Here is a 72089-nt window from a genome sequence, read left to right on the forward strand (position 1 = left end):
TCATATTTGAGGGGGGGTCTGACTTCTTGTGACGCCGTGTGACAAAGTGGGGGGGGGGGTCAAAAAGCGTACAAAATCGCGTGACGTCATTTATGGACGGCCCCTATGGGCCTGGGCATGCAACACGCGGTACAAACCCAAAGACGCGTCAACCGATCGGACCGTTCCCGGGGTCTCGGCAGTAGCTCAGCGGTATCCGGCTACTTCCACTGCCTTCCCGGCGTTCGATTCCCGGTCCCGTTGACTGCCTTCCCCGTTCGACTGGGCCCCAATCGAGTATCTGGTGCCGCGTGTAAATGTTGCACGCTCGAGACGAAGGGCGTGGGAAGGTGCTCCAAATCGAGGGCAAACACATTCATTGTGGTCAATCTGTAAGATGCAACTGCAGCACGTGGTGTCACACACGCGGCAATCCTCAAACGAGTCGCCATTAACCACGTGACTGGTGTACCGGTCCGGTGAATCAATAACCCCGCCAGCCACCCACAGGCCCAACTCAGTCATCGCATGCTGGAGTACACGCGTGCATTGATGTGCGACACAGCACTTAAGGACTTTCACAAAACCACACTTTACCCCCTTGCTGCACGAGAAAAAAATGAAAAGAGTGGTCCATTTCCTAATGTGCCACATGAACATAAGCAGTGGGGTGACAAAGGCGGCCGGGCGTGGTGTTGGCCACCCACTCACCCACCCCCTCGTGTGCCGTGCGGGCCTTGATAGGTGCTGGCTGACAGCACTTGCCCCAACAGTCTGTTAAGGCTATACGGGGGGTCTTTGTCTTTGGTGTGACTACCCCAGGTAGAGAGGCGAGTGCCCCCCTCCCGTCACAATCAGCACCCTCCCTGTCCCATGCTCCGCAAGAAAAGTGGAACTTTTTTTTGGTAACCCTGCCCCCCTCCCCCCAGGCCAGCCCAGCCAGCCCCCAACATCTGTAAGCATTTAGTGCCGTCTGGGCAGCTTCGGGAAGGGGGTGAGGTAATGCGCCGGGTTGCAAACGCTGCCGTTCCTCGGCTAAAGATAGACCGCCCCCCCCAAAAAAAAACACCCCCACCACGACCCCTCTCCACCATCTCCCCTTCCACCGCCAAGTTCCTCATCTCACCAGCGACAACACTCGCCCAGCTTCCACCCGCAACCACCCCCCAACCTCCACGAAAAACGCGGAGAGAAACAAAAACGAAACCGGAGGGTCAACACATACGCACACACTTTGTGTAGTACACACACGCACACACACACTTTGTGTAGTACACACACACACTTTGTGTAGTACACACACACACGCACTTTGTGTAGTACACACACGCACACACTTTGTGTAGTACACACACGCACACACTTTGTGTAGTACACACACGCACACACTTTGTGTGGTACATACACACACACACTTTGTGTAGTACACACACGTACACACTTTGTGTAGTACACACACACACTTTGTGTAGTACACACACGCACACACTTTGTGTAGTACACACACGTACACACTTTGTGTGGTACACACACACACACACACTTTGTGTAGTACACACACGCACACACTTTGTGTAGTATACACACGTACACACTTTGTGTAGTACACACACGTACACACTTTGTGTGGTACACACACACACACACTTTGTGTAGTACACACACGTACACACTTTGTGTGGTACACACACACACACACACTTTGTGTGGTACATACACGCACACACTTTGTGTAGTACACACACACACACACTTTGTGTAGTACACACACACACACTTTGTGTAGTACACACACGTACACACTTTGTGTGGTACACACACACACACACTTTGTGTAGTACACACACGTACACACTTTGTGTGGTACACACACACACACACTTTGTGTGGTACACACACGCACACACTTTGTGTAGTACACACACACACTTTGTGTAGTACACACACGCACACACTTTGTGTGGTACACACACACACACACTTTGTGTGGTACATACACGCACACACTTTGTGTAGTACACACACACACACACTTTGTGTAGTACACACACACACACTTTGTGTAGTACACACACGCACACACTTTGTGTAGTATACACACACACACACACTTTGTGTAGTACACACACGTACACACTTTGTGTAGTACACACACACACACACTTTGTGTAGTACACACACGTACACACTTTGTGTGGTACACACACACACACACACTTTGTGTGGTACACACACGCACACACTTTGTGTAGTACACACACACACACACACTTTGTGTAGTACACACACACACACACACTTTGTGTAGTACACACACACACACACTTTGTGTAGTACATACACGCACACACTTTGTGTAGTACACACACGCACACACTTTGTGTAGTACACACACACACTTTGTGTAGTACACACACGCACACACTTTGTGTGGTACACACACACACACACTTTGTGTAGTACACACACGTACACACTTTGTGTAGTACATACACGCACACACTTTGTGTAGTACATACACGCACACACTTTGTGTAGTACATACACGTGCTCGCGCGCGCACACGCAGCTCTACACAGTGATGGTAACATAACAAAGATTTCCCCGTGTAGCCCTAACAGGATTTTGGGGCAAGCCCTGTTAGCGAGAAGCAAAACCTTCAAAGGCCGGCACGGCACACAAAGGCGGTGGGGTCACCAGCACCACGCCCGACCGCCTTTGTCTCCCCAGTGACGAGAAGTGCACCAGGTACTCGTTTGCGGCTGAGTAGATCTAGGGCAAGGCCCAGGACCGGTTCAGATATAATCGTCACTGGTGTTGGCCGTGAACGGGAATCAAACTCGTTTCGGATTGCAAGCACACACACACAAAGACAAAGCTCCCCCGTGTAGCCTTAGCAAGACTGTAGGGCAAAGTGCTGTTAGCGAGCACCTTTCAGGGCCGCGTGAGTTTTTAACAACCACGCCCGGCCGCCTTTGTCTCACCAGGGGCGATGTTCACTACACACTGCACCAGGTACTCATCTGAGGATTGAGTACACCTCAATAGACACACGCGTGCGTGCGTGCGCACACTGGAACACAGAAGGGCCCTCTGTGTGTCGATTACTGCCACTGTCGCCTTTCGTTACATTTCGTTACATTATTCCAATATTCAAATATGCTCAAAATGTCCCCCCCAATATATTGCTATAATAGATTTTTGTTTATATGATTGTGGTTATGGTTGTACTTTATGAATCCCTAATCTCTGCCATTACATACAATGAAACAAGAAAAGGAAAAAATAAAAATAATAGCAATGTAATACAATACACTATTAGACATTTTTGTAAAAAAATAAAAAGTCCATCCCATGTATTAGTAAATTTTTCTTATATTTTAGACAGGAAGTGACAGGAAATTCATTTTAAAATTTTGATTTTTTTTCTGGGGGGGGGGACCCCTAGACCCCCTGGACGATTTGTTTTCCCTCAATGTTGACTCCATGGCTACGGCCTTGCATTATTCGACGACTAAATTGAAGGGAGACGAGGAATGATCGCTGTCTTTCCCAGCAGGCGACAGAAGGTCGGGCATGGATTTCAGGTTCCCGCCGCCCACGTCTCGCTAGCGTTGGTCGCATTGGCGCAGAAGCGAGCCGCATACAAGCACACCCAATATAAGCACACCTCATTAGTTGGCGATTGCTGCCGCTGCTGCTGCTGCTGCTGCGTTGGGGAGTGGTGCATGTGTAATGTAGTAACTCCACGGGAGACGACTTCACGGGTAACACACTCTTTATTTTATCAAACTGGGTTACAGGTGACTAACACCTACTTATTATCTCGGGTGACAAACACCCACTTCGCTACTTGGCGACTAACGCCCACTGAGTTACTCGGATGACCAACATCCACTTAGTACTCGGGTGACAAACACCCACTTAGCTACTTGGCGACTAACGCCCACTGAGCTACTCGGATGACCAACATCCTCTTAGCTACTTGGCGACTAACGCCACTGAGCTACTCGGATGACCAACATCCACTTAGTACTCGGGTGACAAACACCCACTTAGCTACTTGGCGACTAACGCCCACTGAGCTACTCGGATGACCAACATCCACTTAGCTACTTGGCGACTAACGCCACTGAGCTACTCGGATGACCAACATCCACTTAGTACTCGGGTGACAAACACCCACTTAGCTACTTGGCGACTAACGCCCACTGAGCTACTCGGATGACCAACATCCACTTAGCTACTCGGCGACTAACGCCACTGAGCTACTCGGATGACCAACATCCACTTAGCTACTCGGCGACTAACGCCACTGAGCTACTCGGATGACCAACATCCACTTAGCTACTCGGCGACTAACGCCACTGAGCTACTCGGCTTCACTAGGTCTTCAGCTCCGTCTTCGGGTCTTCAACTGGGTAACTCTCCCCGAGTGCTCTCGCGCGTCCCCCTTTATACCCCACCTGCGGACGTCGCTGCGAGCACCCACTTATTCGACCAATCGCCGGGTGCTGGCTACGATCCTCTTTTCCCACATCTCATCGTGCCTCACCACTCACTCCGCGCCGCCTCGTCATCTGTCACTCCCGGCGCGCGCGTCCACACCACGCCCACAACGCGTGCCCAACCCCGCACCCCGCGCCGCCCCGTGATCCATCACTGTCACAGTCGGCGCACGTCAATACCACCACTACATCACCCCCTACCACATAGCTCGCAGCCGCCCCGGCTGCTACAAAAATTACAAACCCTCCCTGTGTGCCCCGTAACACAACACAACAACAAGAACAACAACTAAGCTAACAACACAACACGACGCGAACACCACCATCCGCAACCCTCAACCAATGCCACCGCGACAACAGAACAATATATACAAACCGGCGAGTGACAATAGCAATGTGTATACAAAAAAAATAAATGGAAAATTTTTTTTTCTTTCGACTCGTGCAGTGTCCCCTTTTCTTCCGAGCGTCCCTACAACGGGACATTACCCCGGCAGAGGGGAACACCGGGCGAGCTCGGTGTAGAGCACAAAAAAACCGTCCTCATGAAAATTGTTGAGACCTAGCCCGAGTCCGCCTTGCCGGTCCGTCGTACGGCACCAGACGCGGTTGAACGTCCGGTGGTGCCGGCGGTTCAGGAAGACATCGGCCAGGCATCGAGGACTCGTGCGTGCCCCGGGGTTCAGGCTCTCGACGGTCAGCAGCCGTCAAGCCCGAGGCACCTGGGGGTGGGTCAGGTGGAGACACGTGAGGAGCAGCCTGCGACACCTCCCTCCCCGAGTCGACGGTCACATCACACGCCCGGTCGTCACGGCACAGAACGGGGTCACACGGTGCCGCATAGGGCTTCAGTCGGGAGGGGTGCACATACCAACGGCGTTTCCCCCATTTAATCTGTATACTCTGGGGTCGTGCAACCCGCACAATTTCCACCGGTCCCCTCCAAGGTCTCAACAACTTGGGGGACGTAGCCAACGGTGCATGTGGACAATGCAGCCAGGCCTTATCGCCTGGTTTCCAATCATGCGTATGCACCCTCCGCTCATGCAATTTCTCGTTTGCAATTTGCCGCGACCGCGAATTCAACCTTGCCGCCTCCCGCGCTTCAGTCAATTTGGCGATATTAAATTTGATGTGGTCTGCCAATTTAGATTTTGCACGTGGCTGGGAAATCCCCAGTTGGACGTCCATGGCCGGATCGGCCTCCCGCCCATACATAAGAAAAAATGGGGAAAACCCCGTCGCCGCATGAGGGGCCATTCGATAGGCCGCGAGTACCCCCGGCACCTGTAAGTCCCAATCAACCTGATCGTCGCAGACCTGTTGGCACAACATAGACGTAATCGTCCTGTTCAGACGCTCAACCATCCCGTCAGTCTGCGGGTGGTAGGGGGAAGTACGCACTTTCTTTGTACCCAACAGGTCGCACACCTCGCGCAACAAAACGCTCGAAAAGTTCTTCCCTTGATCCGTCAGCAAGCGTTCGGGGGCGCCCTTGTCCAACACATAACCCTGGACAAAGGCGTCCGCCACCGCCGCAGCCGACTGGTTGGCGAGCGGCCATGCCATAGGCCATCGGGTGAAGTATTCCACGCCAACCAGCAGGAACCTATTTCCCCTTGGTGTAACCGGAAAGGGCCCCAAGATGTCCAACGCTACCAATTCGTTTATACGCGAAACCTGAATGGATTGCAGCGGTGGATTAGCTGCCAATGGTGGCGGTTTCCTTTTTGCGCACCCTACGCATCCCTTAAGAATATTCGCCACGTCGTTACCCATCCCCGGCCAATAATAGTCTCGCTGGATTAGGGCGAGCGTTTTGTGAAAACCCAGATGCATGAGCCGTTCATGAGCTGCCAGAACAACCCTACCCCGCATAGCAACAGGCACAACGAGCACGTGACGCCGGGACATGTTGTCCCACCTCATCAAAAGGCCCTGTCTGCACACCCAGGAACCGACCCGCGCCTCCCCTTCTTCGGGAGCGCCAACTTTCTGACGCAGCGTAAGTAGGGAGCTGTCGGACATCTGGAGGCGGCCCCACTCAATGAGGGGCAACGACAACAGCGAATCCCTCCCCGTGGGGGCGTCCTCTCCCGGGGTGTCAGTGGCGGCGAGCGCAACTCCCGGGGTGCCGGCGACCGGGGGTTTGCACCGCGCTGATCCCAACAAACATGTGCAGTCCGTGCACGGCGGCAACCGCGACAAGGCGTCCGCGTTTGAGTGCCGCAACCCTTTTCGGTAAATCGTCGTGAATTGGTAGTCTTGAAGGACCTCCAACCATCGGGACAATTGGCCCGATGGCTGCGCCACGCGCATAGCGTATTGTAGAGCCGCATGGTCCGTCTGGACCGTAAAATGACGGCCGTAAAGATACGGCCTGAATTGCTGTGTAAAAAACACAATGGCTAACAATTCACGACGAGTTACGCAATAGCGTTGTTCTGCGGGGGAAAGAACCCTACTACCGTAGGCGACCACCCGTTCAACCCCCCCGACCAACTGTGAGAGCACCCCCCCGATACCCGTATTGCTGGCGTCCGTGTCAAGCAAAAACGGTTGTGTGAAATCGGGGTAACACAAGGGGGGAGCCTGCACCAAAGCGTCACGGAGGGAGCAGAACGCATCCTCCTCCTCTGCCCCCCAGTGAAACCTCACACCCTTAGCCGTCAAAGCGTGCAGGGGCTTGGCTATGGTGGCAAATTGCTTGACAAAACGACGGTAATAGGAGGCAAAACCAATGAAACTACGAACCTCCGTGACCGAGGTTGGCGTTGGCCATGAGCTGACGCAATGCGTCTTAGCAGGGTCCGTCGAGATCCCTGAACGACTCACGATATGGCCCAAATACCTGACCGATTCCCGAAGCAGAAAACATTTAGCCGGTTTAAATTTTAGCTTAGCGGAACGCATCCTGAGGAACACCGCTCTCAGTCGCTGGAGGTGCTCCTCGAAAGTCCGACTAAAGACGATAATATCGTCAAGATAAATCAAACAGGTATCCCATTGGAGGCCCGACAAAACCAATTCCATGAGTCTCTGGAACGTGGCGGGAGCGGAATGTAAGCCCATGGGCAAACGGTTGAATTCAAAAAGGCCCCCAGGTGTCCGGAAAGCAGTTTTAGGTTTAGACTCGTTATCGAGTGGCAATTGCCAAAATCCAGAAAGCAGATCGAGTGTGGAAAAAAAACTGCGCTCCCGCCAAGGCATCCAGCGACTCATCCATCCTGGGGAGCGGATACGCATCCGCCATCGAGATTTTGTTTAAGCGGCGGAAATCGACACAAAACCGCAAGGACCCGTCCTGTTTCTTTACTAGGACAATAGGAGCACCCCACGGACTAGAAGAGGGCGAAATGATATCGGCCGCCAACATATCATTAACCGCCGATTGCACATGTTCCTTCTCGGCCGGGCTGAGCCGGAAGGGATTCTGACGAATAGGGGCCGCGTCCCCTGTAGCTATGTGGTGGCGCAACAGGTCAGTGCAGCCGATATCGTACTTATGTTTGCTGAACACGTCAGCAAACTCGATGAGCAAACCCCTCAATGCTCCCAATTGCACCCCGGACAAGTTATCAGAACCCGCACACAGCGAGTCCAACCAGTCAGTCCCCTCATCACTTTGAGGATGCGACTCGACAGTAAAATCTGCTTGAGCCACGAGCCGTTCCTCAACGGGCAGCGGCGCGGCGTGAGCCAGCACCGTTCCCTGCGCAATTACGGCCGGCCGCGACCCCGTATTCAGGACCATTACGAACGGCTCACTGTCCCCTCTCACCACGGTTTGAGCAACCGCTAAGTCGAGGCCCTTACTGGCTCTGTTTGACGGCCCCAACAGCACCCCCTGTGCCTCCGCACCCACCTCGAGTGGCTTCCTGAACCGAAGGGGTACTAACATTTGCGATCCCGGGGGTACCCGTACAGTGTGAGTCGCCAGCGCCTGCACCGTCGCACAAACCGTGCGCACTTTGATAGGGCTCGACAAGAAGGCAACCCGCCGACCTGACGGAAGCTCTATGCAGGCCTGATCAATAAGAATTTTGATGGGCATTTTTGACAAAAAGTCCGTACCTAGCAAACAGGGAACGGCCAGCGATGATGATACAAAAATAGGGCCCGCTAATTTAATGTCCCCAATGCAAATAGTCGCCCGAATCTGGCCGATGATCCCCAGGGATCCCCCATTCGCCGCATAAAATGGCACGTCCACCGGCAGAAGGGGTCTACTTTGGACGGGAAGAATGTTATAAATAAGGTCCGAGATGATGGTGGCCGACGCACCCGTGTCAACAAGCACCCGGACCTCAACCCCGTCAATGAACCCCGTTACCACGGACGACCCGGCTGACGCAGCCACGATCCTGTGGGCCAATTCGGACCACTCGACTGCTTGCGGGCCGCGTACGGACCCCCCTCGCCGAATTGAACCCCCGGCACCCAGCCGCGAACCCCCCACCGCGAAGCGGCGACCCGAATGTGCCGTGTTTGTGGACCGAACGTGTGAGGTGCCGCGACTTGCCGGGTTTTGTTGGGATGACTTGTGGCCCTGGTCGTCGTCCCGACGTGGTCCTGCGGCGCGCGGACGCGGGGCCCGGCACCCGGCTGCGACGTGACCCCGAAGGCCGCAGTTGTAGCAGACGACGGAAGTCGTAGGTTTCGGTTGCTCCAGCTTGCGGGGCGAACGTGTGGGCGAACGACCTCCCGTTCTCCACTCCCCCGGACACGATGCAGCGAAGCCCCGCTCCTGCACCGCAGCTGGCTGAGGTTCGGCGATCGTGGCGGCCAGTGCCACATTCCCCGGCCATTTGCAGACGACCCCCGGCTTGCGTTTGAGGACCTCGTACGCGTGAATGCTCGTGGCGATCGCCAGGGAGCAGATCTCCATCTCGTCTGCCACGTTGATGGGGACCCCCAACTCGTGGGCCAACACCAGCAGCTGCTCCGTCACCATGGCGTCCTTCCCCTCCTTATCCATGCGGGGAAAAGCCGCGTCCGCCAAGGCGAGCAGTGCCGTGCGGTAGGCTAGCGTCGTTTCCCCAGCCACCTTCCGCCGATCGTAGAACTGGTGGCGGCACGTGGAGGGCGGCCCGAACACCTTCGCCATCAGGTGTAGTGCGGCCTGGAGCGTAGAGCGGGACGACCTTGCAGCAGATGTGAAGGCTGCAAGCGCGTCGTCGTCAAGCATCGCTGGCAACGCACGCAGGGCAGTGGTGTCGGACCACCCCGACATCTCCTGATGAGCGAGGAACCTTCGTTGGAAGGCTCCCCAGTCGCCCCCATCCGCCTTGAACGCCGACAGCGCGGGCAATCTTTGCTGGAGGACCCGATCGTCGTCGACGTCGGAGAGATTTTCCCGCGCTCCGCTGGAGTTGTGTAAAATGTCGGCTCGGTTGTCAGGCGCAAAATGGAGGGCTCCGGCGCGCGCTGATGACGTGGGCTGCGCTGCGCGGAGGTGACCGGCCACGTGGCGTCCGTCTTTCCCGCCAATCAATGGCGGCCCCTCAAAAACGGCGGGAACTTCCAGGCTTTCGGCGCGAAGCGCCGTTTGGCGGGATCCCGCCAGCCTCGCTCCTTCCTCCAACCCCGCAGCCGTTTTCCCGCCCGCTGGAACGGAGATCTCGGCCAAGATTGCAGCGGCGGCGAGCAGCAACTCCGCCAACCGGGAGTGTGCGTCTTGGAGGCTGGTGTCGGAGGCAAGCAGAGCGTCGGCCATCACCGCGAGGTGCTGCATCGGCGGCCACTCCTCCCGAGGTTGGTGTCCCCGGTACGCCGTCGTCATCCCGACCTCGCTCGTGGGTACGGGTAGTCTTCCTTGTGTCCATACTTCTTGAAGACAGGTTTACTTCTGACGCCAGTTGTAATGTAGTAACTCCACGGGAGACGACTTCACGGGTAACACACTCTTTATTTTATCAAACTGGGTTACAGGTGACTAACACCTACTTATTATCTCGGGTGACAAACACCCACTTCGCTACTTGGCGACTAACGCCCACTGAGTTACTCGGATGACCAACATCCACTTAGTACTCGGGTGACAAACACCCACTTAGCTACTTGGCGACTAACGCCCACTGAGCTACTCGGATGACCAACATCCTCTTAGCTACTTGGCGACTAACGCCACTGAGCTACTCGGATGACCAACATCCACTTAGTACTCGGGTGACAAACACCCACTTAGCTACTTGGCGACTAACGCCCACTGAGCTACTCGGATGACCAACATCCACTTAGCTACTTGGCGACTAACGCCACTGAGCTACTCGGATGACCAACATCCACTTAGTACTCGGGTGACAAACACCCACTTAGCTACTTGGCGACTAACGCCCACTGAGCTACTCGGATGACCAACATCCACTTAGCTACTCGGCGACTAACGCCACTGAGCTACTCGGATGACCAACATCCACTTAGCTACTCGGCGACTAACGCCACTGAGCTACTCGGATGACCAACATCCACTTAGCTACTCGGCGACTAACGCCACTGAGCTACTCGGCTTCACTAGGTCTTCAGCTCCGTCTTCGGGTCTTCAACTGGGTAACTCTCCCCGAGTGCTCTCGCGCGTCCCCCTTTATACCCCACCTGCGGACGTCGCTGCGAGCACCCACTTATTCGACCAATCGCCGGGTGCTGGCTACGATCCTCTTTTCCCACATCTCATCGTGCCTCACCACTCACTCCGCGCCGCCTCGTCATCTGTCACTCCCGGCGCGCGCGTCCACACCACGCCCACAACGCGTGCCCAACCCCGCACCCCGCGCCGCCCCGTGATCCATCACTGTCACAGTCGGCGCACGTCAATACCACCACTACACATGCACAGCCCATAACGAACGAAAATTCAACGCACTCGCCAATAACACCGAGGCCTTAAAAGGGGGGAAAAAGTATACATTGGCCGACGTTTCGGGAAACGGCCCCCACTTTCATTGCACGCCATGTGTTTTCTTTCCGGACCAGGCAGTGTTACCGACTGTACTGCATGTTGAACTTCTTTCGCACCGTACGTAGCCAGCGGTGCTAATTAATCGGAGGGGAGTTGAGTGTTTTTGGAACGAGTCCCAGTTCTGATGTCAGGTGATGTGGGTGATTCCCCACGGTCGTGAGTGAGTATGGAATGAATGGAGGTTGTCTGTGTGTGTGTGAGCGGTGCGTGTGAGCGGTGCGTGTGGTGGGGAGCGGTAGTGTAGCGGTTAGCGCGCTGCGCTATGAACCTGGAGACCTGGGTTCGATTCCCGCTCACGGCCAACACCAGTGACGATTATTTGAACCGGTCCTGGGCATCCCCTAGGTCGACTCAGCCTGAAATGCGTACCTGTTGCGGTGTGTGAACATCGCCACTGGGGAGACAAAGGCGGTCGGGCGTGGTGCTGGCCACCCACCCACTCGTGTACCGTTCCGGCCTTCATATGTGCTCGCTAACAGCACTTGCCCGAACATTCTGTTAAGGCTATACGGGGATCAAGGTGCGTGTGGTGCATCTGCCAGTCAGTCGACCCAAGGCACCTGCTGTGCCTGTCCCGTGACCTCCTCCTCCTGCTGCCAAGCGAGCCTTGGACGACTTCGCGTGGCCTCAATATGCACCCGGCCTGGCACGAGCGCCGTGGTGACGGCATGTGTCTGTTGAGGTCGACTCAAGCCTCGCATGAGTACCTGGTGCAGTGTGTAGTGAACATCGACCCTGGTGAGACAAAGGCGGCCGGGCGTGGTGTTAAAAAAAAGTCACGCGGCCCTGAAAGGTGCTCGCGAACAGCTCTTGCCCCTACAGTCTTGTCAAAGCTATACGGAGGCTGGATCTTTGTCTTTGTGCCTTGTATGTCCACGTGTGTGCATGGTGGCACTTGTGTCTTACACGTGTCGTACATGTGTTCACATCAGCGATGGTGTGTGTGCGCACGTGTGTGTGTATGTACATGTGTCTTACATCAGCGAGGGTGTGTGTGCGCACGTGTGTGTGTGTATGTGGGGAGCGGTAGTGTAGCGGTTAGCGCGCTGCGCTATGAACCTTGGCGATTCGGGTTCGATTCCCGTGGTGGTGGTACATTTCCCTGGTGGATGGGAAGGAAAGGATAACTTCTGATGCAGGCAAACTACTTCGGATATAAGCACACCCTTCTGCAGGCACCGCACGTAGTAAATGCCATGTGGAAATATTTTAAAAAAGATTTGCTCAAACTTTCCTACGTATTTGTTTCCCACTTTTAATTATATAAATTCCCTGCAAATGATGACAGCAACTCTAACCGCACATTTTCGTGTTTCGTGTTCTTCTGCCGGCAGTTCTGGAACCCACATTGCAGCTGTGTGGGTGACAGACAAAACCGCATCTTGAAATATTGAACGTTCAAAAATGAGTGCCGAGGCGCGGCAGGGTGTGGTGCTGAACTAGAATAGAACATAGCTATGGGTGTGGTGGTCATTTGCCTGCCCGTGCTCCAGGGTTGGTGGATCACGCACAGATGGGTGAACATGGAAGTTGGTCACGAGACCCGCGGCACAGCGAGCGGCTTCGTAAATCCGTCCGTGTGGATCTCCAGTGATTATTTTCATCCCATATGCTTGCTGGAGTTTCAACCGGGCTCTCTGGTTTCCTCTCGCACGAAGCCAGACTCTCACTCAGACATTATTGCCCAAACATTCTCAATGTAGCAGCACCCTCCTATGAAATAAAATGAACGTCTTGAGACTCTCTATAGGCCTCCCGGGATCTGAGTGTATCCGAGCAAGAGACAAATGAATACAGGGCAATGCTGTGTCATTCTTCTGATTATTATTATAAGCAAATCAAAACATGAGTCGTGGCGATGACCAAGGACAGAGCTTACAAGGGGGATAACACGATGTTCCCGGTGGCAAGCCCGCGGGCAGAAGAACCGGTTCGCGACCGCTTTTGTGCTCTGCGTTCACGTCAGACAAAGCCTCTGTGATGGAAACGGCACCGATTTGTTGAGTGCCCGTCGCGCCACACGGATCCATCGTGCGGCTGTCAGCCATCAACATCCACTCACTCGTGGGACCGGTCTCTGTGTGTCCATCCAAAAAAATAAAAATATAAACATTCAGAATTTACTCTCGGTAGATGAACGAAGAACAACGCGGATCAACATCTCAGTTTTGCGGGATTTTTTTTATTGAGAACACAAACGCTTCCAAACGTTCGATATTGTTGAGCAGTGTGGTTCTTAACCTTGACTGCGGCCTGAATCGTAAAGAAAAAACAAATGCACAATGTTTATAAATACATAGGTTGGATGAAACAAAGTCACGTAGGTGAAATTTTTTATTTTATTTTGCTGAAGCAGTCACACCTGATGACGGATGCTTGTGTTGCTTCCGAAACGTCGTGATTTAATTTAGTTGTTTTATTTTATTTTGTTTTCACCTACGTGACTTTACCGAAAAAACCAAAGAGTATGGATCCTTGCAGTCACGAAAACTTCAAATCTAGAAACAAAGTAAGTTGTAACTTAATTTGTGTTTTCGATTATTCACCTTCTAAAAATAAATCTGGCCTCGTCTCGCACCTCCAGAAAGGGCATCTCGCTCCGCCAGGGGGTGAGTGCATCCCAGGTTAAGAAGACCAGAACAAACCCGTTGATTTATTTATCAATTGGGGATTGTTTATAACGACACATTTCTATTTACGCGATCTAACCCCCCCCCCCAAAAAAAAAACCGATATTATCAATTTGGGATTGTGTATAACCAAACTATTAGCACGGTTGGCTACGTACGGTGCGAAATAAGTTCAACGTACATCGATACGGTGAGATGACTTTCGTAACAGCTGCGAGAATACAAACCCATTCAACTGCAATATACGAGGCCGACACAAGTTCCTGCCGTGCTCGTATTCATAGCTGTCAAAGAGCATTAATGTTGCTTTTGCTTTATGCCATCGTCATTCTGACAGACCACGAGCCTGGCCAAACCGGATTTGTGTTCTGATTATCCGGAATATGGTCAACTTTGCGGTTATTTAAATCTTACAGTGACACTCCCACGGCTTGCTAAGAAAATCCCTCCTGGGCCCTGCTGTACATCTTCCCGTACATGGAGCATTGGGCCAATATTGGGCCAACGTTGGCGTGTTTACCGAGTTATTACGGACGCCTCTCCACCGCTACGGAATAATGAACTTGCAGATCATCATCAGCAGCAGCAAGGATGAAGCCACGTGCCGGATGAGTGCCTCCCCACGCCGCCACGACCTCTCACGATCTTAGCTCAACTCGGCGTGTCACCGCTCCGTGGATTTCGCCGCTCCATCTCCCCGACGGAGGAAAAAAAAACCATGGAAGTCTTCCATTCCTTGGGCTGCCGCTCAGTGAATTATTGTGGATAATCGGTCATCGTTCCTTTTATGGCCATGATGTGTCCTGTCAAAGCCCACTTACTTTTCGTGACAGTTTGATGTTGTTAAACCGCGTGTGTTCTTTCCTCCACGTTTCCTTCTTTCTGTCTCTCAATGTAAGACCTTGCACTGAGATACAGAAATCGCGTGTCTCTCCACGCTTGATTGTGTTTCTTGTCAGCTTTTGTTCAACTTTTACCCCCACAGACACAGGCGCTGTTAACTACCTCGCCTGGAATGCAGGAGGTCGTGGGTTCGATCCCGACCCTGACGCCTGCTGCTGTATATTTGTAGTTTGCGCGTCTCTCTCCCCTTGGCCGTATTGATTTTTCTCCGGGTCCTCCGGTTATTTTCCCTCCACACTTTGAAATACGCGTTTAGAGTATTTGGCTATTGCTATACATTACCACGTGATAAGCCACTTCGTTGATATTTGATTTGTGGCCAAGTCGCTTATGAAAAATAGCTTCATAGCTCAGTGGGTCTTACCTGGTAAAATAATAGCTTTTAAGAATATTTTGTTACCCTTTTTTCTGGCAAAAAAACACCTTTTACAAGGAATCATGTCTGCATTAGCTACAATACTTGTGGTCAGAATGCAAACAAAAAACACACTGATAATATATGCATTGTCCTTGAAACTGATTGGTCCACACCAGAGACAGCTTTCTTTTGAGCCTCGTCTAAAACGGTGTTAGATCAGAGGACGCCAAAAGGCGTGAGTGTTTGTGTGCACGTCTTCGTAACGAGCAGTTTAAATAAACCAAGTAAGTGGTTCAAGGTTAAAGTGCACTTTTTGTCCTGAATTTATTGCAACAGAGTCACAGAGCGCTGCTGGAAGTTTCTGGCGCATTCGTCGCGATATGTGGCCACTTCCGGTGTGAAGGGACGTCACAGCGGCGCAAAGCAGTCTGGGTATTCGGGAGACCGTGGCGAAGATTTACGTGGTACAAAATGGGACCTTTTTTTGTCAGTATCAAAGTATGAAAAAACAAGAATGGGTTGTTAAGACTTTCTGGCAATAAAACAGGAGGTGTCAAGATGTTCAAACACAAAATAGAAAAATTTTGCATGGAATCAAGTTCGCATTGACCACCCACAGTACTTGTGGTGAACATGCAGACACGTGTGCTAGGCGCTAACTCGATCCTTGAACCCTGAACTGAAATCACAAACCATATCAGTAAACCCGCGCTCCCTACCCACTAATTCTAAATAATAACCCGTACCAGTTTAACCCGACACAAACACTGAAAAGAGTGGCTTCGCTTTACGTTTTATCAATGGAAATCCAAGGAAGGTCTATGATTGAACGATCCCCTGATCTAGAATTGGGATAGAAACTTCTGTGGGTACAAGTCATATCAATGCGTGCAACTGCTATTGGCTTGGCGCTGGAAAACGACAAGCATTTACTTGTTAACAAAACAATGAGACAATAAGCCTCCACATACCCGTCTCTCCACATAAAAATAAATAAATAAACCTCTCCTACATGACCCATAAGTCGCACGGCTTTCTGACAGTGTATAATTTCAGCAGCAATCGTTTAAGGACAGGGGAAACTTTGGACTGGACCTCGTGGTTTCGACACGCAGTGTCTCATCAGCAGTGCCAGGCTTCCTTGCATCAATGCTGGCGAACTGCCGATACTTGAGTTGTTAGGGGGTCCCGGTTAGACGTCAAATTATTTCGCGAAACTCAACTCAAAATAACTCACGAACATTGCGTGAACTCAAAAATGTCGTCTGCTTATACTCACAATGTTATGTCATATTCTCACACAGCTACGCCAATGATTGTGATTTAACTGTTAACTGTGTGTCGCCACCTGCTGTATAAGTATGTTGACGATTTGCAGTCTCTATAGAAGTGAGGCGAACTGAGAGTTTTGAAATTATTTGGGTCTTTCGGTAAAGTCACGTAGAACAAAAAAATTACAATTTTACATTATTTTTTCTTCGACGTGACTTTACCGAAAGACCCAAAGAATATGAATTCCTGCAGTCACGAAAGCTTTAAGTGAAAACTGAGAACTTTGTGAATACAGGGTGGTCCAAAAGTCTGGACACAATGGGCTATTGTATTTATTTTAACTCATCACAAAGGGTCATTTTATTTATTTTAACAAATGTTCAAACTGGCTTCCGTTAACATTAACGCGTGCATGGATTATTTTTTGCAATTAATTCAGGACTTTAAAAACTAGAATATTACGGCTGTGTAACCTTTGAACATTCATCAATTATGTTTTGTGTAAATTCGAGCAGGGTTTTTGGTCGAATTTTATAAATGATGGATATGAGTTAACCCCACAGGAAAGAGAATAAACAATAAAGTAAAATAATAACGATAATAGATAAAATGTGAACTTATATAATAAACTATTCAACTATTTTAATGGCAGTGTTAAAATAAATTAAATAACCCCTTTGTGTCCTGAATTTTCGGCCACCCTGTACACGGTACAATAAAACCATCAACGCTTCACAACAGTAACGTGATCGATGGTGTGTGGAGCGGTCGTGGCGAGCGCGCTGGGCAATGCACCCGGCCACCCGAGTTCGATTCCCGCTCACGACCACCAACACCCATTGAAGATTATCTGAACCGGTACTGAGCCTCCCCTAGGTCGACTCAGCCTCAAATGAGCATCTGGTGAGCTGTGCAAAAAACATTGCCACTCGGGAAACAATTGCGGCCGGGCTTGGTTCTGGCTACTTATGGGCCGTCCATAAATGACGTCACGCGATTTTGGACGATTTTTGACCCCCCCCCCTCGTCACACGGCGTCACAAAGTCAGACCCCCCCTCAAATATGACGTCACGAAGCTCTGCCCCCCCCCCCCAAAATAAAACATGCTTCAAATCACTTTAAACTATTGTCATTGTAGTGCGTATTTAATGTGGCGCTGCACTCTGATGTTGTAGGAGAAAACATTTATTAAAAAGTCTATTTAATTAAGTAGAACGTGTCGTCTATATTTATGTAAAGTTGCGCATTTTGATGTGACGTCAAATTTCTCAACCCCCCTCCCTCGCCACACATCGTCACAAATGTCTGACCCCCCTCCCCCCTAGGTGCGTGACATCATTTATGGACGGCCCCTTACCCCCGTGTCGGCCTTCATAGGTGCTCCTCGCCAACAAAGCGTTCTTCAGCTTAACACGTTGCCTTTCGCGACCAATGTCATCCATAACGCAGGGTTGCCTGATGATGCAAGTTGTAATTACTGGCGAAACGTCGTACTCAAGATTGTAAATGTTGTGGCTTGGCTCTCCAATACACCGGTGTGCTGTACAAGTGACGAATTGGCCACGTTCTGTTTACGTGACAACCCTTACTAGTTGGCTGTGTCGGGTGGTGGCGGGTTTAACGACACATTTAAATATTTACGCGATCAAACCCAAAAAACCTGTATTACAGCGTTTTTCACTAATTTCAGAAGGGGGTGGGGGAGTGGGCGGGCACTTTGGCCGATAATACATCATCAGTGTGTGAGAGCCGCCACGCATTTGAAACCATTGTTGGGTTTGACAGCAGCACAATGGGCGAAACGTGGCCAACTGGATTTTTTAGGGCAAGGCAATTGGCGGATCAGATTCTACTCTGGTTTTATGGAACCGATCGGCTGTTATGCGACCAAGCTTGATTTCCTGTTCCCAACTTATTTACGTGAATGTTTTGCTCAGTGCAAAAAAACTGCCAAAATATTGATTAACATTCAATACACGTTGAGAACAAAGTTTTGCAGTTTTTCCGATTCTTTTGATACTTTGGACACAAAAAAACCCACTACGGTGTAGTATTAAACAGTGCGCTGCAGAAATTAGATTACAACCTTTATTGAATTTCGTTTGCGTTACATAATTCTGCGACAGCATAATCACAACTCGGATTAGTAAAGGCTACTCGTAGCGAATAGCAAATTGTTGCACTCGTAAATACATTAATACAGATATATATATTTTAAAAAAACCTACCCAAGGCCAACCAGACCCTTCTCACAAAACACACGTGACAAGACCTGCTATACCACGTGTCCTCAACTAGGTTTCACCCCAACACATCCGAGTGGATCTCGGGGTCCACGTAAGGGCCATGAGGCCGTTCGTGGGGTCACCAAGGTATCCAACTCAAACCTCAACTGTCCGGCTGGCTGACAGTACCGCTCAGATTATTGTTATATATATTTTCTTTTTACCAGGTAAGGCCCACTGAGCTTCTCGCTTCTTTTTCAGAAGCGTCCCGGCCACGAATGAAAGCTCAATGAAGCGGCCCATCGCGCGGAAATGTACAGTAGCCAAAATAATTCCTCCGGAAAATCCGGAGGACCCGGAGAAATATCCACGCGACCACCGGGAGAACACGCAAACTCCAAATATACAGCATGCGTCAGGGTTGGGATCGAACCCACGAACCTCCTGGCATGCCAGGCGAGGGAGGTAACTTCTCGCCACCGCAGTGCAAAATAGGTCCAATATTTCACCCCCGTTAATGAGAAGAGTCCTGGGAAACAAAAATTGACAATCCCATTTCTCGACACTGAAACGCGTGAGAATCTACCTTTGAGCCCACTGGGTAGGGGTTTTCGCGGTTGTGCCGTACGGCTCTCCGATGTTCTTCGTGGATCGTACCGCGTGCTGAAGGCACAATGTCCGACGTTTCGCTCCAAGTGCTGAGATCATGCCAAACAGCACGCGATCCAACCCAAGAATACAACGGAGAGTTAATCTACTTTGATGTCGCCATCTTCCCACGCGAGATCGATAATTGAACATAAGCATTCAATACCATTAGCCGCTTTATTAACATGCTCTCATTACAACCCGACTTTCTGAACGATGAGCTTGTGGCGAGATGTTAACTACCTCGTGGGTTCGATCCCGACCCAGACGCCTCTATATTTGGAGTTTATTTGGAGTTTGCATATTCTCCCCGTGGTCGCGTAGATTTTTCTCCGGGTCCTCCGGTTTTCCCCTCCACATTTGAAAAACATCCGTTTTAAGAGTATTTGGCTGCTACACATTTATACACAATTTGATTTCGTTGAGCCATCATTCGTGAGAGCCAGGTCGCTTCTGAAAAACAGCGACTGCATATCGCTCAGTGAAATAAAAAGTTTAGACGATTTTTGTTTTGCCCCAGAACACACCACCACCCGTACGAGTCACGTGAAGAAATCTCGGCAAAAATATTCCTCGTTCACCCGCGTCTTATTATCATCGCGTACAGAACGAACTTCCTTTTACGGGACATTTCGTGCTGGTTGAGTAAAAACTCCCCGGGCCACGGAAACGCCGCTGGCGGAAGGCTTCACGGCGACGACTTTTGGCACGCGCGTGGCAGAAAAACCTCCCCGCATGTCGTTAATAACGAGCGTGTGTTAGAACACATCTCTCCACAGAGAGGCACCCGATGCAGATGCCGGTGACTTGGGATTGTCTTGGGGCGAGCAAAAGACGAGGTCTGCTCGACGCAACAAAACACCCCCCACTGGATGTGATGAATGAGGCTCGGTGCACACTGCAGTCGTTCGCTTGGGTCGAGTTTTAGACGAAGTTATAAAGTGATGTGTTCACACAGAGCTGTCCGGGGCTGGCCTCCGGAAAATATTGACCCTCACCCACAGACCCTCCTGCCCCACCCCCCCCTCGACTGTTCTCCAGCCAGGAAGGTGGGCGGAATGGGGTGGGGGTCGCCCAAAAATATTCATAATCAAATTTGTATTTCCCGAGTGAAACCCATAGAGCTAAGAAGCCCTTTTTTCAAGAGCGACTCGGCCGACAGACACCATCAAAGCATTCCACAATTAGACATTTGAAACAAAGCAAAGAAGCACTGTATATAGGTGAAAACATGAACAGGTATACAGGTACATTAATTTTATTGCGGAAGTGAAAAGTTTTTTTCCTGGTTGTCGATGGCAATACGCTTTTAAGGAATTACACAACTCTGCAATCCATACGCATTTGAATTAAGAACACGGCATTTCGCCTTTATTTGCATCTAACTGCCACCCTTGAAAGCATATAGATATAACCATGTCACCGCAAAGAACCAACGTGCAGGAATGTCTGGAGATGAGCCCAAGATCAGATTCGGTGGCTGTCAGGGTCGTGGTGGAGGGGGGGGGGACCTTGTACCGCCCAGGACGCAAACGGGGCAACAAAACCTTGCGCAACGTGGAACTTTCCCACATGCAAAACACCCTCTCTGCACCTTCAGCTACACACAGACACAAACACGGCGCATCGTGCCACGTGTTTGAAGTTTATCTTAATTAGCTTTGAACGCTGTGGGGCTGTTAAACGCGGGGATCTCGCAACACCTGGCCCGCAGGAGACTCGAGCCAAACAAGGCCCCTCCTCTCTCTCTCGGCTGGTGGTAGAGTTCATCTGCTCCACGTCCTGCCCCGGGGCTCGACCCAGCAAAACAGTCCCCTCCACTTCCACCTCCCCCGCCCCTTCAGGCTCGCCCGGGTTGTCACTGGATGAAGCCGTCAACGGATTTAAGCGCATTAGCTTCTCAGTAATAAAATGCACAGACCAGAGGTGAATTTCCAAGACAGTGACACGCGCTATTACGCCCAATGAGCTTGGACCTACCCCAGCATGCTTTGCATGTGTCATGACATCAACACCTGGGTGCATAACGCGCCCAGCCGTGTGTTAAGATCATTTGAGATGAGGAAACTGCATATACGGGTTGAAGCAAAGGATGTGATCTGCCGACGGGAGTTCGTTTTTTTATATAAACGATGTTTGTGCAATAAAATTGGCAAATAACAAAAGCTTAAGCAATTAAATCATATTACTGTAATCCTACGTCCCTATGTAATAATATAATATAGTTATTGGTATCCCACTTCCTTATAAAGTTTATTTGGCTTGTATACAGTATTGAGTTAATAAATGGGCTTAATGTTCATGTGATGTTTAACATTGGGAAAAACCCGGTACATTTCCCGAGTGTGAAGGCCCTTTAATTACTTCGCTGCTCAGCCATGCTTGATACGAGCCTCGACTTTACATGGACAGTTGTGCGCGCTCCGATCTTAATCCGCCCATTGCTCTTGCGCACTAAAGGCGTCGCACACGTCGTAGATGGCACTGAACAGGTGGCCTCTGACAGTTGTGTTTAAGGAAACAAAATTACAATCACGACGCTTTGCCATCTTAGCCGGGTGGCATGTTGTTGGCGTGCGGGTGGCCTGTGGCCATAAAAAACAAAGCAGCAGTTTTGATTGCGTAAAAATGCCCAAATCAAATGGCTTCGGAACAACAGCGCAAATTATCGCGAGCAATGATTTTTCAACACAAAAGATTGGGCCGGCCTCCCGTAATCCAAGCGCGGTTTTGCCGGGTCGGGCTGCACAATTTCTCTCTAGAGCTTTTGCCACGCGCTGCTGCTGCTGCTGCTGCCGCGGGCTTTCTGCTGCGGCGTTGAACTGAAGACGATGCCAGATGCCCGTAGTCGTGCGTGGCGAGAGTTTGAGAGAATGAATGCTCAACACGCGGCTCAAACGGGAAAACCACACTCGAATTAAAGAAAAAAAAAACTTTTTTTCCTGAGCTTCGTTTAATTGGTTCATAATCCATAAAGAATTTAGGGATATAAGTGATTCCTATTGATTACACTCGGGTCCTGGATCCGGGCGGTTACGCACAAAGCGATTCGGAACAAAGTCCTTTGTAGAGCTTGCCGTTTGGGTACGGGTCAAGGTCATGAACCGATGAACACAACCTGACACGCAGCCGAAACGGTAAGCTGTTCCCGCAGGTATCCAGCGGTACCCAGAGGACTATAGGTTACGCCCTTTGCCCTCTGCAAAGGATCATGGGTAGCTTTGTTGACATGCACACATCGTGGTCTCGGGTCAGCAAAACCTGTCGTCACAAACAGCACTCACAATTCACCACTGCTGATCCAAAGGATTCGTCTTAAGCAATGTCCTAACTTGTATATAGTTACGTATATGGTTACTGTGGCTGAAGGGTGTTCATATGTACGGTATAGGGCAAGTGCAGGTTATGGAGATATTGCAAATGACAAAAGTAAACATCGGAATGAATGCGCTTAATGATTTATATATTACCCTTGACACTGCATAAGCGTCTTCAGAACAATTACAGCTGTTAAGAACAAATGCCTAAAAGCTCACCAATGCACTTGAATGCTTAACATTTTAAAAACCAATATTTCACGCAAAATTAACGTGTATGATCACCGCTGATATCAGAGTGCTTTGAATAATCCGTGAGTGTGCTCTCATTTGTAAATTTGAAACTGGCCTTTCGATGCAACATTTTTTTTTGCCACGTTCATAAGAGTCATACATTTTCAACTTGTGATAAAATACCACTTCAACAGGCATCACCATTCGTCACCAAATAAGCATCACACTCATGTCATTTGAATACACCGCACACTCTTAGTTTCACTCTTTCGATCAGAACAGGACCCACACACAAATCAAAATCATCCCTCACTCACACCCTGAAATAAGCCACAGTTTGCTTTTATAACACGTAACCACAATTTCCCTTTCTCGGGAAACAAAACATTCAAGATTATCACTGTGACCTTGCTGGCTTAGTGGCTATTAACAGCAGTCTCATTTTACAGAAAACAACCCCAACATCGTCCATTAATTAAATCGAATTTATATTCATAGAGTGCCTTCGCTCAAGGCGCTTGACACAGTTACAAGAAGATTGACAGCAAAGAATGATTTAGACGGCACGGGTCGTGCAACCATTGAGGAATTAGTGACAGCGATTGAGGGAGGATGAGGGTAGGGGAGGGATGGGAAGGAGTGGAGGGGCGAGGGGAGGGAAGAGAATGGGCCAATGGAGAAGAGGTGGCGAGGCTTTGAGGAACGGATGAAGTTAAGGAGGGGGATTGCTTCGTGAACAGGGGAAGTTTTGTTACAACGGAGGGATGCAAGGAACGAGGACCAAAAACGGGATTGGGTATAAGAATGAGGAGGGACAGAGACAGAGAAGGTTGGGAACGAAGCGAGCATGAGAGGGGACGTGGAATGAGGTGGGCAAACAAGGCCACCCCAATTGAAAAAAAAATCATTCATAGGTTGTCTTTTACATCACACCAACAATACACAGCACCAAAATCCCAACTAACTCACATGGGGAGCCCAACACAGTCCATGAGCCCCGGACGAAATGTTACTCGTTGGAAGCACACGAGATGGCAACACTTTTAGTCATTTCAAGATCTTTAAAGCGCCAATTGAAGTGAATTATGTAACTTATTCAACAAGTTACGCTGTCGCGATCAACCCAGGTCGCCCTTGCATGCGTTCTCAGCGTGTTTATTTCATATCCTGTTCAAAAACAGATACGACAACAACACGATCCACTTCTACTCGCTGCATGCAGACACTGCTGCTGGTAGGCGTTTGCCCTCCCCCCCCAACGGTACCGAATAAACCTCTGGCCCCATGGACAAAACAAATACACCGACATCATTCACTGTAAATACAATGTATCAGAAATTCCAACTTTTCTTAGAATTAAAGCAGCAATTGGGTTTGAAACATGACTAGTTTATTAAGTTAAAAGGTAACGCGATCAAACAATTACCTTCCCCAAACCACAAACTGCCACTCCACCAGCCCACCCACACAGCAAAACTCACACTCGCTGTTTTCCTGACCAATATTCACCCTCACAGAGATCGTAACCATTCAAACACGCAATAGCACACCCCACATAATCATACACGCTTGACAGTACAAAGCCAGGGGCAGCTACAACACATAGCTTTCTAGTTGCAATTCCAGTCGTATAAATGCATTGTTGTTTTAGTTTTAATTTCAGGAATTATATGTTGGGGCACCTGGTGACAACAAACCATTGTAAAAAAACGGCGTCATTTTGCTTCAAGTGGAAGCAAGACATATACAGGGCGATCCATTTATAGATACCCCACCAATCCCCAATTGCACCTGCTTACTTTTTTCTCAACAACAGCTGATTTAATATGGTGAGAGCAATAGCTTCCGCATCTTACAGGAGAATAGGGGAAGAAGCAAGGTGGTAAGGGTGTGGATAGAGATTCGTGGCTATGCGGTGTGTACAAGATGCCATAAGTAAAAGCCTCTCAAAAGTAGTTTATTTGAGTGGGTATCTATAAATGGATCATCTTGAATTTTCCCCCCCCCATCATTTTTGGGGGGCGAGAGGGGTGAAAAGAGGTGCGGTTCCTGATCGATTCCTGCCGTGACGTGAACCATCCCTTCCAATTCCTGGCAAGGAAATTTTTTTTTTGCCGGGGCCCAGTTACGTGTACATTTCTCCGTGCTCACCGCACGGCATCATCACCCTCTCACGCCCCTTCCTCGACTTCCAAGTACAGCCGCCTCCCCCCGCCCCTCCTCCCTCCTCCTCCACCGCCATTGAACGCGAGGCCTCTCTCCATCTGCACCAACGCATATGTGGACCCCCTGCGTTGCACGGGAGCGGAGTGGGAGAGGCGAACACGCTTGCAGGGAAAAACTCCCCCCCACACACCCTTCCCACCGCCTCTCGGGAACAAAAATCCCCCCAATGCCAGTCGCCGCTTACGCTTTACCGCTGGTTTTCTGGGGATCCTGTCAGATAAGGGAGAAGGAAAGGGGAAGTCAAGGTAAATAAATAACGGCAGAGCGCGCAATTTGTCGAGAACCGTAGACCAGAGGGTTAACGAACTATTTTGGTTGGGATTTTTGTTGTTGATTTTGCGCAGTCTTCGCAGTTTCCGAGTCGTGCAGCCGTGGTGAATCCAACCCCCGTGTGTTAGAAAAAAAAGTCCGCCAGAAGGTGATATCACAGATCTTATTCAGAGATCCCCTTCAAGTGGAATTTTTTTTCCCTTCATCCACGCAACAGGCAAAAGCGTTTGTCGCGTGACATTCAAAGCAACCCCTTACGGCTGGAGTTTAGTCGAATCAATAAAAAAAACTCAAACTTTTTTAGGATGAGAACTTTTTGATCCACTTATTGGCGATGGGGTCGAGACCATTAACTCACCGCATTTAAAAAACCGATTTAAAATAATGGGTTGTTTTAAACTCGAAAGATTTGAATCCTGAATCTGAATAGTGCCAGCTCAAACACTCTGAACCTTGAGCCACCGGCCTTCCGACTGGACATCTCTGAAAAAATAACTTTATAGCTCATTGGATTCCTCCAGCACAAATATTCTGATTAACAACGGCATCCCTGTACAAGACTCCAGGTCACAGCCCCACCAGTGGGTGAAATGTTACAGCGGTGGAGGCGAATTGCAAATAAAATCCAAAACATTTATTTCCAGCCGATAATAAAATAAACATTGACGCACGCAGAAACTAGAACCATGAGCCACCTTTGGAAGTTTTGACGTGATTCATCCGTCGCCGATGACGCAAGCGCACACGAATCAACAATGCGCGTCACAAATCACACCACCTGTTTGATCGTGTCCTCAGAGACACTCTCTCTGCTCATATCTGTGACCAAATCTCAAACAAGTTACCGCGTGGTTGTATGTCAAACCGTACTTTCTCTTTGCCCGATAGCCAGCTTGTTCTTTAACTCACCTCCGTGGAATTTAAATCTGCGGTGGATCATGCTCTCGGCTAGACAAACGGTCGATTTCACAGCGATGGTATTACAGCGCGGGACAAAACCTGATTATCACAACGTTTCACCGAGGCTTCGTTGAGGCTTTTATAGATTAGAAATCTTGTCACGCAAAGCCTGTGGAACGCTCTGTTGAGACTTTAAATTTGTTGAGGATTTTATTGAGTTTGTTATTGTTAAGGGTTGGGTTATTAAATGTAAAAGTGCTGTGAGGGCTCGTGTGAACGGCGCTGTACAAAACCAACTCTTAGTTCGATAGTTTGTCGGAAGTCAGGAGGCACGATTACACACGTGCGACTGCCATCCTTTTAATCCCGTCAAGGCGGAGTCACGCGCGCGTTTTCGCTCTTATCCAAGTACGACAACGCCGATAGTCGAGTTATCATGTCGTACGGCAATAATAAGCTCGTATCTTTCCAACAGGGCACCCCGAATGCATGTGCACGCTGGAGCCAGCCCTTTTCCTAGGTGTTCGTAAAAACACGAATTAAATAGCAAAGCACAACAACAACAACATACGGGTAGAAGACAAAGTGGAGGATGTGCATCCAGGAGATGGGAGGCCACGGAATGACAGGCGCCCCGGCAAACATCTCACCCGCAGCGGTGCCGTCCACCTCCATGTCCGCAGGCATCACGGGGTTTACCGGCGGTCGTGGCCCAGCTCTTTGGTCTCTTGGCCAACGCTGAAACTTGACATGAGCAGGCTGAAGAGAGAGGCGGTGGGGGAAGGAAATGGTACCACATAGACACAAATATTAACATTGGGTTCCATAAAGTAATGATGCCACTTGCACACGAGTGTGAGCGTGTGTGAATGTGTGGGTGAGTGTGAGAGTGTGTGGGTGAGTGAGCGTGAGAGTGTGTGGGTGAGTCTGAGCGTGTGAGTGTGAGCGTGCGAGTTTATGGGCGAGTGTGAGAGTGTGTGGGTGAGTGTCAGCGTGCGAGTGTGTGGGTGAGTGTGAGCGTGCAAGTGTGTGGGTCAGTCTGAGCGCGCGAGTGTGTGGTTGTCTGAGTGTCAGCGTGCGAGTGTGTGGGCGAGTGTGTGGGTGAGTGAGCGTGCGAGTGTGTGGCTCAGTCTGAGCGTGCGAGTTTATGGGTGAGTGTCAGCGTGCGAGTGTGTGGCCGAGTGTGTGGGCGAGTGTGTGGGCGAGTGTGAGCGTGCGAGTGGGGAGCGGTAGTGTAGCGGTTAGCGAGATGCGCAACTAACCTGGCCACCCGAGTTCGATTCCCGCTCAGGGCCAACACCGGTGACAATTATCTGAACCGGTCCTGGGCCTCCCCTAGGTCAACTCAGCCTCAAATTAGAACCTGGTCCGGTGTGTAAACATCGCCACTAGGGAGAGAAAGACGGCCGGGCGTGATGCTGGCCACCCACCCCCTCGTGTACTGTCTGGCCTTCATTGGTGCTCGCTAACAGCACCTGCCTCAACAGTCTGTTCAGGCTATACGGAGAATCTTTGTCTTTGTGTGGGCGAGTGTGAGAGTGTGAGTTCGAGTGTGTGTGTGTGGGCGAGTGTGCGCGTGCGAGCGTGTGGGTCAGTGTAAGCGTGCGAGCGAGTGTGTTGGCGAGGGTGAGCATGCGAGCGAGTATGTGGGCGAGGGTGAGCGTGCGAGTACGTGTGTGTGTGTGGGCGAGTGTGCGCGTGCGAGCGTGTGGGTCAGTGTAAGCGCGCGAGTGAGTATGTGGGCGAGTGTGAGCGTGCGAGTGCGAGCCTGTGTGGGCGAGTGTTGAGCGTGCGAGCGTGAGTGCACGTGTGTGTCGAGCCGCTCACCGAGCGTGGCGACGCGGGGCTTGCTGGCGGGTGTGTGGTAGTGGCGGCAGCGACGGCGCGCGGGTCTCCCGGCGGGTAGCGCACCACGTAGTGGTACTCGCCGTACGGCTCGGTCCAAGTCGCCTCCATGGGCGCCAGCGGATGGTCGACGTCCAGCGCCTGCGCGCGGGAACCACGGGTTAAGTTTATTTTGACTCGTCGCACGGATGACGGGTCTCCCGTTTAGCCAGCTGCCGCGGCTATTTTACACGGGAGATCCGTGGTGCTGGGTGAGCCACAGTAGTAGCGGCAGCAGCAGCAGCGAAAAAACGTCAATATTTTGAGGTCCTTAAGGAATATTGCCCAACTAACACACGAGGTTGCACGTTGTTGAAGATTGTGTCCGCTAACCAAGCTTTAGCGGCGTCTGAGGCCGTGGCTGCATTCTGGAAATGATGAAGCTGCTGCAAGGTTTGGTGCAAACGTTAAATTGATCCACAAGTGGGGTGCCTTACCTGTCGCTGTCCCCTGAGTTGTTTCTGTAGCCTCTCTTTCTCCTCCCGCTCCTTCTTGTAGTCTTCTTCATAGGTGGTCAACTGCAGAGACGTGAATCATTTCAAAACTTATTCCGCCTACCCACCCCTACCCTGCCCACCCACCACACCAATGACAGAAATGCCCAGCGCCGGTAGCGAGGAGTTAGTTAGCAAGTCAACACGTAACGTCTCACGTCGCCACCCTTTGCGATTCGTGGGATTTGTCACGATTCAGGGTCGTGATTCGATTTGAGGATTGTTTTTTTCTTTTTCTCATCTCATTTGTTTATCGTCGGGATCGTAGAGGTTTTTTGTAATTTGTTTCGTTTCTACAGTTTATTTTTTATTTTAATGCTTAAAGCCTCAATGTCAAACTGACATATCATTTGATTATCATTTGCATACACGAGTAAACGGCCTAACGACCAAATCACCCGGAGCTCAGAAAGCTAAGCGGGGTAATTCCGGTTTTTCCCTACACGTTTAGAAACCTGTGTTTAGAGTATTTAGCTGCGAAAACTTTCCACATGATGATAAGCGACTTTCTTGAACTATCATTTGTGGCCAGGTCACTTCTCAAAAAGAGCTAAATGGCTCAGTAGGCCTTACCAGGTAAAACAAGTAAACCCGTAAAAACAAAGTTTTTCACTATAAATCCTTTATATGCGAGTCTTCTCGTTCTCTGGCTTGAGATGGCTGCCACCTATGGGTCAGATGATTGTCTGCCAGTATTAAGCAATTGGTAATTAAATATTTAATTTGTTTTCCCTAAACAGTGTAAACTTTTGGGATTTTTTTTTCACGAACATTAATTGTCTCGCACAACGAGTCTGTGTGGAAAATGTCAGCTCGATTGGATCACGGGAAGTGGGTTAAAAAACGACCGAAAGATTTGCACGGTCGTAAGCAAGCAAGCAAGCACGCAAGCAAGCAAGCACGCAAGCACGCAAGCAAGCGAACTTAATATAAAGGATTTAAAAAATAAGTAGTTGATGTATTTTGAACTTCACCGTACATAGCTAACCGCGGTTAAGCATTGTTCAAATAAGTCTCCATGACCTGTGTGGGGTGGGGGAGACCATCATCCAGCAGTGGATTGACACGTAAATCCCAAATGAGCGATTCTCACACGCGCACAATTCGTTACGTGCGTGATGAGCGGAAAACTCAAAAGTTAATTGATTAATCATGACACGGCGAGTAATAATTAGTGATTACCGCATACCGAGCTTACTAATGTCGAGCGGGCATTTCATTTTTTCGATTTAAAGCTTTCGTGACTGCAGGGATTCATCTTCTTGGTTCTTTCGGTAAAGTCACGTAGAAGGGAAGTAATAAAATAATAAAAATAATAAATAAAAATTAAACATAATAAAATATTTTATTATGTTTTATTTTCATTATTTTATTACTTCCCTTCTACGTGACTTTACCAAAAGAACCAAGAAGACGGGCATTTCATGTTTATTGGGATTATCCAGTCCGCGGGGGAGGGGGAGGGTTTCTTTCGAAATGAATCATGACAAGTGATATTTAACAATTATAATCAGGGTGAATTACAACTCATTGCTCACCTTTCGTTGGAAATCCGCTCTGAGTCAATTCGCAACGGCCGTTCGCCGCGCACGCGAATCGGCACCGCATGGTTGGCCAAGTGCGGTGCGAAAGAAGTTCAACGTACATACGTACACGCCGCTCGGGGATTTAACCGAATATCGAGTCCGTTGTTTAACCGTCATTAAATTTGAGCCCGTAACATCGAAGCTCAATGGGGCGACAACGGACTAATTGATTCTTACGCTTGTGATGCATTCAACGTCAACTGCCAAGAGGCAATGGTTGAAGGCGCACCCCTGCAATCGGATCTGGAGAGAAACTCCTCCAGGGCTACTGATCCCTACTCTTCCACGGAGGGCGAGGGAGTACCCACACTCTACCCTACCACATGCGACATACCCATCTACTGTGGTGGACCCATTTATACTAAAACTGAAATTTAACAAACCAATTTTACCAGGTAAGGCTCACTGAGCCGTATAGCTCTTTGTCAGAAGCGACCTGGCTATCACAAATGATAACCCAGCACAATGTGGGGTGGGGGTTGCGGGGCGATTCAAGTCACTTGGCAATGTTTTTTTAAACTGTCAAGCCAAGTTGGGTAGAACCGGCAAAACCTTTGGATTTGCAAGTCCAGTGTGCCAACCCATTCCACCGCGGCAGCGTAACTTGCCAACCGGCAAACGACTTTTCTCGTCTGTACGATTGAGCGCCGTTTCTGACGTCGCCTCTCCGTGCGTCGTCACCTGTGCGCGAAGAAGCCCGGTCTCTGTGACCTTCTGCTCCATCTGCAGCCGCAGCTCCTCCTTCTCGGCGTTCATCCGCTCGCGGTCGCATCGCTCCTTCTGGAAGTCTTCCTCGTAGATCTTAAGCTGACGGGATGAGACACAACCGGCGTGACGCGTGGAAGATGATAACACCAACTATAAAACTAATTATATATGTATATATATAAAAAAAATATTTGACCAGGTAAGGCCCAACGAGCGCTATACAGTTATTATTTAGAAGCGACCTGCCCAGAAACGCTGGCTCAACGAAGTGGCTTATCATCATGTGGACATTTATAACAGCCAAATACTCTCAACGCATGTTTCTAAATGTGGATGGAGAAACCGGAGGTCCCGGAGAAAAATCAACACGACCACAGGTAGAACATGCAAACTCCAAATATACAGCAGACGTCAGGGTGGGGATGGAACCCACGACCTCCTGTATACCAGGTGAGGTAGATAACATCTCGCCACCGGGAAAGACCCTCCAAATGCATTCTCAGCCACCGCTGGTGGATGGCCGCACACTAGAGGGAGCTCTAGAGCGCCCCTTTAAGCATGTTGGCCTACTCTTCCATGCTGGCCAGACGAATTGGAAAAGGTGGGAGTATCCACACTTTACCCCACCACGCGTGACCTGCCGATCGACCAACTGTGGATAGAGGTGGGGTGGTGGGGGTATTGAAGAAACAAACCCCATTGTTTCAACCGCGACCTCTGGATTGCAAGTCAAGTGCGCTAATCCATGACCCCACCGTAGCTATAAAAAAACTGTGTTTCCAGATCAGCCCTCAACGAGTCTCAAGAACCTTTGTCAAGAGGGCACGTTTGGCCAATTATCTTAAAAGAGTGTCCGGAGAAATCCCACATGCAGATTGATTGGTAAACCTTGAGATAGGTCAGCCACCTACTTGCTGTACTGCCTCAATCAGGTGTCATGCTGCTCACATTTAATTATGTGTACCGTGCAACTACTCAAATAATCCTCTATGCCCTGGTTTGTGTCTCCAAGTTGATGGCAACCCTTTGATTAATTGCCCCATCCCTGTCCCAATACAGGACGGAGAGAGCGTATGCATCATGGCTCTCAACCGTACAATTGAAAAGTGTTCAAAACAATCGACTCCGGAATCCAATCGGCGCCACCGATCATCACAATTCATCAAATCATTTCCTGGGCGAGTCACTCCACGCTCAATATTTTACGCAGAAAGTAACGATTGCGTCCACCATTTACAAGCAGCGTTCGCGGTTTGTGACGGGAGAGCGCTCGTTTGCATTCCAGGGATGAATTAGTGGCGGGGTTCCTGGGGCCGATGGTATCAACCGCGGTTGGGATTAATGCGCTTCAAGGGGCGGTTTGGATCAACCGCGGTCTACGGGGTGGTTGAGATCAATCGATTAATCAAGCCTTTATTTCTATAGCACTATTTCGTGCAAAAGATGCAATTCAAAGTGCTGTACAGATAAAAGAAAACGTTGTTCACGGGGTGGTTGGGATCCACGCGGTTCACGGGGTGGTCCCTCACCTGCTGCCTCATGACGGCGATCTGCGTCCGCAGGTCCTCCTGGCGGCACGGGGCCTCGCCAGCCTGGGCTTGGTGCCAGGCCGCCGACTCTTGCACCACGGCGCAGCTGGGAGACACCGCCAGTAACTCCGCCAGGCTCTACACGCCAGCACGCACGCGTAAGGACACACGCGTCTGTATACGCACCCACGCATTCACACGCGAGCGCACGCAGACACAAGCACACAAAGTGCACCCGCGCACGCGCGCAGTAAAAAATTACGATGAAGTTCTCTTTCATTCGGGGAGGCTGACAGGAGCAGCGTTACCGTCGACGAACAGAGATTTAGGATACTTTTTGATTTAAAGCTTTCGTGACTGCAGGGATTCATCTACTTGGTTCTTTCGGTAAAGTCACATAGAATGGAAATAATAAAATAATAGAAATAAAATATAATAAGGTGGAGAACAGGTCTGTCTAGAAGACAGAGTCTGAATTCAGACTCTGTCTTCTCGACAGACCTGTCCTCCACCTGAGGACGGCTGCTTGCGTTGTGGCCGAAACGTCGTGAAAATTATTTTATTACGTTTTATTTTTATTATTTCCATTCTACGTGACTTTACCGAAAGAACCCAAGAAGATTTAGGATACGCTTTGGTTCTTTCGGTAAAGTCACGTAGGTATAAAGTAAAATAAATCACGACGTTTCGGGCGCAACACAAGCGTCCATCACCAGGTGGGAGAGCATGGTCTGCTGCATGGTCTGCTGCTGAGGCCACCTCCTTATGACCCTTAGGCTACACCCATTTCAAACATTTTAAAACAGTCTGCCTCAACAGCAGACCATGCTTTCCCACCTGATGACGGACGCTTGTGATGCGCCCGAAACTTCGCGATTTATTTTATTTTCTACCCACGTGACTTTACCAAAAGAAACAAAGAGTATGGATTCCTGCAGTCACGAAAGCTTCAACTCAAGATATTGATTTAGGATGTGATTTGTTTCAAATTCTGGCTGGGACAGTTCGCAGAGGTCAGAGCACTGCAAAATGAACCGGGCGATTCGAGCGGCCCGAGTTTGATTCCCAGCCTTGACTGACATCGGTGGTGACAGCGATATCCGAAACGGCCTTCACCAACCCGCACTGACACCACGATTGTGACACGAGCACGGAGAGAGACCTTTCATCCTGCAGTGAACTGGCAAAAGAGCCGTACATATACATCACAAACGAGCAATTCTCACACGCACAATCCGATGCGCGTTATCAGGAGCGCAAGCACCGATTTTCATCGAGGAAGCAGTACACGCGGAATATAAAAGCCTATTACTGCCGCGCAGGTGTTAAATATCGTCATAGGAATTATCCAGTCCGTAGCTGGGGAATGTTTCTTTTTATTCAAAGTGAATCATTGCAGGTGATATAATCCAACGATAATAATAATAATCTTTTGATGAAAAGCCACTGTGATGAGTCAGGTTTGGCGGTGAGTGGCTGTGACAGCGGACGCTGCTTGCTGCTTGTGTTTAGTTTGCCGTCGCTTCCCCCGCTCTTTCGATGAGCACGGTTGGCTACGTACGGCACGAAAGAAATTCAACATACGTACAACATACATACAACATACATACAACATACATACCTGGTTGAGACGCCACACCTCCCGTTCCAACAGATCCTTGTGCCGCGTGGTCCCCTCCAGCTGCTCCTGTGCCGTCTTGGTTCTCTTCTTCTCCTCCGCCAGCTCCTTACGCAGCCGCTCCCGCTCGAGCTGAACATGCGCAAAGCGTGCACGGGTGCACAGTCACACGGTTAAGTTTGCGTAAAGTCTCTGCAGATGTACGAGCTGCACCGCAATACAATTTGGATTTGAAACACATGCCGAGCATCTGTGGTTTTTCTTTAAGAAAACTAAATTCTTATTTTATTTACCAGGTGAGGACCACTTGAGGTCTTCTTCAGGATGTGACCTGGCTCATGGAAGTGGCTTTATCATCATCACACGTGGGAATTTAAAAGAGCAGACAAATACTCTCAAACGTGTGTTTTCTAAACGTGGAGGGTAAAACCGGAGGAACCGGAGAAAAATCCACGCGACCACCACACAACCAGGCAACGCCAGGGTCTAGAATCAATACCACGACCTCCTGCGAACCAGGCGACGGAGACAACGTCTCCTTGCCGTCATGGCGCCCCATTTTATAACCGCGGTCATCCGTCGGGCCCGATGATTTCCGTCCCACTCGTAGTAATCACCGACCGTGATAAAACACACACACACACAACATCGCCGACGGATATTTTTGTCGCCAATTTTTCGTGAATATGAAAAAATAAAAATCAGCACGGCCGGGCACCTCTTCACGATCCAGACGGTTCTTGGCGACGACGAGCGTGCGGTCGTACTCGCGCTGGCGCCGTTCCTGCCCCTCGCCCGCCGTGGCCATCTGCTTCTGCGCCGCAGACAGCCGACCCCGAAGCTCCACGACCTGGCGCCGGCAGAGTAACGTGCGCCGCCCGTTAGCCGGAGGCGCCAGCAACGCCGCTCGCTCGCAAGACCCCGCTCGACGATCGCCTAAGGCCTTGTCGATGAGACCGGCCAGGCGCGAACTTGTATGCATGTAACATCGATGGGACCTTTTTTTGGCGTTTGTTTTCAAATTTTCTTGCTGTGGATTTCACACCTGATGATGACTGCTTGTGTTGCAGTCGAAACGTCATGAGAATTGTATTGTTTAATATATTTTAATTATTTTGTTTCCCTTCTACGTGACTTTACCGAAAAAACCAAGAATATGAATCCCTGCAGTCACGAAAGCTTTAAAGCAAAATATAATAAAATAAATAAATATATTTTGTGTGATTTTTATTCTTTTCTAACTTTTATTATTTTTTACCTAAGTGACTTTACCGAAAGAACCAAAGAGTATGGATCCTTGCAGTCACGAAAACTTCAAATCTATTCTTCCACATGTTTCGGACTCTATCTACCAGACCTGATCGACTGGTCTCATCCATAGCTCCAGTGGGCTTGCTATTATCGGAAGGAAGAGCATTCCAGAGGGCCGCAGTAGCGCATCTGAAAGCGCGCGATGCAGCGACCATCTTTGTTAACACGGCACCAATTCATCTAAGTTTTTATTCCCGGCCAAAGCCAACATCAGTGACGAATACCCGAACCGGTTTTTGGGCCTCTCCTAGGTCGACTCGACCTTCAATGAGCACTTGGTGCAGTGTGTGTGTAAATATCGGCACTAGGGGAGACAAAGGTGGCCGGGCACGCGATTGGCCGCTCCACCCCGTGCGGCACCGCTGCTCGCCTTTAATATTGGACGCCCGTTAACAGCACTTTCCCCAAAAGCCTGCGTAGGTTATAGAAGGGGATCTTTGTCTTTGTGCACGCGCGTCACAGTGCACTGCGCCTGCCCTACCTTGGCCTCGTACTGCTGTTTCATGGTCCGGAACTGCTCGTCCCACTGCTTGTTCACCTCCAGCAGCTGGAAAAAACCAACAACGTTAACGTTTCCCATCGTCACGCAAAACAACACCCATTCGCATCGCTGGCAAAGCATAAGAATAAGGGTGTAACAATCCGCACATACGGCCTGGCGATCTCACAAATTGTTGCGACTTAAGGGCTGTGATTAAAATTATTAATCCTGTAACCGCCTCGTCGCTACCGTCTCTCCGGTGTCGTTGTCTCTCTCTTGCTCGTGCGACTTTGGTGGCTCGATTTGCCTCAATGAAACGTTAGCGACATAATAAATTGAAAAACATCAATTCTCTCATGAACACGATTTGACGAATGAATCGTGAGCCCCCCCCCCCCCCCTTAAATTCAAGAATCGTTGCGGCTCAAAACCTTTGGAGTGGAACGATGCTGCATTTCGTATACGCTTTATGTGGCGAGTTTACACCTCTTAAAGTATATATACGAATCTAAAAGCCAGCCAGCAGTGACGCTTGCCGTACAATTAAAGAGAGAACCGACCCTTAAACCGAATCGCGGCGACGGACCCGCCACGCAGTTGCCGTGCGGGAACGCGACTCACCTCTTTGCGCTGCCTCTCCAGCGTCCGCACTTTCTGCGAGAGCACCTCCACCGCGGCGGGGTCGTCGCCCAACGCTTTGTCCGCCTTCTCGATCATCTTCACAGGTCGGCGTTGGCAGGAGGAGGAGGAAAAAAAAACAAAAAGAAAATTAAAATGAATAACCGAGCGCTCGGAGGCGCGGCTACAGAACCGTGTTCGCAAAAGCCGTTGGCCGACTTGGTTGATTGACTGCGGGTGCTCACAGACCCATTTGGCCACGCGCGAGTCGTGGTGTGCGAGTACACACGTAAAAACCCTGACAATTCCTTTTCGTAAAAACCCACAATACGCAACAAAAAAAAAACCTTCTCCCACAGTCTGAAAGGCCGTGTAGTCACCCGGCAGACTGCGTGGTGAATAAAGTCACCGGCGTAACTTTTAGCCTTGCCATTGTATTTTCAACCACGGGGAAATTCCCACCTCTGTTCCCTAAACCCTTTGGCACCAAAATGTCAATACTGGTCCAGAGTTTTCTGGTTTCAATATCACCATTGTGGACGACATTGGGTCCGGAAAACCCGTAAGCTGACAGATAAATGAATAAACATTTTTACGTGGAAAGATAATGTTCTGTTTTTTTCTTCTTTACTGCTATACAAGGTGGTGCGTAACGCCCATGAGAGTGGCACATCTGTGCTCTGAAAACACTTTCATTTTCTCGGTAGCAGAAAAAGCGTATTTGGCAAAACTAACGATAGTTAATCTTTGTTTTCGTAATCTCCGGATTACGTGACGCTCCAGATAATAAGATGCACTCCCAAACTTGTGCCTCGTGCCTATGAAATTATGCGCATTTGGCAAAAGACAAATAAGACTAAAGATTCCCCGTACAGCCTGAACAGACTGTTGGGGCAAGTGCTGTTAGCCAGCACCTTTGAAAGCCCGCACGGTGGACGAGAGGGTGGGTGACCAGCACCACGCCCGACTGCCTTTTCCTGCCCAGTGGCGATGTTTTACACACCGCATCAGGTAGTCATTTGAGGCTGAGTCTACCTAGGAGAGGCACAGGACCGGTTCAGAAAATCGTCACTGTTGTTGGCCGTGAGTGGGAATCAATACCAATATGCGCCATTTGCCAACGAGTGACGGTGCCAGGCCAGGTGCACTTTGAGGCCACATGAAGTGTCGAAGGCTCGCTGACAGGTCACGGGACAGACAGAGGTGCCATGGGTTGACCGAGACAGATACACACACACACGTACCTTTGGCTTCTCAGATCTGGATGTTTGATTGTGTCTTGAGGCCACGGCCGTGAGTTGGTGAAATTCCCTGAGGCCGGCATCACTGTCGCTCTCACTCTCGCTCGCTTTGTCATTCTTCTCGCCGAGCGGCCTTTCACATTCACGCCTGAAGAAGAGACAAAAGACAAAGATCCCCCCCCGTATAGCCTTAACAGACTGTAGGGGCAAGTGCTGTTAGCGAGCACCTATGAAGGCCGGAACGATACACGAACGAGGGGGTGGGTGGCCAGCACCACGCCCGACCGCCTTTGTCTCCCCAGTGGCGATGTTTACACACCGCACCCGGTGCTCATTTAAGGCTGAGTCGAGTTAAGAGAAGCGCACACACGATCACGTCTCAACCTCGATGGGAAAATCCATACGAACGCGCACTGCATCGGGGTCACGACTGTAAAGAGATGGATCTATCACGAGCGTTGCGCATCATCAAACTCGTAAAAATCACCGTCTGGCAATATTTCACGGGAACATACAATTAGATGGGGGTAACAATAACATCGATTAACTGACTAATGTCGATCATTCTTGCTCACAACACAAGCATTGAATGCACGCGTGTAATCAATTACGTTGATTTGATTCGTATGTGTCGTATGTACGATGTTCGCGTGACGTCAGCAGCAACATCAGGCTGCTACATACCACCACAACCGTACAGTATAATAAAACAAGTTTTTATGGATAGCTGGGGACATCTCTTGGCGCTTTGACGTGACCCACCCCCCCATCTCTGTAAGAATGTTGACGCACATGGAGAGCAAGGCCTAGCCTGAACTGAACACGCCTAATTAAAGGCTTATTTTGCATATCAGGGGAAGCGTTTAAGCATCCTTATCTGTCTCGATGCGAAGGCCGTGAAAATCTACGGCCGACCGTCAAAATCACAACCTGTGTCACGCAAAAACCACACGGGCACACTTAACAAAAAGTGCTTAACGAAGCGTGACACCGCCGCGCGATCGGGATATTCCGTGCCGTTGGCCAAGTGAAAACAACGATCTATTAAATCCTCACACAATTCTCCCGTAAAAATGCCACTGAAGTCAGGCCCCCCCTTCTCAGGTGTGGTGAGTAAAAGTTGCAGCAGCTCTGCAGCCGGGCTGACATTCCCCAAACCAGTCACATTCCGGACAGGCTCGGTAAAACTACCGATAGTTCCTCTTTTTAACAGGCAGGCTTTCGCGACCAATATCATCCAGGAATCAGTTTTTTTTATCTAACCCAAAAACGAGATCTAACCTAAAAAAAACCTGTATTATGGAGTTCCTGATAATTGTTTTTTTACCCTTTTATCTGGCAACAAAACTGACACCTTTTTTTACGAGGAGTCATGTTTGCATAGACCACAATACCTGCAGTCATAATGCATTATGATGCATTATGACTGCAGGTATTGTGGCCTATGCAAACATTACATAAAAAAAAAGGTGTCAGTTTTGTTGCCAGATAAAAGGGTATGGAGTTCCTCTTTTCGTAGAAAATTATATTGGCTTAATGAATTACTTGAAATAAATACAGAAATAAGCTATTTTAGACATTACAATGCTCATAACACATCTCTTTATCTCGTCAGATTCTTCTTGATAAGTGTATCTCATCATTTTCTCTCGATGCAGTCGTGTACAGTTCCAGATGGCGACAGCAAGTCCATAAAACAACGAGCGAATACCATATGTACGCTGAACTTCTTTCGCACCGTACGTAGCCAACCGTGCTAATCGGGCACGTGCCTCTAAACGTTTTCTAACCGTTCTCTAAACGTTGTCTTACCGACGAGCTTCGGTCGTCTGATGCTGTTGCTTCCCTTCCCCTTCAAGCTTCTTCTTCAGCTCTTGATTTTCGGTTGCGAGTTTCTCGCAGAGGACCTGCGAAACCAAAACCGGTTATTTGAAAGTGCACGGCCGTGAACGGCGAGTTACTCATTAACCAACGCACAAGTTTCATTCCGGCAGCCTTGCGACGATATATATACGACCGAGTAAACAGGCACCGGAAAGAATTGAGGAACAAAGACCACTTCTGTTATTACGGTCAACGTCAGAGGAATCGGCAGCAAACAGCAGCCATGCGAAAAGCAATCACGACGCCAGGGGAAGGAAGCCGAGGCGAAGGATGAGCACCGAGACAAAGGTTAACTTATTCTTGGTTCTTTCGGTAAAGTCACGTAGAAGGGAAATAATAAAATAATGTTAATATAAAACAATAAAAATTCTCACGACGTTTCGACTGCAACACAAGCAATTGTCATCAGGTGTGAAATCCACAGAAAGAAGAAAGAAACGTCGTGAGAATTTGTATTGTTTTATATTTATATTATTTTATTATTTCCCTTCTACGTGACTTTACCGAAAGAACCAAGAATGTGAATCTCTGCAGTCACGAAAGCTTTAAATCAAGATTTAAAGGTCGACTTGTGGAGTGGAATTACACGGAAACATCAGCAGCCGATGGGAGAGGATTATGATGATGACGGTTGTCGTCGTCAACGGTGGAGGAACTGCTACCCGCTATCGCCACCTCCGATTAGCGCCGTTGGCTACGTACGGTGAGAAAGAAGATTAAGGTACATACACAAAGAAAGCCTTTGTAAAGAGCCTGGGTGGGGAAGAGAATATCAAAAACACATGCGGAGGAGAGGTTTGACCGAAACAGGAGTGGCCATTTATGACTCCGAAGGTGATTTCCTGGGGCTTTTTTGTTAACCCCCCCCACCCCGCATTTGATCCATGTGATACTTTGCTAAAACACAAACAAGCACACTCATGAAATGGTTTACTGAGCGTTACGGCATTTCACTCTCAGTTCCCCTGAAAATTGAGAGGAAAAAAAACTTCCCACCCAAGGTGAAAAGGAGACGAGCGATTGTTGGCGCGCGTGCATAAATGTGTCTGTAGAACGGTGGTGCAGCGGTTAGCGCGCTGCGCTACGAACCCGGCAACCCGTGTTCGATTCCCGCTCATGGTCAACATCAGTGACGATTATCTAAACTGGTCCTGGGCCTCCCCTAGGTCGACTCGACCATAAATGAGTACCTAGTTTGTGTTTGTGTGTGTAAACATCGCCACACTGGGGAGACACAGACACAGTCACATATTCACTTAAAGATGTTTTTTGTTCATGTTTTAGTTTTTTGTTTGTTGCGGTTGCACCCGATTTAAGAGCCGAATGGCTCACAGGGCTATACCTAATAAATGAACTTGAACAAAGGCGGTTGGGCGCGGTGCTGGCCATCCACCGCTTCGTTTACCATACCTTCATAGGTGCTCGCTAACAGCACTAGCTCCAACAGTCTCTTAAGGATATGGGGCAATGTTTGTTTGTGGGACTGACGGATTATTTATTTTGCATCTGTATCTGAAATAAATCACCTGCCAAATCCCTTGTTCGGTGACACATTAAGAGTAGACACGTTGCGACGCGAATACAACTGTTTTAAATCAACAACATCCGCGGTTGTAATGTACACACGACGTCATGTAAACGTAACGCAAAGCCAAGGACGGGATACACGACAGCCCAGGCAGCGCGCAAGAACATCGCGCCGCGGTCAAACCCGTCAAGTAAATGGGACACACAAGGTCACTCCGGCTAGTGTTTCCATGCCCGAGAAGTAAATGTTTAATTCAACTTTAACTTTGGGGGGGGGACAAACAAAACCCTATGCCTTCATTAATGGTGAATTGGTAAAACAAAGTTCTTTAAATGGCCCAAACAAAAAAAACATCCACAGCAGCCGCAACTTTCCCCCACTTACGAATTAAACAAGGTCCCGCGGCGGCGGCTACCGAGTGGAAAGATTCCACGGCAGAGTGCACAGGGCCAAACAAAACCTGTCCCTGGCAACTTCCGTTTCCGGTGCGCCACTCTCCAAACGAAAGCAGAAAGCTTACCGTCTCCAACAAAAAAATAAAAACAAGCCAATTGATGATTGTATTGTGCAAAGAGGGAAAGATGCTGCAACAGTGATGTAATGGTTAGCACACTGGTCTTGCAATCCAAAGGTCGCCTTTGGATTGCAAAGGTCGCCTTTGGATTGCAAGTATTGCTGCAAGGCAGGGTGAGTTTCTTAAACCCCCCCTGTCCACTCAGCATTATAAACGGGCAAACCAGTTAGTCATACCCCACCACACATGACCTATCGATCGGCAGGTCACGTGCGATGGGGTAAAGTGTGGGTATGCCCGCATCTTCCAAGACGTCTGACCAGCATGGAAAAGTATTAACAATTTTTTTACAATTTTTATTTTACCAGGTAAGGTTCACACCGACCCTGAGTCCTGTATATTTGGAGTTTGCATGTTCTCCCTGTGGTTGCATGGATTTTTCTCCGGGTCCTTCGGTTTTTCCCTCCGCATTCAGAAACATGCGTTTAGAGTAATTGGCTACGATACATTTCCACACGAATAGCCACTTTGTTGAGCTATCATTGGCGGCCAGGTCCCTTCTGAAAAAGAGCTACATAGCTTTAGCGGGCCTTACCTGGTAAAAATATAAATTGTTCATAATAGTAATCTCAGTCTTGTAGTCGCCATACCCCAAGGTGATGGGCCCCATTCAGGTAACAAGAGTTATGGTGAAAATGGGGGCAGGTGAAGGAGCCGTTGGAAATTCCCACGTCAGTTGCATTAACTTGTACCGTACAATAGTCTCTGCTGCTTCCTTTAAACACAAAGGGGTCCCTTTCACCCGCGGAGGAAGCTAGGCACGATACGGTTAGGTGCCTGGCTATTTCAAAGAGTGGGCCATTGTTTATGAATAATGAACACACTGTCTAGGTCTGGTACCGCATTAAGTCACCGCAAACAAGGCCATGGTAGGAATCCCTGTGCATAATCCGTCACATAGTTTTGCAATGTCTCAGAACGGCAAAACTTCTCAGATACCTAACTTAAAAAATATGTGAATTACTCAATGCAAGACTTCCTTTTGGTTTAGACTTCTTTTCGAGACAGCAATAGGTGGACTTCACCGACGACCCGGCGACCCGAGTTCGATGCCAGGTTAACGTCAGTGGCGAGTGGTATCTCAACCAGTCTTCGGGACCCCCTTCACCGTCCTGCACTAACCAGGGTGGTGAAGTATAGTCAAACAACCCTATGGCCTTCATCCAGCAGTGGATTGAGAGCTGTAAATTACCTGTAAATTATTATTATTTTCACGTCTCATTTTAAAAATGAAAAACATTGTAGCCTCAATTGGTTCTCACCTGGTTCACCTAAAGGACCTGTGTGTGTGTGTCCATGTGTCTGCTTTAAAATAAAAAATAAACAATGTATGCAACTTCTTATTGATAACTTAATGGATAAGCTGAAATGTGTCTTGAATGAACAAGTCCCAAGACTCGTTAAGGCTTTTTCTTTGCAGGACTACTTACGAACAAGTTAGGTTCGAAAGGTCTGTTTGTAAGTCGATTTGTTCGTAAGTCCAACTTGACTCCTGCCTATTCCAAACATGGATGGCACGTACACTAAACACGGGGAACAGCTTTAAAAGTTGTATAATCTCCTTTAGATGCCACTGGTTCTTCATGTTCTGCAGAAGTAGATGCCACCACTGCCATCTATTGCGCGGCGGTTGAACTTACGACTCTCGGTCCGAACAGTCAACTGGACATATGGGACAGGTTCGTTCGTATCTCTGAAAGTTCACAAGTCGAATGTTCGTAAGTAGAGGAGTCCCTGCATATATACAAATTATGAAACAAATATATTAGATTTTTTTTTATCAACAATGTTATTTTCCAGTGCACGGGTTAAGAAAACTCCACACATTCTAGTAGACCACGACGGCGAAATTCGAGTTGCCATCGGCTCTCCCAACACACCTGCATGCACGAGGTCTTCTGGCTATTTTGCTTCACGACGCCGGACAGCTGGTGGAACTTGTGAGCCAGCCGGGCAAAGTGCTCCGAGAGATCCGTCTGGGCCCGCTGAGCCACGTCGGACGACTCCCCCGGCGGCTCCGACTGGCCGGCGGGAGATGTTCCCCGCGCAGCAGCGTCGGCCGACTCGGCGAGCTCCGTGGCGCAGTGAATGATGGAGTCTTCCAATCGCTGCATTTGTGCCGACACGTCTTTCAGCTGCACGTCTGGTGGTTGGAGGGCCGCGACTTCGTGCTGGTTTTCGGGGGGAACGAAAAGAACGTGGAGAGTGACCCACCCCCGAACTGGAAAACCGGTTAAGTTAAAGGGAGTCTCCCCGTTTTAGTTCTGGGGATTACGGGGGGGGGGGGGGGCCTTAAGGTGTAGGAAGAAACGTGCGCACGGAAGCCACGTAAACGCACGTACAGGCGAGCATGCAAGACGCTAGACTTAATTTGAACTGGTGAGGCACGTTGAGCTCAACAGCCCAAGACCGTGGCGACAGTTGGAGGACGTTGCAGGAACAAAGAGTTTCATAGAGAGCAATGGAGTGACAAAGACTCACATAGAGACTCGGGCTATTATTTCAGCTGCTAAGGCCACATTGAGCTTTACAGCGCAACTTCAGCAGTGGCTGTAGTTACAAGAAACTGCAGGGTGGAAATATTCAAAATTACAAGAGCAAAAACTTAAATCATTTACATACAAAAAAGCCAAAGCTTACTCCAAACAGGATAAAAATCCAAGTGCGTAAAAAAATCAATTGTGCCAAAATATCCTGACAAAGATTAGGACATTCAGATTAGGTGCATGCATGCACTCACATTCAAGTGTTCAAATGTAAATGACACTAATCATGCTACGCAGCAAGTAAATAACAAAATATTATTTATAGAAAGTATTGTTGGCAGTTTTGCCCAACAACAATCTTTCTCAAGAATAATACTCCCAGCATTAACAATACCACTAACAACACTTTTCTGGGTGGTTATGGGTAATCTGCGTGACAAGGGAGTTTTAAGTTTTGTTTTAGTATAGCGGATTTGTAGTGTTCATGATTTCCCAGGCATAATAAAATTAAGTCTCTACCGGCAATGCTTAAACAAATATAAGACAGATGTTTTTAACATTAAGAAGAAAGCATGAATATAAAACATACTCACCAGGTTAGTCATAAACACTGCCTAACAACTAAACTATTTCATTTTATCAGGTCAGGCCCACTGAGCTATAACGGTTCTTTTTCAGAAGCGACCTGGCCACAAATAATAACTCAACAAAGTGGCCTATCACGCGTAAATATATAGCAACGAAATACTCTAAAAAGCATGCTTCTAAATGTGGAGGGGAAAACTGGAAGACCCGAAGAAAAATCCATGAAACCACGGGGAGAGAGAGACGCAAACTCCAAATACACGACAGGCATCAGGGTCGGTATCGAACCGACGACCTCCTGTATACCAGGCGAGGTAGTTAACATCTCGCCACCGTGGCAGGCCCCAATTGAAATGTGCAAAGGGGTCGACATTTTGGCCAAATGACCTTCCTTTAGGGTAACCTGGACTTGCCGATGCACAGACTTAAATTTGGAGATTGCACGTTTTACACTGTGGTGGTGGTGACTTTAGGCAAATGAAGTTGACAAATGAGCTAAAGTTTGACTTATGAACAATGTTCTATTGCTGGATGATAGATAGCAAATGTGTTATCTTGAGAATGTAGACCTGCATCAAAGGATAAAACTAAGGACCACATAGTTAATAACAGAAGTCTGCGGTCCTACAAACGGAGGAGGAACAGCAAAACTACACAAAATCTTAAATGTCTCTCACCGTCAAATCTTATTTAAATTTTTGACAATTCTCTGATTATTTTCTGTATGTACCGGAATTATAAAAAAGTAAAATTCTAAGTAGAAAATGTCAAGAGTGGAAGCTTTACCTTTTAATTTTGGTAACAAAGGTTATTAATTCAAATGAGGCGACATCCAGTTCTCAGCTGGTTAAAGTTAAAACTTAAAATAAATAACAAAAATATCTGCTAGAATAAAATTCAGTGGGAGGTTGGAGGCTGTTTGCACTGTGGTTTATCGACATAGTAACCCGAATTTGATTGCTGGTAAAGACTGACACACACCCTAAGTAAACATTTGTACCAACTCCTGGACACTACCCACTTCACTTCTCCACCTACACCCATCAACGTGGTGAGTTAACAAAAATAATTCCATGACCAATGCAGTGCGAAGTGGCCTTCATCCAGCAGTAGAATGACAATGGATGACATTGTATTAGTTCATTACTGCCAATAACATATCAATAATGATCAACAAAATCATACCACCAAACCAGCTCACACTCAAGACATCCGAACTCTTGAAGATTGAAAGAATGTAATCAAATTTCGATTTAAAGCTTTCGTGACTGCAGGGATTTATCTTCTTGGTTTTTTCGGTAAAGTCACGTAGAAGGGAAGTAATACAATAATAAAAATAAAACATAATAAAATAATAAAATAAAAATTCTCACAATTATTTTATTATGTTTTATTTTTATTATTTTATTACTTCCCTTCTACGTGACTTTACCGAAAGAACCAAGAAGAAGACTGTAATCAATTATGTAACAAAGGCAAGTGCGTGTGAAAGACACCGCTTTGGTGAACACTTACCATTGGCGGTTGCGGTTTAGAAGAGCTTCCTTCGAATTTCAGATATTGCTTCGACCAAGAGATACCAGGTGGGATCACGGCTTCTAAATTTTAAAAGATACAACGCATTTAAAGCACGATGCTGAATTCAACGGGACACAATAACTCAGTTGGACACCAACCAAATGCGTGGCTTTCTAGACCAGAGCGATAAAGCTAAGAGGCTTTTTTGGCGTGGTCCCTTTTGTACAACTACTGTTCTACTGTTTTACTCTGTCGATGAGTCACCAACATATTATTAACATGACGAGCTCCTCGAGGTGGAAAGCCCTTGCGTTAAAATACATCTCTGTACAGCTCAAACCATATCATCATCTTTATTTTGGAAAAAAACATCGCCGTCTCATGCTCACATTTTCATATAAACAGTTTGATAATGTCACCCTCTGCCCTCTGCAATTACAGACCCATGAAGTTTGGGGTTTTTCTTTTTTACCCCAAACGTGATTCGCCACCGATAGCCAAAGCTTTTAGCCATTACTTTTCCCAACCGAGTTTCCATTGCCGTGATTAACAACAGCAGCTTATAAATGACGTACTATTCTCAGCTAGACTAGTTTATCCCTCAGCTCAATATACACGATGAGCAGCCCATTACACTACATCGATATAAATACCTCTGTTCATCACAGGGGGAAACCTGGCAAATTTAGTCAAGTCTTAGTGCTGTGGATTTGATTTAGTCAGTACAATTTATTGTAATGACTAAATTAAAAATCCAAAGACTTGGCTAAAATCCCACTGGTCACCGTCGACTACGCCAATACTAAAACTCTCAAGAGATTATCACCGGGTATTGCACATCTCCGGCTATAGTCCCGAACGAGTGACTGAATTTCAACATTCCTATGGCCACGGGCTTCCCTCTCCGAATGAACAACCGCTGTTGAATCTCCACATCGCGGCACTTATCTTATTCAACCCCCTGGAGAAACGACAAACTGAATTGACTCCCATACAGAATCCCAACCTCACACACAGCCCACCTGACCAAGCCCAGCGTTCCAGTACCAACGCCACTTGGAGCAGTGCCAAACGCCTCTTCAAAAAAAAACTCCAAACAAAAACTCGGCAATGTTACGCAGACGTAAACAAATAAATACTCTACGCCTACCACCCCGGCGCTGCTGTGGGTGGTGCTAGCGGGGCCGCCCACCTGTCCAAGCGGAGGAGGAGGAGCTGTTTGGGGAACGACAGCGTTGAAAAGAAGCGTTGGGAGGAGACTCACGACCCAAGTCCTCTACCCTCTGCCTTAACCGCAGTGCCTCTGCCTGGGACTCATTAAGGAGCAGGCCTTCAAGATGCACAGAACGAGACGAGGGCACAGGGTCAACACCGCCACGACCAACCACTTTTGTACGCGCGCTCTTTCACCGTAGTGTCGATGGGGCGGGGGGAGAGGGCAGGGCGAGGGGGGGGTGACGGGGGGGGGGGAGTCGATTAATCGCGTGTGTTACGACTTTTATATTTCAGGTAACAAAGGTAAAACGTTGCTCAATTTTTCTCTTTCGTTGCTCAACGATCGAATCACGCATAAACGGCATGCTTTCAAGAATAACCGCTACTGAGCTCACTTTTCTAGTCAAGGAACATACATCATTACGCAAACTCCGGTCATCCTTGCAGCAGCGGCTTTTGGTTAACCATCAAACAACGACGGTCACGGCATCGCACGCTTTCAAATGCCCTTCTGCGGCCGTCTGGAACGCTCTTCCTTCCGATATTAGGAAGCGACTGGAGCTATGCACTTTTAAATCTAGATTGAAAACTCATTTATTTAGAACTGCTTTGCGTCCAGTTTGTTGTCTTTCCCCCCACACCTCCGATTAGAACGGGTGGCTATGTACAGTGCGAAAGATACATGCAAATATGATGGGCAAAGTTCTGTCCTATTATGTTTTGGTCCTGTTACGGGCACAGCAGTATTGACGAATGCGTTGAGTTGACAAACGTGCACCACCACCAATGCAGCATCATAAAACTGATCACTTTAATATATTTCAATCGTCCTTTCGGAATAATATTACAAAATAAAATAATTGAATTCAGAATTTCTCAGCGAGCAGCGTAATGTCACGACGTGTCAGGCAACGGCCACAGAAAATAAAAACATATAAACTACTTCTGACGTCCCTGCATTTTGCGTGTAATATTATAGCAGAATTGTCAATGATTGTGCAAAAAAGCTGAGCCTTTTCCAGACCACAGGCTCAAAATGAGTGAATATGTGACCACTTTGCTGTTGACAATTGTAATGCTGCACATCTTTCAGGGTTGTTAAATCTATCATAATTTACAGAATGGCAAACAATAATCAATATTGGCATTAAACATGAGGGTAAATGACATCTTAGGTTGAGAGATATTCCTGCCAAGAAAATTAAATCAAATTAAATCATGAAGGGAAAAAAAAAAAATCTGATTTCTGGATCAAAGAGTGGACCCGTAGTATGACAATTCGTTGCATCGCGTGGGAGGGTTACAGTGAATCACTACCTTCTTTGGAATTAAACATTTGAAACATTAAAACATTTACAATAGATCATCATGAATTAAATTATCATGAACTATGCTACATCCCTAAATCAACAGCAACAGCAGCAGCAAAGAGTAAATAAATTCAGAAACAAAACTTACCAAGGCTCTGCAGGCCTCTCATCCGCTCTCGCAAAATCTCATTCTCTTGAAGGATCTTTTGAATTTCTGCAGAGGTCACCCAGGATGAACCTGGTGTTGTCTCCACTGTGAACGACGGACGACCAGACAGAACACGGGCAAGGCAGTGATGGTGCTGCCATGCAACTCAAGCCCAATGGAAGTGTGCATCACTCTTTCCGTGGTGGACAATGCTACACTTGTAGGTGATTCAGTCAGGAAACATCCTGTCTGTCAGACCAACTGTGATGACTCAGGAGGGGCTTTTCCAGTCTGATGAAATGTAAATCCTCACTACGTGGAATTTGTTTTTTATAAACGTGCCATCATCTGCAAAGAATTGCAGTGGTCTCAAAGTTTCTCATATTTTAGCTCTGTGCCAGAGGCTCGATTGCCAGAGGTCACAGATGCATTGATGGGCATCTGTCAACATCAGGCAGCATGTTAACTTGTCAGTCGTGAGCGGATGGACTCTTAATAAAAAGGAAGCAGGTCAACCCGTGGTGTGAATTATAAATCGGCCCAACATGTCGCTCCGCCAGGTGCCGTCTAAAAAAAAAGAGGCAACGAACTTATTCCCTTATGTAGGTGTGCAGTGGAGATGTGTCTACGCGTCCATCTCTTTACTGATCTTTGGAAACATATAAAGCACGTCCCAGAAAGGCAAATGACATATGGAAAGGCCACAATGTTTTACAATGCCCTGAAAGTAATCTACCTTATAACTTAAAAGTACTTCCTCTCCATGTAGCTGATAATGAGAATGACACTAGTTTCGCCATGAAGGCCACAATGTTTAACAATGCCCTGAAAGTAAAGTATTCTAACTTAAAAGTACTTCCTCTCCATGTATCTGATCATGAAAATTCCAGTGGCTTTCGTAGACAAATTACGATATTCAAAGCTGGGTTATGCAACACAGTGATCACAGTTAACCATATCAACACTGCGTGTCAAAGGCAGTGAACATACCAATGAGGTTAACAATCTCACTTCTGCAACCACCAGCAATACCAAAGGCATGGCTTAGCAAATGTAATATTTGCAACATGAGTGATAATCAGATAGCATTTTACAACGCGGATAAAAGCATAATTACAAATAGTTAACCAGTTTCGCATTAAGTTAAATATATACGGACATATCCAAAGACACCTCCACGTAAATATTGTTAACAAATAACATGTTACAGAACTGTATAATGTCCAACGATAATCACAATGCGAATGGTGCAGTCGAACAAGTGGTGGTCACTGGGGTCAGTAGTGGTTAGCACAAGGCGCAATGAATCCTGCGATCCGAATTCAATTCCAAGCCACGGCTAACATCAGTGGTGATCATCTCAAAGGGTCCTGTGCCTCCCACAGGGTCAACTCGGCCTAAAATGAGTGCCTGGTGTGGTGGCTGAACATCAGCGCCGGGGAGCGGTGCTGATCACAGCACCCACCCCGAGTGCGTCGCCGTGCCGGCCTTCATCGGCGCTCGCCAAAGGCACTTGTCCCCCCCAACGGTCTATGAAGGCTCCACGGGAGAACGTAAAGTCTTTGTTGCGTGGGAGACGAGTACCGTTGTGAGAACTTACCCGGAGGATGTAAAACCGTCGAGTTGTTTGCCTGCACGCCGTGCTGCCCTTGCCCAGCTGATGTGGTCCCGCTCATCCCACGCCCGCCCGGGTCAAACACTGGGATTTCTGGGAGCAGGTTTGACATCCCGTGCCTTACGGGTGTGGCAGTCGAATTAACTTCTGCCATCAGAGGAAACAGTAAAGCATGATAATGCAGAATGTTGTACACTCGTGTGGTTTGGACTGGTTTCAAGGTTCCACTAAAGTGACTTGGTGATTGCTGAGTAAAAATGACAACGCAGAGTGTGACATAACCACTGGCTCTGTCTATAATTAACTCCTGGAATTCACAATCTTCTATTTAAAAGTCCAGTGTGCATCACATGGGTGAGAGTCACAAAGGCAGGCATGTGGTTGAGTCAACATAAATGCATGACAAAAACCTTGCAGATCAATTTAATGTAACCAGAACTTAATCGCATACTTAGAATCCGAGTATTTCCTTAAAATGCTGGCCAGTGTACCGTTTTTTGACGTGAATAAAAAATTGCCATTTTCAACGAACTCAGCCCACGCAAACCACTTGCACATGCAGCCAGACGAAACAATCATTTCCTGTTGAGACATTTAAATGTTTTTTCCATTAAGAAGAATGAGAAATAATTCAGCTTATTTGAATAAAAATTCCTACATACATTCAAGTAAGTTGTTATAGATTGCCGCAGTATTTAATACTCCACCGCCGCTGAGAAATTGTTCCACTAGGCTATTTTGTCTCCTCCACGTAAACTAAACTACTAAACAATTTATATTTTACCAGGTAAGGCCCGCGTTATACAGTAGCTCTTTTTCAGAAGCGACCTGGCCACAAAGTGGCTTATCACGTGGAAATTGATCGCAGCCAAATACCTCTAAATGCATGTTGATTCTAAATGGAGAGAAACATCGGAGGTAAATTTAAGTACTCTATATTTCTATACGTATACATAACACACATGTGTTTAACCACTATACTGCAATGACTTCCTAATTCGTTTTTACTTGGTTTTATGTAGAGGTATATTTTTGTTAACGAGAACGTCCTCACCATCTGACAAAGCCAATCACCTTCTTGGTTCTTTCGGTAAAGTCACGTGACTTTACCGAAAGAACCAAGAAGATGAATCCCTGCAGTCACGAAAGCTTTAAATCGAAAAATAAACACAATCACATCAAGACTGTCACGTGGGCAAATACGGCAATCGATTTGGTGCTTAGGCAAAACCAGAGGAATGTTGAAAAGCAATAAAAAAATATTTGACAACGCTGTCCGACGTTTCGCTGGAGATTACATCGAGCATCATCAGGTGTTTAAAAAAAGCTCAGCACTCGCTTGATGATATTTTACCGGCACGGTCTGACCTAAATAAAACGCATTATGAATACAGTATTCATATTCTTTGGGTCTTTCGGTAAAGCCACGTACATAGAAAAATAAATCACGACGTTTTTGATCACAACACAAGCAATCGTCTTCAGGTGAAAAAAATGAACCCGTAAAAACAAAGTTTTTCACTATAAATCCTTTATATGCGTGGCGGCTAGAGTCCTCTCGTCCTCTGGCTTGAGGTGGCTGCCACCTATGGGTCAGATGATTGCCTGCCACCATTAAGCAATTGGTAATTAAATATAAAAATTTTTTTCCTAAAATGTAAAATTTTGGAATTTTTTTTCACGAAAATACATTGTCACGCACAACGAGTCTGTGTGCAAAATGTCAGCTCAATTGGATCACGGGAAGTGGGTTAAAAAACGACCGAAAGATTTGCACGGTCGTAAGCGCGCAAGCAAGCAAGTGAACTTAATATAAAGGATTTAAAAATCATATTGGTCGTGACATTCTATTAATATCTTATCTTCTTTAATATTTGTTAAAGGCACTTAACATATTTTAAACAAGAATTATTTATATGGCAGGGGCGCATGTATGTACGTTGAACTTCTTTCGCACCGTACGTAGCCAAACGCGCTAATTGGAGGTGCGGGGGAAGGACAAAAACGCAACACAAAAGGCAGTTCTAAAGAAATGAGTTTCTAATCTAGATTTAAAAGTGCATAAGAAATGGGTCACTAGGATAGAAGGTGGGGAGGGTAGGGAAGGGAAGAAATGGAAAAGTGGGGGAGGGAAGAGAATGGGCAATGGAGAAGAGGTGAGCTTTAAAAGAGGAATGGAAGGAGGTTAAGAAGGGAAACTGCTTATAAAACACTATCCGGCAGGAGAAAACACTTAACGTATAAACAGGACCCTGCGGGGTGGGCTGGTAGGAACGAATAACCAAAGAATATAAACATAATGTATTATTACACTTGTTTAGCCAGGAAAGCCCCACTGAGTCTAAAGGTTTGTGTAGGGTCCTGCCAAGTGTTTGCAGTAGGGGGCGATGTTGCTACACCGAATCGGACGATACGAAGGGAGAGTGAGGCCTAGTTCTAGGCTTTAGGCCTAGTTGTAGGCTTTAGGCCGCCGTCAGTTAATTTTAAAATTAAATGTTTTTATTATTTAAGTAAAAGCTTTAAATTTAAATGTTTCTATTTAGAAGCACCAGGGAATGTAACATTGTTAAACATTAACTCACTTGCACACACGCGGGGGTATGATACGAAGGGAGAGTGATAGGCGTAGTTCGAGGCTTTAGGCCTAGCTGTAGGCTTTAGAGCGCTGTGAGTTATTTTTTAATTTCAAAGTTTTAATTAAAAGCTATCTCAGGAAATTATAAGGGAATGTTACACTTGTTTAGCCAGGAAAGCCTCACTGAGTCTAAAGGTTTTTGTAGGGTCATGGCAAGTGTTTTCAGTAGGGAGCGTTGTTGCTACACGTAATCGGACATCGGACGGATGGACGGACGGACGATATTATTTTTTTATTTCAAAGTTTTAATTAAAAGCTATCTCAGGGAATTATAAGGGAATGTTACACGTGTTCAGCCTGGAAAGCCTCATTAATTTAAATGTTTTAATTAAAAGCTATCTGAGGGAATTATAAGGGAATGTTACACTTGTTTAGCCAGGAAAGCGTCACTGAATCTAAAGGTTTTTGTAGGGTTATGCCAAGTGTTTGCAGTAGGGGGCGATGTTGCTACACGGACGGACGGACGGACGAAATAATCTATTGGTGGCTGGTCCACTTCGTTCCTACCAGTAATAGTTCCGCCTATATTAAGGACTGTACAGGGACTTCTCTACTGATGAACATTCGACTTCCGAACTTTCAGAGGTACGAACAAACCTGTTCGTATATACACTTGCCTGTTCTAAGTCCTAAGTTAAACCGGCGCACAATAGATGGAGGTGGTGGCATCTACATCTGCAGAATATGAACGTTGGCATCTCTATTCCCCGTGTTTAGTGTACATGCCGTACATGTTTAGAATCGGCAGGAGTAAAGTTGGACTTACGAACAAATCGACTTACAAACAGCCCTCTGGAACCTAACTCGTTCCTAAGTAGAGGAGTCCCTGTTTCTATTAGACTTGATCGATTGGTCTCATCCATATCACAATTTAAATCACCGTATCGAAGGACAAAAACACTCCCCGTGCTTTCTGCTTGCTTGACAATGATAGACTTTGGATTCCTTCCAACAGTCTCTTTTTGAAACCTCTTAACAACCACGGGTCATTTCAAGAAACAGTATTCGTTCGTATCTCTTGCAACTTCAAAGGTGCTGTTAGCATTTTTGGCCTTTGAGCCCGTGCCTGGCAAATTTAACTGCATCTCTCTTTCACAGCCACTGCTGGTGCCGGTGGGTGCACAGCAGCATCCTGAACACAACTGGACCATTCCTCATCGGGGAAATGTTATGCCGACTTAAAAGTGCATGAAACACAATTCATACAAAGTTCACAGCGATATAAGGTGTCAATTTAGGATTATTCTGATGCGGTGGCACCATTAGACTCGCAGCAATGAGCTGCCACCGCTGAGTGTCTTGGGTTCGAATCCAGGTTTCAGCCAACTGGGATTCTACCATTTTCTCAAGGATAGCAGAGTGGATGATCTCCTGCCGGTCACCATCGACTGTACAAAATATACCATCATGCTAAATGTGGTTCTGTACTTCATTTGCCTAAATAACTACCCTCGGCTTACACTAACTTCGATGTGGTCTCCAGCTGTGTCCCCTCCGACAAAAGATCTTCAATCGCGCGAGCCCTCTCTGACTGAAGTACCATCACGCGGCCCATGCCAAGGCCGTCACCCAGCAGTGGATTGGCAAAGAACTGCGGATTGTCACTCACTTACATGACAGCCTCGTTAGGCAAACACAAAGACACACACACACTCGATATCAGTACAAAGACACCCGTATAGCCTGTTACAGACTGTTGGGGAAAGTGCTGTTAGCGAGCACCTATGAAGGCTACCACGACACACAACGGGGTGGTGTGGCCAACACCACGCCCAGGCCGCCTTTGTCTCACCAGTGGCGATATTTACTACACACCACACCGCTTACTCGTTTGAGGCCGAGTCAACCTAGGGGAGGCAGATAATCGTCACTGGTGTTGGCCGTGAGCGGGAATCGTACCCGGGTCGCCAGGTTGGTAGCGAAGTGCACTAACCACTACACTACCGCTCCCCACCTGTACAATACATGTGTAGTGACACAGCGCCGACTGCTATCCAGCAGCGGCAACTGCGGTGGAGAGTTAGCGCACACGCCGTTGAGTACATACACTGTGCGTGTGCCGGCAGGGTGGAGGAACTGGGGCAAGGGTCACAGAAGACCTCACAGGGAGGGCCTCTGGAACCCTCTGGTGGGTTCGAGAAAGGAGGCGCGGCCAGAGCGGAGCCAAACCGCACCGAGGAGAATAAAAGCAGCGGAGAGCGAGAGCTCCAGGCTGCCGGTAGGGGACTCGTCTCGTCGTTGCTGCCACCTTCGCCCGACCATTGCAGGGCCGGGCAGTAGTCTGCCTAAACATGAAAGGGTCGTGTCTAGGCCGGGCATGTCCGGCAGCGTGGTCGAGAGTGAGGAGGCAGGAGTTGGTGTGAACGGGATAATAAAGAGACTGTGCCTCCTGCGACGACCTCGTCTACGACTGAGTGTGTACGTCGCACACCACACGAACCCAAACAGCTGCATCAATGCAGCTGTTTGGGTTCCCCTGTGTCGCCTTTAACAGACTGTGGGGGCAATTGTTGCTGATAGCGAGCACCCTAACAAGGCCGGCAACAGCACACGAGTCACAACCACGCCCGGACACCTTTGATTCCCCCAAGGCTGATGTTTATAAACACAACACACCGGGCGCTTAATTACAGACCACTCGAGACCCGCCCCCCCCCGTACTAGACATCTGTGCTTAAGAGCTTCATAGCTCATCGGATTTCTCCGGGATAAATGAACCTTATAGCAGTAGCCCGGTTCTCGCATAATATCCGTGATGCAGTCATTATTATTATTACACGCTTTTATTTAACTCCCTGTCTGTTCTTGTTGTTGTTGTTGTCGTATCCTCAAATCTTGTAATTCAGTTCTAACCCACTTCCCAATGTGGTATCGACTGCAAACTTGGTATACTTATGTCATACTGATGACAATACTATATTGATATATTCTATCATAAAAAAATATATTTTTTGTTTTTAAACATAATTTTTACACGCTTTTTATTAACTCACTGTTGTTGTTTCCTCTAATCTTGTAACTCAATTTTATCCCACTTCCCAACGTGGTATCGACTGCAAACTTGATATACTTATGTCATACTGATGACAATACTACATTCTATCATTAAAAAAAATGTAAACATTATTTTTACACGCTTTTTATTAACTCACTGTTGTCGTATCCTCAAATCTTGTAAATCAGTTTTAACACACTTCCCAATGTGGTATCGACTGCAAACTTGATATACTTATGTCATACTGATGACAATACTATATTCTATCATAAAAAAATATTTTAAAACCATTTTCTTTATGTTATGTTGCGGCTTGGGTATAATTGTCCACGCTCAACTTACGTTGGCTGTAAATCACCACGGCCCCCCTTACGTTGTGCAAAGCCTCGGGGCCACTTCCTGGAGTCGTGGAGTTCTGCCATTACTAGCACGGTACATTTCATAAAAGCGTGTTTTTTTTAAAGTTTTATTTAAATATTACTTAGTCTGTTGATGGTCGGCGATGCGGCAATCGACTCATCTCGACGAGCTGTACACGATGCACCACGTTAATTCGACATCGCAGAATATCACCGATTTCAGATTGATTGTTACCCCAGTCGCGGAGTTGAAGTAACACGCCTGGGAAAAAAAAAACTAGTGTCCCATAAATAAACTATTTAATTGCCATAAACATCAAATAAAGATTCCGATTCGTACTCGCAATCGACCTGGGTGAGGTCAACGAGAGTTTAAGCAGCCGGTCAGCCCGGACAAGTCCTGGGCGATGACCATTCTCGAGGAAAGCTGCGGCGATACTTTTCCACTGCGGGCAAGCATTGCTATGTTGCTGTAGCCGCATGTTTTATGCTCCCACGTCCGACCTTCAGTGGCAGCTGACCGCGGTGGTGAAGTATGGTCAAATTACTGTACACCACCCACAACACCACCCACCGCCAGGCCACGTAACCCACCAAACTAGACGTCTGGCAAAACTCGAGACGCGGGGCTGGTAAAGTCGCTAATATTGTGGTTATTTTGTTTAAAAAATAAACTACTCACAACGTTAACAGGGTGTCCAGGCTACTGCGGTGTAGACGTCCGAGACCCAGGGCCTAGGACAGGCCGCCTCCAGTTCCGCGTTACAATCACACACACACTCACACGGGTAAACACACGAGCCTCCCCTACTGTGGTGACATAAAGCGTACCTTTGTTGTTGTTGCTTGGCCTTTAAGTCTTCATAATGTTTGTGTGTTGACGCCACTGGCGCAGCACAAGCTGCTGGTGAGGGGTGAGGGTGAGGGGTGAGGCACGCAACCAGCACTTCCCCCCTCGCTAAACTCGGCTTCGTGGATAATTCCCAGCGTCACCGCGACCACCCCCACGTGACGCGGCCGGTGACGTGTGCGGGTGACCCCCCCCTCACCCTTCCCCCGACCCACCCCCTCCCCCCGCCCCTCCCCCTCACATCAACCCTCCCCTTACCCCTCCCCTCACCTCAAACCCTTCCCCCTACTCCTCCCCTCACCCCTCCCCCCCCTCACCCCTCCCCTCACCCCTCCCCTCACCCCTCCCCTCACCCCTCCCCCTCCTCCCTCCCCTCACCCCTCCTCCCCCCCTCACCCCTCTCCCCCCTCACACTCACCCCCTCCCCCCTCACCCTCCCCTCACCCTCCCCCCGCTCCCCCATCCCTCCTCACCCTCCCCCCGCTCCCCCCTCCCCCTCACCCTCCGCTCCCCCCCTCACCCTCCGCTCCCCCCCTCACCCTCCCCCCGCTCCCCCCCCTCACCCTCCCCCCTCTCCCACTCCCCCTCACCATCCCCCCCTCACCCTCCCCCCCACACCCCTCACCCTCCCCCCCACAACCCTAACCCTCCCCCCCACAACCCTAACCCCCTCCCCCCCACAACCCTAACCCTCCCCCCCACAACCCTAACCCTCCCCCCACAACCCTAACCTCCTCACCCTCCCCTCTCACTCTCCCCTGCCCACCCACACCCTCCCCCCCTCACCCCTCACCCTCACCCTCACCCCTCAACCTCCCCCCCTCAACCTCGCCCCCACACCCTCCCCCCTCAACCTCCCCCCTCAACCTCCCCCCTCAACCTCCCCCCCTCAACCTCCCCCCTCAACCTCCCCCCCTCACCCTCCCCCCTCACCCCCTCCCCCTCCCCCCCCACACCCTCCCCCCTCACCCTCCCCCCCCACACTCCCCCCCCTCACCCTCCCCCCTCAACCTCCCCCCTCAACCTCCCCCCCTCACCCTCTCCCCTCACCCTCCCCCCTCACCCCCTCCCCCTCCCCCCCACACCCTCCCCCCTCAACCTCCCCCCCACACCCTCCCCCCTCAACCTCCCCCCTCAACCTCCCCCCCTCACCCTCTCCCCTCACCCTCCCCCCTCACCCCCTCCCCCTCCCCCCCCACACCCTCCCCCCTCAACCTCCCCCCCACACCCTCCCCCCCACACCCCTCCCCCCTCACCCTCCCCCCCTCACCCTCTCCCCTCACCCCTCACCCCCTCCCCCTCCCCCCCCACACCCTCCCCCCTCACCCTCCCCCCCACACTCCCCCCCTCACCCTCCCCCCCCTCACCCTCCCCCCCACACTCCCCCCCACACTCCCCCCCCTCACCCTCCCCCCCTCACCCTCCCCCCCTCACCCTCCCCCCCACACCCTCCCCCCCTCACCCTCCCCCCCCACACCCTCCCCCCCTCACCCTCCCCCCTCACCTTCCCCCCTCAACCTCCCCCCCTCACCCTCTCCCCTCACCCTCATACCCTCCCCCTCCCCCCCCACCCCCCTCCCCCCTCACCCTCACCCCTCCCCCCTCAACCTCCCCCCCTCACCCTCACCCTCACCCCCACCCCCTCCCCCTCCCCCCCACACCCTCCCCCCCACACCCTCCCCCTCCCCCCCACAACCCTAACCCTCCCCCCCCACAACCCTAACCGACGGTAGATACGCACGGGGTTATTCACACCGCTATCTTTAGCGTGTGCACGAGGGTGAGCAACAACGCACGGGTAGTCTTCCAGTAACGTTTGAGGGAATGCACGCGGCGAGTGTGTGTGAATAACCCGAGGTGGCCGATGGCCAGCCAAGAGTGAAGTCTCACAGGGGGGACGCGAAGGTAGTGAGGCCAAAGCTACGAGCGGCAACAGCGAGGAGGGAGGAAGAGGAGGAGGAGGAAGGGGAGAGGAATCGGGGGGCAGCAGCCCCAACACATAGTTTAACAAGACAACACTTGAATTTCGATTTAAAGCGTTCGTGACTGCAGGGATTCATCTTCTTGGTTCTTTCGGTAAAGTCACGTAGAATGGAAATAAAAAAATAATAAAAATAAAACATAATAAAATAATTCTCACGACGTTTCGGCCACAACGCAAGCAGCCGTCCTCAGGTGGAGAACAGGTCTGTCGAGGAGACAGAGTCTGAATGCTGCTTGCGTTGTGGCCGAAACGTCGTGATAATTATTTTATTATGTTTTATTTTTATTATTTTATTATTTCCATTCTACGTGACTTTACCGAAAGAACCAAGAAGATGACACTTGCCACCATCCTTCAAAGCCATTGGTGAAAAAGAGCAAAGTTTTTGTTTACATTATTATATGTTTGCATTTTAATATAATGTTTATGCGAGAGCCGGGGGCTTATGGGACCCCGGGGTCCCCCGCAATGAGGATCAATTACATAATACCGTACACATCACCTCTCTTGTTATTGAAATCTGGTCGACCCCCCTCCTCAACCTTCCTCCTCTCACCCGTCCACCCCATCGCATCTGGCAATTCGATTGTTGCGATTCTCTTTCACAGTCGATTATTCTAACAATCCCTAAAACTCGGAGGCTTTCGCGACCAATATAATCTGATTCGTACTCGGGACATCATTTGCGCGTGATTTTAATAAATGCCATAGCTAAGCCTCGAGTAAGAAAGGAAGACACGGGTGACACGCACAACACACAGAGACAAGCACCTAGCCTGAACAGACTGTAGGGGTGAGCGCTTTTAGCAAGCACCTATGGAGACCAGAAGGGCACACGAGGGGGTGGGTGGCCATCACCACGCCCGGTCGCCTTTGTCTCCCGAGCGGTGGCGTTTACGCACCACACCAGGTACTCATTTTTAAGCTGAGTCAACCTAGGGGAGGCCCAGGATCGGTTCAGATTCGTAGCGCAGCGCGCTAACCGCTACGCTATCGCTCCCCACAACACGTTCACACACACACAACAACAACCGCCATTCGCCACTAAGTAGCGGTGACGTCACCACGACGCTTGTGCCAGGCCATGTGCACCTTGAGGCCACGTGAAGTGTCGAACGCCCGCTGGCAGGAGGTCACGGGGCAGACCCAGGTGCCACGGGTCGACTGACTGAGATGACTGGCTGATGCCCCACCTGTGCCCCCTACTGTGCCACACACCCAGACACACATACACACACATACACACACGCACGCACACTGAGGCCTCGATATGCATTTGGATGGGCTCTCTTATAAACGCCGAAAAGCGTTGATTGCTTCGCGTGTCACATGGGGCGTGTTTAACAATTATCGGGCGCGTTAATTTGAATAGGAAGGGGTACAGTGGTAAACGCGGAAAGGCGCAGCGTGGTGGTGGGTCGTGAGGATTGGATTTGTGGAAACCCCGACTTTAAATAAGAAAAAAAAACATGTTGCGTTATACCATTGGAACCTCATTTGCCAGTAAAAAATATGATAATTGTTTTTTTACCCTTCTATCTGGCAACAAAACTGACACCTTTTTTACAAGGAGTCATGTGAGACTAGGCTCTAAGGAAAGCTGTCTCGGGTGTGGACCAATCAACTTCAAGGACAGTGCATACATTATCAGAGTTATGTTTTTTGGTTTGCATTATGACTGCAGGTATTGTGGTCTATGCAAACATGACTCCTTGTAAAAAATAGTGTCAGTTTTGTTGCCAGGTAGAAGGGTAAAAAAACAATTATCATGTTGCGTTATAGTCAACTCGATTGCGTTGTCAAATACCCATTTCGGGGTTCATTTAACCAGGGCATCATTTACACAAATGCGTTCCACACCGTCGTTAGCTGCATGCGATAGACACACGCCGCCGTGTCAGCATGCAGTGGCACGGATTATGCGCGTAGACGACGATGGGGCTGAGTGACCGCCGTGAATTCTCGTGGTGGTCTGGACGGGCGAGACGCGTCGGTGTTCTTCATTGCAAGGCGCCTCGAGCCACTGGTACGACCCCTGGTGGCCTTTCGTGCGGCCCCTGGTGGCCTTTCGTGCGGTCCCTGACGTTCGGACCCCCGACTATTCGCAAATGGTGAAAACACCAACCCCGCCCCCCAATCATCCACAATACAGGTTTGCTTGGGTTAGATCGCGTAAATGTATGTGTCGTTAAACCCGCCACCACCCGACACAGTAAACCAGTAAGGGTTAAGGGTTGTCACGTAAACAGAACGTACCAATTCGTCACTAGTGTAGAGGAGTAAAATGGGGACGTGACGTGACGTCATGTGTGGTGTTCAGTGCGATGACGTCACGTCTCCTAGGGTACTTAAGGGAGACCCCGTGACGAAAGCGGGGTCACTGTGGGAACGGGTAGAGTACGAAGGGTGAAGAGGGAACCAGGGGTAGAGAGAGGGATCGGATAGGGAGTCTGGGGAGAAGCCGGTGGTAGCCGTAGAGGTGCTTCTCTCTCCGCTCGGTGGAGTCGGCAGAGTCCACGATCCGACACGAGAGAGAGAGAGACCGGAGCTAGCCGGCAGGGACCCGGACTCAGAGTAGGACCCCTAGCCCCTGGGAGTTGTGTACCTTTGTGTGTGTTTGTGAAGTCTTTAATAAACCCTTGGCGAAAGCCCATAACTTACCTACGTCTCCGAGTGCGTCCGTGGGAACTCAACACTAGTACAGCACACCGGTTTGTTGGAGAGCAAAGCCACAACATTATCAATCTGAGTACCACGTTTCGCCAATAATTACAACCAGCTTCATCAGGCGGACAGCCAGATTGTGGAAAAATCCTCCTGTTTCGTTCCTTAAATAGAGGGGTTGATGTTATTAATGAACGCATATCAATGACAATGGGTATATCCATCGGTGTTTGGGGGTATTTATATGATAACTAGCTCTACTACCTGGCTTCACCCGGGACTTGATTCTTGTCTTGGATTAATACACGGCCTACGCGGAGGGTTGGGGGGGGGATGCGTGACGTCAGCAGGCACACTGCGTGACGCTGCCGCATGCGGGTGACATCACAGATGTGACGTCACCGCTCACTTGCTCATGCAATATATTATATACATTATTGCGACCCCGCCCCCAAAATACAAAAGTCTATTTTTATACGTTTTGCATTGTGTACAGTCTGGAAACTACCCACATGCCAAATTTCAAGTTTGTTGCATGTCGGGAAGTACGCTAAACATTTCGAACAGACACACATTCACAAATTTCCCTTTTATATATATAGATTAATGGACATTATCCATGCGCATTATGCAAGCCCATTGTTCGTGTACCTCCTGTCGATTGTGTGCACTAAAGTAGCCGTGCCTGTTATTGCACGTTCTCTTTGGTTCTTTCAGTAAAGTCACGTAGATTTTTTTTTTAAATAACTAAATTAAATCACGACCTTTCGGAGGCAACACAAGCTTCCGTCATCAGGTGGAACAGCCACAGCAAAATTACTGTAGTGAATAGGTAATTTCGCTGTGGCTGTTCCACCTGATGACAGAAGCTTGTGTTGCCTCCGAAACGTCGTGATTAAATTGAGTTATTTTCATTTTATTACTTGTATTTTTTCATCTACGTGACTTTACCGAAAGAACCAAAGAGTATGGATCCTTGCAGTCACGAAAACTTCAAGTCTAGAATTGCACGTTCTGTTTACGCGACAAACCTTACTGGTTGGCTGTGTCGGGTGGTGGCGGGTTTAACGACACATTTATACATTTACGCGTTTTAACCCAAAAAAACCCCTCTATTATGGATGATATTGGTCGCGAAAGCCGACGTGCTAAACCCCCATCATCATGATCGTGCTGCTGCTGCCAAACCCCCCAATGGTTTCAAATGGTGTGGTGGCCCTCACACTGATGATGTCTTATCGGCCAAAGTGCCCCCATCCCCCCCCCCCCCTCAAGGTGAGTGAAGAACACTGGGCCAGAAGAGTCAGCGGTGTTTCTCAAAGTGTTCTTGGGTTTTTTCGGTAAAGTCACGTAGGTTAAAATTTAAAATAAAAATAAAAATCACGACGTTTCGGAGGCAACACAAGCCTCCGTCTTCAGGTGGAACCGTCAGAGCACGCTCGCTGTATCAAGTGTATCAAGTGATACAGAAATCGTGCTGTGACGATTCCACCTGAAGACGGAGGCTTGTGTTGCCTCCGAAACGTCGTGATTTTTATTTTAATTTAATTTTTTACCTACGTGACTTTACCGAAAAAAACCAAGAATATGAATCCTTGCAGTCACGAAAGCTTCAAATCTAGAATTTCTCAAACTGCTTTGGACCGCGGACCACTCAGCCGAGCCGATGCAAATTTTTCCGCGACCACCCAGAAGCCCACCACCCATGGTGACAAACGCAGTCACTTCTCCCTCGAAATGCCACTCGTACTAAATGATTCATGTTATCGGAATTTTTTTTTAACGCAGCTAATTTTTTTTTTAAGGGTGACATTTAGATTTTAGGGTTATGGTAATTTAATCGGGGTAGTTTACCTAACTTCATTTCTGGAAGTTAAATATCACGAGGAAAATATTAATGTCCTAAACAAAAGGTCATTATTTCCGGATCAACCTGCATTTGCATCATAATCCCGCGGGCAACCTGAAGGCCCGTCATGGCCCACTGGTGGTCTGGGGACCACACTCTGAGAACCACTAAGCTAGAGAGACCTGACTCTGAGAACCACTGTCGTAGAGAGACCTCACGCTGAGAACCACTGTGGTAGAGAGACCACACTCTGAGAACCACTGTGGTAGAGAGACCACACTCTGAGATCCACTAAGCTAGAGAGACCGGACTCTGAGAACCACTGTGGTAGAGAGACCTCACTCTGAGAACCACTGTGGTAGAGAGACCTCACTCTGAGAACCACTTAGCTAGAGAGACCTGACTCTGAGAACCACTGTGGTAGAGAGACCTCACTCTGAGAACCACTAAGCTAGAGAGACCTGACTCTGAGAACCACTGTGGTAGAGAGACCTCACTCTGAGAACCACTGTGGTAGAGAGACCACACTCTGAGAACCACTAAGCTAGAGAGACCTGACTCTGAGAACCACTGTGGTAGAGAGACCTCACTCTGAGAACCACTAAGCTAGAGAGACCTGACTCTGAGAACCACTGTGGTAGAGAGACCTCACTCTGAGAACCACTAAGCTAGAGAGACCTCACTCTTGAGAACCACTGTGGTAGAGAGACCACACTCTGAGAACCACTGTGGTAGAAAGATCACACTCTGAGAACCACTGTGGAAGAGACCTCACTCTGAGAACCACTGTGGTACAGAGATCTCACTCTGAGAACCACTGTTGTAGAGAGACCTCACTCTGAGAACCACTGTGGTAGAGAGACCACACTCTGAGAACCACTGTGAAAGAGAGATCACACTCTGAGAACCACTGTGGAAGAGACCACACTTTGAGAACCACTGTGGTAGAGAGACCACACTCTGAGAACCACTGTGAATGAGAGATCACACTCTGAGAACCACTGTGGAAGAGACCACACTCTGAGAACCACTATGGTAGAAAGATCACACTCTGAGAACCACTGTGAAAGAGACCACACTGAGAACCACTGCGCTAGAGAGAGCAATTCTGTTACGAATACAGTACTATATACTGTACTCTTAGGTTTTTTTTCGGTAAAGTCACGTAGGTAAAAAGAAATAGTAAAAATAAAATAATAGAAATAATAACAGAAATTAAATTATAAATCACGACTTTTTTTTTACTATTTTTTTTTACCTACGTGACTTTACAAAAAAAAACCTAAGAGTATGAATCCTTGCAGCCACGAAAGCTTCAAATCTAGAAATACTATATACTGTGTAGTCGAGTCTAACCAACTTTTCCCATGATTGTGAACCAAGTAACGCGCCTACCATAGAGTATGGCCCTAAAGCCGATCTAGATCAGGGAGGCCAGCTCCCGGTCACTAATCGAACACGTTTCCTTAATATCTATACCAGTGGTTCTTAAATCTTTACTGCAGCATTGCAGCCCTTTGGTTCTCTATTGTTATATATTTTTAAAAATAAATACATGCGTGCTTAATTTGTATTTTGATGATTTGCCTTCTAAAAAAAGAAGACCCGGCAATGTTTCGCAAGCAAAGATCTCTAACCAAGAAGATGCTGCTTCCTCCGGGACTTTTCGACAGCCACAATCACGAGACCTTTGATCGTCACAGAGGTTCCCTAGGGGGTGCTAATGAGTGTGAGTCGAGGCCTTTAAATAGGGTGGGTGAACTGACATTCTCCTTTTTTTAAAATTAAAACAACACCCCAATTGGCCGCCTCCGCATGTCACACGATGTGTTTAGTGTTATGATTTGCATTGTAATTTGAATATAATTCCGAATATTTTCACTCACGAAAAACATATCTTAATTTGTATAACCAAAGCACCCGGTAATGGGGGAAGTTAAGCAGACTTGAGCCAACGTACTTCACAAACCCAACGCATTCGTCAATAACACCGTGGCCTTAAAATAAAAAAAAATACGTGACGTTTCGGGCAATAGCCCTTCTTCATAGCACTACAAATATACCCCCGTTATAGACTTAACAGACTTTTGCGGCAAGTGCTGTGAGCGAGTAGCACTGATGAAAGCCGGGATGGCACATGAGGGGATGGTTGGCCAGCACTACGCCCGACCGCCTTTGTCTCCTTATTTGCGAAATTTACGCACACCGCACCAGGTACTCATTTAAGGCTCAGTCGACCTAGGGGACGCACCAGACCGATTCAGATACATCTTCATTGGTGTTGGTCGCCGTGAGCTGGAATCGAACTCGGCACGGCGGGTTCGTAGTGAAGCGCGCTAACTGCTACACTATTGCCCCCCCCCCACCACCCCCATAGCACTACCAGGTTGTCAGACAGCTACAAAGTTTCGTGATCAGCAGCAAAGGGCAGTGGAGAAGTATCCACTGTGGTTCTGTATGGGGCGCCATGGTGGCTAGGAGATGTTAACTACCTCGCCTGGTATACAGGAGGTCGTGGGTTTTATCCCGACCGCCGCCTGCTGCTGCTGTATATTTGGAGTTTGCGTTGTCTCTCTCTCTCTCTCCGTGGTGCCGTGGATTTTTCTCCAGGTCCTCTGGTTTTTTCCCCTGCACATTTAGAATCAACATCACGTGTTTTAGAGTATTTGGCTGTTACAATTTTTCACGTGACGATAAGCCCACTTTGTTGAGCTATTATTTGTGGTGACGTCGCTTCTGGAACAAAAATAACCATATCGCTCAGTGGGCCTTATCTGGTCAAATAAAAACGGTTTTTTGTTTGAGCTTAGTATTCAATGTTGCCACATTCGTGCACGCCCCACCTTCACCAACCTGCGGTGGCTATCCAGCGTGAAGTATGGTCACCGCGTGGACACGCCCTGATCCTAGCAGTGGATGTACAGGTGCATAGTCACGGTTATTGCTTTTGCAGAAAATTACGGTGGAAATACAAAGCCTCGTGTGCTTGCTATTCAGAATTTTAATCTCATTCTGAACACGTACGCCGGATCATCATCGTCAGCCATGATCAATCCACTGCTGGACGAAGGCCTCGGCCGTCCGCCGGCGTTTCGCGATCCCGAAGTGCAATCATCCAACGAGCAGCTGCACAAGAGCGGATCACGGCTCAACAATCCGAATGTAACATCTACACGAATCCAATCTGCACATGGCAAGAAAACCCAAAACAATAGGGATTTTAATGTGCACGGGCCGTGTCCTCTTTCCACATGTGTTGTTAGAAATGTCTTGTTTTTTTTCTATATTTCTGTTACGACGATGGATTGTATCGTCATTTGCAGGATCTATTGAAAACCCATCACAACAGAGAGAGCGTTTGTGCAGAGCAATGCAGAGCGTAACACCATCGCGTGTCGTGAATTCATTGTATAATCTGCATTTCTGTACGATACAAGAGATCGTTTGATGAACACTGCGTTATGTTGTTCCCTTTGCTCCTGTTTATCCGTTCCTCTTATTTCCCATTCTTTATCTTCTCTCTTCCCTTTCCCGCCCCCTTTTCTAAGTGCCCATACTTTATTTATCACACAAAGGCCATAGCAATGGAGTCAACATTGGGGGGGACCAAATCTTCCAGGGTGTCTGGGGGTCCCAACCCAGAAAAATATCTACATTTCAAAACTAATTTCCTGCCTAAAATACAAAAAAAATCACGAACACATGGGATGGACTTTTTATTTATTTTTTACAATAATGTCTAATAGTGTATTGTATTACATTGCTCTGTTTTTACTTTTTTACCATTTCTTGTTTCATTGTATGTAATGGCAGAAATTAGAGATGAATAAAGTACAACCATAACCAAAATCATATGAACAAGAATCTATGCATTGATTTATATGAAGACAAGTCCAGATATTGTGGCCAAGGTTGATAAAATTGTTGTTTTTATTTACATAGCATAGCAATGATGTTTTTTTACAGCAATATATTGGTGGGGATATTTTGAGCATATTTGAATATATATTATAATTACGGCCTTGTATCATACTCTTGACTCAACGCCCATTCACCGTGGCGTGTCACTGCTAACAACGTGGCAATTTACGTTCAATGGGCAAAGATCCCCACCCACCATAGTAACCTTTAAAAGACTGTTTGGAGGCATCTGTTGTTAGCGACAAACGGCACGGGTGGGTGGGTGGGTGGTGTGACCTGCACCACGCCCAGCCGCGTTTGTCTCCCCGATGCTGACGTTTAAAAACCGTTTCGGGTACGTATTTTAGGCTGGGGAAATGAATCCAGGTGTCACCGACTCGACTTAAGTCAAACTTTGTTCATCATTATCGTCGCGAAACGTCGGCAATGACCTATATAACTGCTGGATGAAGTCTTCCCCAAGTTGTCGCCATCGCCAACGGTCTTGCGAGATGCAGAGTATTTCCGCATCCCTGCCTCCTGCAAAACTGGCTGAGCTCATCGCTTTCGGATGAAATGGTTGGCTGGACGCTCGCTTGTTCCTTCCACGTCAAATATGTCAACAAAAGTGAAGAGACAGTTTTTGCATCTTCGCGACGTATGCTTTTTCATTGTTGATGCGCGCGTTCATTTGCAAGACCTTAGATAATTTCCACCGAATAAAATACATCGTCTTTAAAAGCTAGGCTTGTATAGGTATTAATTAACAAACGGTTAAAGGTGCAGCCCTGAGATTGCGTGCTCAGGCCACTGATGGCGGAAGGCGCTTTAATTGAATCCGAATCCCGGTGGGATCACTCGATCCATGCATCGCAAGCCAACGGATCGACGAGATCGATCAAGGCTCGACGAATCTGTGAGGCCGGATGATGAATTATCGATTACTGTCTAGCACAACAACAACCACCATTCGCCACTAAGTGGCGGTGACGTCACCACGGCGCTTGTGCCAGGCTAGGTGCACACCGGTTATTGTATCTTCACTGGCGGCTGCAGGCAACGCAGTGCTGGATTAAGCTAGTGCGGGGCCTGTAGCATATGTTATAAAGGGGCCCTAAATATAAAAAACACATAAATATTAAAACACAAATGTTTTACTTGCATAGTAAAGTAATTGTATTTTTTTTGTTTGCTATACAGCCAGGTAATGCGACAAATCGCTAACCTTAAACACCCAGTCGTTCATAAAAGTTTAAGGCGGTATAGTACTATAGTCATAGAGCAAGTGCAGAAAGAACCAATGAGTACGGAATTGATAGCTTGAAAGCATTTAGCGCGGGGCCCTTGAAAGTGCGGTGCCCGTAGCATTTGTATCTACCTTTGCTACTGGGATAAATTGGATAATCCGGCACTGTGGAAATGCCATTGGGTCGCGGAGCCAGGCTAGGGGTGGCGTCTGTCGCGTTGCGAATGACGTTATTCAAAAAATTGCCTCGCGTATGTCAACAAAAGGTCCAAATTCAAAGCGCGCGTTTATTAAAAAATGGCGTACCACGAAAGCACGTAAACCGAGGATTGCCTGCATTCTGTAATTCAGCCCCATTGAGTGCATACACACCACCACACGTCCCATTGAGTGTGTACACATCAGCACAAGTCCCAATGAGTGCGTACACACCAGCACAAGTCCCATTGAGTGCATACAAACCACCACAAGTCCCATTGAGTCCATACACACCATCACACGCCCCATTGAGTCCATACACACCAGCACAAGCCCCATTGAGTGTATACACACCAGCACAAGTCCCATTGAGTGCATACACACCAGCGGTATTGCTGATGTACGTTTATTATCAAGCACGATAATCCTCTGCTTTATCGGCTGTCCGAGTGTATTGTACGACAGCGCCTCCACAAGAGGCTGTGCCGTGCTGAGGGCGTCTTTTTGGCGGACTCCACCACGCTGGTCAGATATATTGGAGGCAAGGGTTGGTAGATCACAAGACATTTTCAAACTCTCAGTCCTGCTTGCTGAGTCTTGGAAGAGGTGGTAGTACCCACAAAAAAATATCATTCGAATTTTTTAGTAATGTTTTATACTAGCTTTACTACCCGGCTTCGCCCGGGACTTGGATTCGCCACGCCCGGCCGCCTTTGTCTCCCCAGTGGCGATGTTCACACACCACAGCAGTTACTCGTTTGAGGCTGAGTCGACCTAGGGGAGGCCCAGGACCGGTTCAAATAATCGTCACCGGTGGTGGCCGTGAATCGAACTCGGGTCGCCAGGTTCAGTAGCGCAGCGCGCTAACCACTACACTGCCGCTCCCCCCGCCCCCACACACGCGCCCGTCTATAGGTACACATACACGCGCTTGCTGCAGACACACACAACTTTCAGGGTGCATACGGCAGTAAACGACTGAAATAAGAAGAACGCCTTAGACCTGCAACACATTTGTATGGCACTTTACTCGCGGAGGGTTGGGGGGGGTGCGTGACGTCAGCATGGCACACTGCGTGACGCTTCCGCATGCGGGTGACATGACAGATGTGACCTCACAGCTCACTTGCCGTGCAAAATATATCCATTATTCCGCCCCCCCCTAAAAAAAAAATATACAAAAGTCTATTTTTATCATTTTTGCATGGTGTACAGTCTGGAAAGTGCCCACGTACCAAATTTCAAGTTTGTTGAATGTCGGGAAGTATGCTAAATATTTTGAACAGACAAATATTCACAAATTTTACTTTTTTATATATATAGATGTATACTTGTAAAAATACGAATAACTTTTCAATAAAAAACGTGTTTTAATCATCATCATCACGTTCCTTGGGCAGATATCCCGTAGGTGTCCACTGCACATTTCGTAATTTATTTCCACGTTTCTCTGTTTTGTGCCAGTGTGGCTCAAGTAGTGGCCGCGTCTTGTCCGGGCACCGATCTCTTCCCAAGTTATCGTCAAGCCAATCTTCCGCGAGGTCTTCCCCTCTTTCCAGTTCCTTCAATTTTTCCCGAACACCGCACTTTTAATTTTCCCGTTGTTGTCTATCCCACATATGCGTGTCCACATAGTGCCAGTTTCCTTCTCGTCGCCGCCTCCATCATCATCAGCTGGTCGTCGTCTTCTTCGACGTGAAACCTTTTCCTTACTTATACTTTGGTCACTCTTTGGGTCCAGCTTAGATGCAGCAAGATCCTTCCGTAGCGATGCATTCCGAGCGCCATTATCTTATCGAATGCATGTTATTAATTTTTTGGTTAAAAAATTCAGAATAACATTTCAATAAACGTGCGTTTGTTTCAATGCATACCGACCATAACAATCAGCTGCTCTTCACTGTCATTTTAACAGCGATGGCCACAAGACAAATCGTGGCAAAAACACATTCCTGCGGAGGGAGCTGGTAGGAACGTTGGGTTGCTCGGTCAATGGCCAGGGTTAACGGCGGCGTGGTGTATTCCGCAAATATGCCTGACTGTGAGGGCGGGCACAAGCCAGCGTGAGTAGGTTAAACGTTGAGTTTTATAAGGGCACCACGGGGTGACCAGCCCTTCTCCACCCAGCCCCACCCCTCCCACCCAGCCCCAGCCTCTCCAACCAGCCCCTCCCCACCCTCCCCAACCAGCCCCTCCCCACCCTCCCCACCCAGCCCCTCCCCACCCTCCCCTCTCCACCCAGCCCCACCCCTCCCATTTTTGGATGCACGACGGACGGACACAATAATCCTCTGTGGGCTGGTGTAACCAGGAGGTTCCTACCAGTATGAGTCACTGTTCATGGTACAGCAACACCTCGGTTTACGTCGGGGATGCGTTCCTGAAAGGTGCGACGACGAACATCGAAACGACGTCAATCAAAGACGCGACTGACACGGTAGGTGGAGGCGAAGGCTGAGAGACGACGGATAACGAGACAAGGGAGGCACGATGCTGTCAGCGACGTGAGAGTGGGGTTGAAGCGACGCAAATCGGGTGGCAGTGTTCATAAAGCGACGACGTATTTGCGAAACGACGTGGAAGGGGGGAACGCGCACAACGCGCACGACTGTAGTAAGGACCCCGAGGCGTTATTGCATTTTAACAT

General features: G+C 48.4%; 1 protein-coding gene across 2 annotated transcripts; it reads right to left on the reverse strand.

Moving 5' to 3' along the window:
• Positions 1-24406: 24406 nt before the first annotated feature.
• TNIP1 (TNFAIP3 interacting protein 1) lies at positions 24407-57757 on the reverse strand. Of its 2 annotated transcripts, XM_078875392.1 has the most exons (18): positions 57583-57757; positions 50748-50909; positions 49148-49252; positions 47667-47804; positions 46472-46554; positions 43766-44056; positions 39712-39806; positions 37903-38047; positions 36662-36757; positions 36041-36106; positions 34967-35098; positions 34252-34380; positions 32631-32768; positions 31075-31200; positions 28751-28831; positions 28257-28415; positions 27080-27188; positions 24407-25469 (listed from the first exon to the last, which is right to left on the reverse strand). In XM_078875392.1, exons 2-18 carry the CDS (start codon positions 50872-50874, stop codon positions 25447-25449), a joined length of 2043 nt encoding a protein of 680 aa, XP_078731518.1. In that variant the 5' UTR covers positions 50875-50909; positions 57583-57757; the 3' UTR covers positions 24407-25446. The 2 variants fall into 2 exon arrangements, with proteins under 2 accessions (XP_078731518.1, XP_078731519.1); XM_078875393.1 differs by lacking the exon at positions 47667-47804.
• Between the last annotated feature and the right edge of the window lie 14332 nt (positions 57758-72089).

Source organism: Lampetra fluviatilis, chromosome 41, assembly GCF_964198595.1.
Source record: "Lampetra fluviatilis chromosome 41, kcLamFluv1.1, whole genome shotgun sequence".
Lineage (NCBI taxonomy): Eukaryota > Metazoa > Chordata > Hyperoartia > Petromyzontiformes > Petromyzontidae > Lampetra > Lampetra fluviatilis.

Excerpts from the sequence above, each read along its gene's own strand:
- TNIP1 (XM_078875392.1), bottom strand. The coding sequence starts at position 50,874 with ATGTCAAACCTGCTCCCAGAAATCCCAGTGTTTGACCCGGGCGGGCGT. Across the intron at positions 49,253-50,747 it reads GACGGTTTTACATCCTCCGG|TGGAGACAACACCAGGTTCA; the intron begins GTAAGTTCTCAC and ends CGTCGTTCACAG. Across the intron at positions 32,769-34,251 it reads AGGTGTGGCGTCTCAACCAG|AGCCTGGCGGAGTTACTGGC; the intron begins GTATGTATGTTG and ends GCTGGCGTGTAG.